The sequence below is a fragment of the Podarcis vaucheri genome (genome assembly GCF_965113315.1).
Source record: "Podarcis vaucheri genome assembly, chromosome: 10".
Taxonomy (NCBI): Eukaryota; Metazoa; Chordata; class Lepidosauria; order Squamata; family Lacertidae; genus Podarcis; species Podarcis vaucheri.
In genome coordinates this window covers 21,457,616-21,529,704 of record NC_138748.1, presented here as the reverse complement: position 1 = coordinate 21,529,704, position 72,089 = coordinate 21,457,616, and the positions used below count along the sequence as shown (strand labels likewise).

Sequence of the window (72,089 nt, the reverse complement as noted above, 5' to 3'; positions counted from 1 at the left end):
CAGATTGCATCCAGACTATGCTGATGCCTTTGTTTGCCTGCTAGGAGTTAATCAACAGGTTCTGTAGGCATTAAACCAAGTCCCTCCACATATTGCTCATGAACTTGATAATGTATCTTTTATATTAAACTTGTTTATTGTTTAATGCGCCTCTCTAGCTGCCTTTTAGCTAGTTTTGGGCTTTTGTGTGTAGCGAAACCACCTATCACAAAACAAATGATTGATTGCATGCACTCAGATGCAGAAGTTGGTAGCATAGGGCTCCTTTCACAAGTGACACTGTGAGTACTTTTTTTTTTTTTTTTACTGTTCCAGTGTGTTTTCTGAAACTGAATAAGATTAATGTGATACTTTATGTATGAAAGGACCATTAATTGAAACATCATTTCCTATGGGGGCATTAAAACATCCTTAATTAAAGTAGTCCATTAAACGGCCTCTGCTACAAGGACACTTCCCTTGACACCCACATTGCTATTAACAGTTTCCCACCCTTTCCCAAAGGGGTTCAAGAAATCACCAAAAGTTGGCATTTCCCCTACTTGTGAGAATATTGACACCAGATGTTACACTTCATCCCTCATTTTGGTTTACCTTTTTCTTCTCCTTTGCCTTGTTGACTCTTTAAGTTTCCCCTGTCCCTCACAAACAATGGACCCCACTGTCAAAGTTGGCAGTTGAACCCATCTCATGGGCAGCTCTGTGCACACAGCCACCTGTCGACCAGCCTACATGTGTATCTTTTGTCTGCCTTGTATTTGCACTGCCTGTGGCCTGTTAACACAAGGCAACAGACTGGATGGCCAGACCAAAGGCCCATCTAGTCGAGCATCCTGCTTCTCACGATGCCTCTGAGAAGTCCACAAGCAGGACATGAGACCAGCATCCTTCTCCTGCTGTTGTTCCTGCTTTTGTGTAAAGGTAAAGGGACCCCTGACCATTAGGTCCAGTCGCAGACAACTCTCGGGTTGCAGCGCTCATCTCGCTTTATTGGCCGAGGGAGCCGGCGTACATGCTGGTCATGTGGCCAGCATGACTAAGCCGCTTCTGGCAAACCAACGCACAGAAACGCCATTTACCTTCCCGCCGGAGTGGTACCTATTTATCTACTTGAACTTTGTGCTTTCGAACTGCTAGGTTGGCAGGAGCAGGCACCGAGCAACGGGAGCTCACCCCGTCATGGGGATTCGAACCGCCGACCTTCTGATTGGCAAGCCCTAGGCTCTGTGGTTTAGACCACAGCACCACCCATGTGTACGTTGGATCAATTTATTATTATTATTATTTATAAATGCTAAATGGGAAAGAGGTAAATGGTAGCTCAAGGATTAGGTGGAGGCATTCGCTGTCTCATTATACATGAAAGCATTTGATGAAATTAAGGCATTTGGAACAGCAATAATAAAGCAATTAATTTCTGCAACTCTTTGAGGTTGGATATTACTGAAGCAAATAGTTCTTGGCATGATTCAGACCAGGACTGCTGACTTAAGGAATAATGGAGGGTTAGGGAGGATACCAATTACGGGGACTATCAATATTCATGCTTGAGGGTGAAAGCTGGTAATGGGTAAAGGGCAGGAAGAAAGGGCTTTCCATGGGTCTAATATTGCAGAACTGTCTAGCCATTGAGTGGAACTGCTTCTTCTTCTGAAGCATTTAATTTAGCCCATTGTCAAAATACCCACTAGCTAGATAATTGGCTGTTTTCAGTGTGACAGTAACTATATTCCTATAGCAAAACTTCATTGCAAAGTGAGACCTGCAATTGAGATATGATTAGCTTGTTTGTACAGATTTTTGGAAATCCATTTTTTATAGGTGACTTAGCTCTCTACCTCCTCTCCAATGTCATCTCCAGTCTGAACCATATTAAGAATGGATTTGACTCCCATCGTTAACAACCTATGGAAACTACATTTCAGACCTTTTTTTTCTTTCTTAACATGGTTTCTCAGTCTCTGGATTTATTCTAGATGAGTGCATAGTTTGCATTACTTAATCTTTTAAATTTTCAAATACATACACAAACGCAAACAAACACATATTGAAGAGCAGCTGGGGCACAATCTCGCCAGACCCATCACTTATGATGAGGCAATTAAGCAAGCACCTTATATTAGTGGGGCATGTTTCTGACAAAGAGGCTACAAGGAAAAGGAAAATGCAATGTGTATTTTATTCCTTAGCTTCTTCCACAGCCCCTTGCCTTTCTTCTGCCTTGTCTTTTGTTTCAATTTTCTTTTCCTGTCTTTCCCATAAGCTATAAGAAAGGTGAAATCATTGGAGTCAAATTTTAGAAAATCAATCTCAAGGGATAAACTTTCAAATTAAGAGGGAGGGAGAGAGAGAGAATGAATATGATGGTGCTATTGCAATACAATGGGTTGTTAAGAAAAGATTTTTGAGAAATATATTTTAAGGGAAAGACTTGTGAGTAGGAATTGGCCAAAATTTAATGTATGGTTAAGGAATCTTTCCATAAAACTTCATGTTGGCAACTGGTTCCAACAAGTCTTCTGCATGGATCACTCAAGAAGCACACGTCTCTGAAACCACCATTTTGAGCAAAAACAATCATACGGTCCATTGTGTGACCCTGTCCAAGCAGCAAGAAGTTTCTGAGTTATTCAGGTTTTGGTTCCTGTCAGGCGAGAGTACACTGTTGATTCATGATGTCATTGAAATAGTTTATTTAAAAATAAACAAGTATCACATGTGTTGGCAGCTGATCTACTACCCTTCCCACAGAAAAACCCATGCACAGTCAAGATACTTCCAGTATTCAGCTATCTCTCAGCTCTCTGTCCAATTCTGTTCCAACTGGCAATGGGATTTCTTTCACACACACCTTTCTTAGCAGTCTATAACCTTTTTCAAAGCCACTGATTTCTGAACACGCCAAACACCTCCTGTCCCGGCTGTAGCAAAGTTACCAAAACAGTTAATTAAAACAACAACAACCTAAACCCTACAGTTTCCTTGATAAATCATGCTTTGTGGTTTTGTCACATACCCTAGGATCAAATGGCTTTACAGTCAAAACAAGAGAAATCATTGGGTATGAGGACATACCGGTAATTGCCCATGAAGGAGCCATGAACTTTGAGGGATTATTCTGGGCCATTAACAAGCAATCTCCCTAACAATTGATAGGTGATCCAGTCATAAATAATATGAAGGTAGCATAAAATCTTTCCCTCTCCCAATGTCAATAGCTACAGGTGGGTCCTTTGCAAGTTATTCTGGACAATAGCACTCTAGGAACATAAGGCAGTGCCTTATATCAAGTTTGATAACCCAGCTTGTCCACTTCTGCTCACCATAGTTCTCCAGAATCTCAGATGGAGTTATTTTAACAGGCTGTCCTTTTAACTGGCAACACCATCCATTGGCTTTACCCTTGGGAGAGGGTGTTCTTCTGAAAAAGCCTTTTTTTTAAAAAAAGCAAAGCTATAGAATGGACTTATTTTCATAAAAAAGGAGGAAACGTAGTGGATTTGTTCACTAGTCGGTGCCCTTGCCTCAGAGTTCACCTCAAGTTGTTGTCAGATGTTCTCGGATGTCACACATTACTTATTTATGCCTTCGCCCCTCCTCCCCAAAAGGAGACCCCTCTGAGAATAATTGGTTCTTAATTGATACTGGCTTTATACAACCCTTTACGACAGCTAGCAACAAGACACCGCTAAATGGGAGGATCATTAATACGGGTATATGTTGTGGATCTTCAGGGACAGGGCTGGATATAAGCAAAGTCATTAGTAGTTTATTTGCAACAGTGTATTTATGAAAAGCTCTGCGGAAAGTGTGTCAACAGCCAGTGTGTAGCAGAGCAATTAACACTGTACTTTTGTACAGTTGGGCTGTTAGCATGGGAGTAAACAGAAGCAGATGTGAAGTGCTTGTGATGTTAGTATTCGCAGCCTCGTCTGACATATGCAAATAAAGCAGAGTGCTTACAGAGCTTGCCACCCCTATTGTACCATGACCTTCCTTGCCAAGCCCAGGACAGGAGTGTTACATTTGCACCAGCCACTTGTTAATTATTAACTATCAGATATAGCATTGATGTTCTTAAACCATTGCAGAGTGCAGGGGAAAGATCTCAGGGATTGGTGGGTTGGTACATTTAACAGGCTTTGTTTGGGGTGCTGCTGCTTCATGTATATGTAGCATAAACTGAAAGACGCACTGTTTACACGGAAAGTTATACAGCCCATTGGATCCTGGCTTTGTTGAATTTTGTCAATTGCTGCTGCTTTGATGTACATCGTGTATGAGATTCACAACCAAAGCCCAGAATATGTGTCAGTGATGAATGTCACAAAAGGAACGTGAAACAATCTGAATACAGTCGTACCTTGGAAGCTGAACAGCTTAGTTCCCAAATGTTTTGGCTCCAGAATGTCAAAAAGCCAGAAGTAACTGTTCTGGTCTGCAAACTATTTTTGGAAGCTGAGCATCCGATGGGGCTTCCGCAGCTTCTGATTGGCTGCAGGAGCCTTCCTGCAGCCAATCAGAAGCTGTGCTTTGGTTTTCAAACGTTTTGGAAGTCAAACAGACTTCCGGAACGGATTCCGTTTGACTTCCAAGGTATGACTGTATTCCTTTACTAGCCTCACTGAAGAAAACAGAACTGGCATTCCAGCTGGATATTAGAACCTATAAGACTTTGCATTGTGTTCAGGGTCTCTGGGAGAGGAACTGCACAAATAAACCCAACCCAAGTTCTGTTGTTTGAAACCAAAATGGACATGTCACATAGCTGAGACCTATTATTTGAGCCAATAAGTTGGATGTCTAAATGTGCCCACATCTCTTACATAACAAGACTCTGTTGTTGTGGGGGCTGGGGTTGAAAAGGAGTTCCTGGTCATGCAAGGAGGCATGGCTCAGCTACTTGGCAGAACCAAAATCCAGTGAATAGAAGCGTGATAGGGGGATTTAGGTGCATTTATCCTTCTGGGAATGGGAATGTTTGTGGCTGAAGAGTGCTAAGTAGGGATAGCAAAGATAGGGTCAGTTGAAGCATTCAACTCCGGCCTGGATTCAGCTGTTATTATTATTATTATTATTATTTACTTATACCCCACCCATCTGGCTGGGCCTCCCCAGCCATTATGTGCGGCTTTCAACAGGATATTAAAAACACTATCAAACATCAAACATTAACTAAGTTGTTTCACTAGTGGAAAGCAGAGCAACAAGTCCCACTAATGCACTGGGACTTCCCCCCCTTCCCATGCAGTCCTACACTCTCCCCAGATCTGCTCAGCAGGGTTGGGGAATACCCTAGAACAGCATGCTTGCATAATAATAATAATAATAATTTATTATTTATACCCCGCCCATCTGGCTGGGCCTCCCCAGCCACTCTGGGCGGCTTCCATAAAAACCAAAAATACAATAAAATATCACACGTTAAAAACTTCCCTGAACAGGGCTGCCTTAAGATGTCTCCTGAATGTCAGGTAGTTGTTTATCGCCTTGACATCTGCTGGAAGGGTGTTCCACAGGGCGGGCGCCACTACCGAGAAGGCCCTCTGCCTGGTTCCCTGTAGCTTTGCTTCTCGCAATGAGGGAACCGCCAGAAGGCCCTCGGCGCTGGACCTCAGCGTCCGGGCAGAATGATGGGGGTGGAGACGCTCCTTCAGGTATACTGGACCAAGGCCGTTTAGGGCTTTAAAAATGCTTGCACTTGTGGAATGCCCTCCTTAGTGCAACATTGAGTTCCAGCTTCTATGTGGAAGCGTTAATACTTCTAATTAACTTTGAAAGTGAACACAAATGGGAGCATTTAAGTTGGACTGCAGCCTACAGTGGATATGGTGCACTTAATAACCTTAAGCCAGGCCTACATTGAGCTTGAACTAAGATACCAGCTACTGTCTCATTTCTGGTTGTAGCTTAAACACTAGTTTTGAAAACCGTATTGGTCACAGAACTGGTAAACAGGGATCACAGCTCCCAATCCCCTCTTTTATACAATATACCAACCTTCCTCAACCTGATGTCCTCCAGATGCTTTGGACTGAAACTCCCATCGTCCCCGACCATTGTTCACACTGACTGGGGATGATGGAACTTGTAGTTCAAAACTTCTAGAAGGCACCAGGCTGAGGAAGTCTGCCATAAACAGTCATACAGCACCCTTTATTCCAGCACCCTGTAGTCCAGCCTGACAAAAAAAATCTTTACAAGCAAATGTGCCCAGTGAAGCTGGTGACGATTGTGACCTCTGGTCCAATAAGACTTCTCCGTTATCAAGGGAAGAGTTCTTTTTGTATGGTGGCACACACTGCAACCCCCTATGGGCAAAATTATTTCCAGACTCTTTTGAAGCTTTCGCTAACAATGTTCATTTACATACAGTTTAAAGACTGATGTTTTCCCTGGGAAGGGAAATTGCATTTTAGGAACCTTTTCACCATAATTATTGACTCAGATATTTCTGACAGGGAAACAGAGATGGAGTTCAAAGGAGACTCAGAAAAATAGGTGAGAATTGTTTCAGTATGCATTCAGGAACAAAGGATAGCCTAGTTTGCAAGGCACAACCATTGACTCTGTGCAGAGTTTCAGTCACGAAGGATTACAATGTTTAATACACAGCACATGCATGTTTGCTTTTACATATGAATGTTGTGTTTGTGTGTGTGTGTGTTTATTAATGCAAAGTATAAAATATGATCTCAGAAGATACTGTTATGGGTCTGTGTAAGTTTTTAGGTTGATAGACAGATATGTAAAATAGATGAATTCAAAATTAAGCGTAATCTTAAAATGCTCCATTAATGAAATCATACCATGGAGAGATTTGGTCTCTAGACTCCTTTTACTCTGCAACAATAATTTTAATGAGGGGAATATCTAGAAATAGCATGGCTATATGTGTAGCCCTACTCTGAAATCAATTTGGTGTAAAAAGATAGTGAGTATCCTGGTGAAAAAAATCACATCATAAACATTTGGTTCAGAGATTCCAAGAAAAACAAATATTCAATAACAAACTGAGCCTGTGAGCTAGATTATCTCTTAGAAGGGGAGGCAAACACCTGCTCAGAAAGATAAAAACAGAATGTCAACTAACAAACGTGGAGATATCAAATCAGCTCCAAATGCAGCTATGAAGAGCTTTTCCTGGTAACTGAAAAACACACAGAGACCACATAATTGTCAACAGACACATATTTTTGTTAATTGCTAGATCAAAACAGCCCTCCTGAATTTCAGATCCACTTACTATTTATTTATTTTTGTCTCCCTTAGAACATATCACATTCAAACATTCAATTTTCTAATTAATTTCTGCTGAATGTAATCCTCGGGTGAGCCACCCCAAATACTAAGCCTCATTCCCATCAGATGATATAGATATAGATATAGATGATATAGATATAGATATAGATTCCTGCCAACCTAGCAGTTTGAAAGCACATCAAAGTGCAAGTAGATAAATACCGGTAGGTACCACTGCAGCGGGAAGGTAAACGGCGTTTCCGTGCGCTGCTCTGGTTCACCAGAAGTGGCTTAGTCATGCTGGCCACATGACCCGGAAGCTGTCTGCGGACAAACGCCAGCTCCCTCGGCCAATAAAGCGAGGTGAGCACCGCAACCCATAGAGTCGGTCACGACTGGGCCTAAAGGTCAGGGGTCCCTTTACCTATAGATTAGATAGATATAGATATAGATGATATAGATATAGATATAGATATAGATATAGATATAGATGATATAGGTATAGATATAGATATCCTAGGGCACCAATCAATAGGGGGGTACGCAGGTGAGTAATGGGTACCCCCACTTTTAAAAATAGAACTGCAACATTCAGTCAACAGGTCTGGTACAGTGGTACCTCAGATTAAGAACTTAATTCGTTCTGGAGGTCTGTTCTCAACCTGAAGCACCACTTTAGCTAATGGGGCCTCCTGCTGCCGCCACGCAGCCGGAGCACAATTTCTGTTCTCATCCTGAAGCAAAGTTATTAACCCGAGGTAATATTTCTGGGTTAGCAGAGTCTGTAACCTGAAGCGTCTGTAACCTGAAGCGTCTGTAACCCGAGGTACCACTGTACTTTAATTATTTAAATACATTCTAAAATGTGTAGGGGTTTTGTTTTTGTTTTTTTAAAATGTCCTCAATGCATCAGGCAGCTTAAAGAACCCCATAAATGAATACAAGAACATGCAAAAACTGCAAGCGGCAGGCAGTCAGGCACAGTCCTCTCCTCTCACACAAAGAAAAGAAAACCTGAGAGTTTGGAGCCAGGAAAGATCCCGCTCTCTGTGCAAACAGGGGACATTGCTATTTCCTATTTTGGAAGGGAAGGTTGTTAAAGCAGCACAACTTCCTCATATTTGAGGAGATCCTTGCGGAAGACCTCTCTGCAAATCTAACACTGCTCAAGGGTGTTGGGGGATATTTAAGAGTCTATCTTTGGACTCCTCGTCCAACTTTCCTATGTGAAGTATTAACCTGGAAGCCCCAGTTGCAGCAAAAGTGTTGAGGTTCCTACTGTCTTTATCAGTGAACCTCGAAGGCACAAAGGGCATCTGTCAAACAGCTGTAGAGGCTGCTTTTACACTTTCATGAACTCCAGAAACGCTGCTATACAACTACATGGAGGGGGAAAATCTGGGTGTAATTCAACATAGCACTAAGAAGATTCTTCCATCAGTGCAAGCATTTCTGCTTGTCTGGCAAAAAGATCTTGCCTATCCCCCCTCTCCCCCCCACCCGTGTTGTTCTGGAGGTTCTCACAACATGCCAGAATAGATTTGGGGAACACAGAGTGGTCATGCAAGGGGAAGAGAGAGGGTCCCTTCCTATTGCGCTAGTAGGATCCCTTGTGCTGATTCCCTGGCAGAACAGGTTAATTGAATTGGGGCCTTTGTCACATACAGTGGCACCTTGGTTCTCAAATGCCTTGGTACTCAAATGCCTTGGTTCCCAAACGCTGAAAACCTGGAAGTAAATGTTGCGGTTTTCAAACATTTTTCGGAAGCTGAACATCCGATGCAGCTGTCGGCTATTGTTTCTGGGGCGCCTGCACCTTGGTTTTCGAACATTTCGGAAGTCAAATGGGCTTCCAGAACCCAGTTCAGCTGCTGATTGATTGATTGATTTTGTGACTGCAGAAATAGATAAAAGCTCCCCATCCAAATAATGACTATCATCAGTGCAGATAAGGGGGGAAAATTAATTTTAATTTTTATGATCTACAATATTGTCTTATTTATTTTATAGTACAATACATTGATTATTACTTTCATTTTATGGATCAATGGTCTCATTAGGGAGTAAAATTCATATTAAATTGCTGTTTTAGGGGTTGTTTTAAAAAGTCTGGAACGGATTAATCCGTTTTGCACTGCTTTCTATGGGAAAGCCCGCCTTGGTTTTCGAATGCTTTGGTTTTGGAACAGACTTCCGGAATGGATTAAGTTTGAGAACCAAGGTAACACTGTATTCCAAACAAGCTTATGTGTAACCCAGAGATGGGGAGCCTGTAGTCCTATAGACGTTGTTGGAATTCGATTCTGATTATCTTATTAGCCATAATGGCTAGGGTTCAGCCAAATGTGGAGTGGTGCATGTTACCCATTCCTGATGCAATATAAGCTCCTTTATGTGTACTGAGTAATAAGTCTCTATCCCCTTCCAAAGGGAGAGGTAGCTGTTACCAAAAACAAACCTGTAGTGCTTTGAAAGTCTAACAAATTTATGATGGCATACACTTTCGCAAGCTATAGTTCATCTACTTCGGATAAGCAGATTACTGAAGCACGAATACAACTTGGCCTGGGAGACATTAGAACTAATTGGCTGCAATTAGATCCACTGCGCCATTTGCTTACTAACAGCTTTGTTAGAAAGCAGGCTCATCTTGTTACATCGTTGGAACAATTGGTTTTGGACTCAAGGGTAAAATACGTGATACGCTGTTAAATGTATCAACAGGAACACTGACAGGCTAAAAAAAAAATAACTTGGGGGAAAGAAATAATTACACGCTGCTGAAATGCTATTTGGACTTCAGAAACTGCTAAGATCACTTCTCAGGTTTTATTAGGGGAAACACAATAAAATTATGGCTTTTTATCAAACAGCAGCCTAGATTTCACACTTAGTGGAAACAGTCACACCTGACACCTAGAGAGAATATGGTAGGTAGTAGATGGACTGCTGATTTTTGGTGGCTATATTTAAAGAAATGTCAAGAAGGCTAAAATAAATTACTGGTTTTAAATTTCAGTTATTATTGTTGTTTGTTTGTTTGTTTGTTATTGTTGATGTTAATTAAATTTGTATACTGCCTTTCACTCGTGGATCTCAGGGTGCTTTACAACATAGGAACAACATACGGAGAACAATGTAAAAAAAAATGGTTTATCTTCATGTTGACAGCAGCCAGCAATCATCTGTCACTACATGTCATATAAGAGAAGGGAATGTGGTCCATCAAGTGGGTGCCATCAAAGCAGATGCCCTCTTCCAAGTGGTAGACAAATTAATCTTGAGGGCTTATGGCACCACCAGGAGGTCATTGTGAGATGGGCTCAGTGACCAAACAAAGCAGTATGGGAGAAGGTGACTTCTCAAATAACCAGGTGCTAAATAGTTTAGGACTTTGTGCACTATCAAGAAAACTTTGAACTTGACGCAGCAACAATTGGCAGTCGGTGCAGATCCTTCAACAGGGTGCTGCGTCCTAATAGTAGGCTGCCTCATTCTACACTTGCTTCCTGCACCAGTTGCAGCTTCCAGACCAACTTCAAGGACAGCCCCCTAAGAGCCCATGGCAGTAATCCAACGTTTGAGCACTGCGCTGCTGTTGCAAATGGACTGGAGACAGATTCACATACAGTATTATGAAGCAGACATTTTAAAATAGATATCTAATTGTATTTATTCAGACATCAGCCAAGTCTTCTGGGTGATTTACAAAACCTTTTAAAAATTGTAAAAAAAAAAATGCGTTGAAAAATAAAACTCGTGGGGGGGGAATGGCATGTTATGTTTAATCCTTCTGTTCCTACTTTCTGGCTTTGTTCAAATCTCTCTGATTTGGAGGAAGAGAGCCAAAGAATGTGTAGAGTAGACAGCATCCTTACCTTCTCTTAGCATTCATCATTCCACATCACAAATCCATGGAACTCATACTATACTGCTCATATCCTCTACCTCTTTCTGCCCCCACCCCCTTATTCATCACCTATATCAGGCAGGCACATCCAACTTCCAAGAGACTGCGATCTACTCCCACTATAAAAAAACTGGCAGTGATCTACCCATTGGAGTTGTTGAGCTTTTGGGGGGGAAGGTTGAGCCAAAATTGTTGAGCTTTTTGGAGGGACAATCAGTCAGGAACCCAAAATCGGCCAGTAGATTGTGATCGACCTGTTGGACAGGCCTGACCTATATTATCCCTACCATGGGAAATAGTTACTGCAGGACCTTCCATTTCTTTGCAGAAGGATCTACTGGGATGAGTCCCTCATCAGATCAACTGTTCAACAGCCCTGGATGCCTGGTTCCCAGCCCGTGTCCTTACCAGCTTGGCTTCCTAGTCCAGAGAGACCTACCATGCCATATAACATTGCTCCTCTTAGGAGCTCCTCTTCCACTGCCTTTTACCCTGCTTTCTTCAAACTGTGTCCACCAGACACATGTCAGTCCAACTATACAAAAAAACCCTGTGTGTTTGTGTGTGTGTGTGTGTGTGTGTAGTATGAGCTGCTGAGCATTTTCTAGCTTTATGAGCTCAATCTGTGACCATATTTCTGTATTCCTTCAGCTATCTGCTTCAAATATAAATGAAAAGGTCATTGCTAGCCCAAACCAGGATAAGTCAAGGGCATTTGCTATAGATCGTCTGCTTCAAATGCAATGTTCCAGAAGCAATCTGGCACTAGGCATAAATAGCAACAACAGGGAGTCTCGGATTTCAGATTCACGATAGAGTTTATAGGGGAGAGCGGTTGGGTCGAGGCAACATTTAAATCTCAGCCAGCAGCAGAGGGGCATTGGAGACAGGAAGATGCCCTATTTCCTTTTGGAGGAAGAAAATAGTTTGGTTGCATTAGGGGAGAGTGGAGCGGTGATATATTGTTTCTTAGACGGAAAATGAAATTTTATTTCTCTTTAAATATAATAATATTTTATTCTTTTTTCCATGTAGAAAATAATACTTGTTACTCAACAATTACGGTATATTCCAATTTGACAAAATTGATGACTCCCTACTCTCCCAACATCAATGTTTATAGCCTAATTTACAATGTACAATTGCATTTTAAGGTTCTGTCTTATCTAATTTCATTCTCTCCAACATTCTTCTTAATGTATTCTGTTGTTTTCGTACACTTCAAACCCTGCTGTGGTCTTTGCATATGGGAAATAATTTAGAGAGAGAGGGAGAGAGAGACCTGAAATGGTTTCCAGTCTTCTTTAAAAGCTTTTAAATTTGTATCTTTTATCAGTGCCGTCAATGCTTGCATCTCTGCATATTCAAAGATATATTCATCCACCATTCTTCTTAGGGGTTTGTCTGCACCAGAAACTTTTGACTATTGGCCACACTGGCAGGAAATTATGTGAGTTGTAGTCTAACAATATCAGTAGGGTGCTACATTGGCTACCTCTGCTTTAAGCTGTTAGGGTCTCAAGGAACCAATGTGAGGAAAAAGAAGGCATGATAATAATAATAATAATAATAATAATAATAATAATAATAATAATTATTATTTATTTATTTATTTATACCCCGCCCTCCCCGGCCAGAACCGGGCTTAGGGCGGCTAACACCAATAAAATTACAATAAAACATAATAGGGGGGTGGCGAAACGTTTAACTAAAATACGGGTTAAAATACAATTTAAAATGCAGCCTCATTTTAATAGTAGCCCATAAATCAAAACCATAAGAGGAGGGAAACATAAGTGTAGACATGTTATTTCTATGTGCCTAGTATAGTAAAACATTGGTTCTTTTCCTCCTGCATTCTGGGAATTATTTCTATCTTCTCTTTGCTTCTAAAACAGACTATAAGGCCTGTTTATAATCAATCACGCTTCTCTCCCTCTCTTTCACGCACAAGGCTAAAGGTCTGTGCCTGGCACAGATCTTTCTGTATAGCATTCCTTACATACCACACTTGTCTTCTTTAGTTCACCTTTAGTTCACAATGATGTGTAAATCACAATGATGTGTTAATCCTCAATGTATAATTAATTGTGTGAGTTTATATAACAATCTAAACATTAGTAAACACCTTAGTCATAACATTATCAATCTTAAGTCATAGGTGGATTAAGAGCTTATATGCCTGTCTAAATACAGCTCTAACATTCTGTCTTTCATGTGCCAAAGATCTATGGAGCTATGTAAGCCCGCCTTACATACAAATGAGCCAATAGGATTTCAGTTTCTTTGTCTTGTATTGAGCCAATCAGCCACTGGCACATTCGTGGCCATGCTTTTTGTAACTTTGAATAAAAGGAGATGCTGTGAGGCTAGAGAAAAAAGAATCTCTCTCTCTCTCACTTTCATCTGGCACACACGCAAGCTCTCTGAAAGAAAACATCTCGTTGTCTGTCTTTATTCATCTCTACAAACCCCCAAAATCCACATCTGGTGACCCCTTGACGTGATTCTGAAGAAAGGTAAGTAATCAGATCCCCATAGAGATCCCTTTAAAAGCCAAAAGCATTCCTCATACTAATCCGACTGGGAAAAAGTCTAAAGCGCTTAATTCGTTAGTATGGGAGGGGATTTAAGTAAGGTGCAAAAGGCTCACGCGAAAGAGCTTCTTTCGTTAGCAAGACAGACAATAGACAAAGTTCAAATTTCTCTAAAAGAGATTGAACAGCTGCTGCAGGAAATAAATCATCAATGTCCTTTTTATCAAGCAGAAGGCTCATTGCAAATTAGCACATGGGAGAAAATCGGCAAAATTTTATTTTCTGAGCCACGTGCTCCAATCAGCTGTCTACTCACATGGCAAAAATGCGCAACGGCCATTGCGAAATTAGAACAGGCTTCTCTTTCAATTTCTCCATTGCTGGCAACTGCAGAAACCTCCCCCCCGCCATACCCTCTGATTTTGCCCCCTTTGTCTCCTTCATCACCTAGCCGAAATCCCCCTCCCTTTTCTCCTTCCCTTGCTCCTGAACCGTCTCAGTTTACAAATTCCCCCCCAATCCCCCCTCACCCCCCTTCTCTGCCTGAACAAGCAAATCAGCATGCCTTTGTCCCTTCCTCTTTGTCTCTAGACCATGCTGCTTTGCCAAAACAATATGGAGCCGTCCGTGCTGGGCTTTTACAGGCTAAGCAAGATGGGCTTTTTTCATTGGAAGAAACAGCTGCATGGGCTGGTGAAATGCCATTAATTTTTCCTCTCACATATCAAAATGCTCCTGGAGGTCAGCAATTACAAGTTTATCATGAAAAATTGCCTTATGCTGTCATGAAAGATCTCAGGAAAGCCATTAGTGATTCAGGTCTTAAATCTTCTTATGTAATGGGTATTATAGAGGGCATTTCTACCTCTTATACAATGATTCCGAGTGACTGGAAAGATTTGATGAGGATGATGTTATCTCCAGCGCAATTTTTAGTTTTTGAAAATGAATTTAAACATGCCGCCATAGCTCTGGCTGATCCAACGCATACAGCAAGTCAGCTTTTCGGCGCTCCTCCATTTGAGACCCTGGCTGCCCAAGCCGTGTTGTCACCTTCACACTTTCAGCGCACTGCAACTTGCGTGCAGCGTGCATTTCGTAAAATTCCTGTCTCAGGACAGCCACTGAGTTCCTTTGTAAATGTTAAACAGCAGAATACAGAGCCATACCATCAATTTGTGGATAGACTGAAGGAATCTATCTGTAGACAGATAGATAATGAAACGGCTCAGAATGAGTTGCTAAAAAAATTGGCTTATGAGAACTCTAACACGGACTGTAAAAAAATGCTGCAATCAATCATAAGCCGTTCAACATATTCCCTAGCAGATTTGATAAAAGCGTGTTCGGAAGTAGGGAGTCAATCTCATACAATATCTTTGTTTGCCAATGCACTTCAGGCTTCCGTGAGACAAACAGGCAACTGTTATAATTGTCACCGTCCTGGTCATTTTGCAAAGCAGTGCAAGGCCCAAGGTGGGACTGCACAGAAGAATAATAATGCAAATACCACGACCAGACCTTCCAAAAAATGTCCAAAGTGTGGGAAAGGCTATCATTGGGCAAATCAATGTAGGTCTCAGGGAAACTTCACTGGGCCCAGTCTCTCGGGCCCCAAAGAATAGAGAGATGTCAGCCTTTGGTTTCTGCTGCTGCAAAAGTTACTAAAATTATGCCTTCTGAATTTGCCATTGATTTGATTAATCAAGAGACCAAAAACACTGCATTGCCTGGTGAAATCATAATCATGGCCAGCCAAATGGCAGGTCCACTTCCTCCTAATATCACAGGTTTAATTTTACCTAAATTTTCTGCTGCAAAACAAGGCATTCATGTCATCCCAGGTGCCTTGCCTCCTGACTATGTGGGCACAATCATGGTTCAATTTTGGAGCCATATGCCCATGCAGTTAACAAAGGGTGAATCTTTTGCTCATTTGGTGATGCTGCCTTCACCACCTGATGTTGTTTGTGCTGTTGACACTAATTTGCACAGGCTCTCTTTATCTTTTTCCCCACAGCTTCTAGCTGTGACCCAACGTATTGGAAGAGAGAAACTCCTTCGTAAGTATAAAATCAATGGAAAAATATTAGAGGGTCTGATAGACACTGGTGCGGATGTTTCGGTCATTTCCAGTAATTTTTGGGAACAAACTTGGCCGCTTGAAACTTCTCCTGAAGTGTGGGGCGTGGGAGGTAATCAGGCTTCTTGCAAAAGCGCACAGTGGCTGCCTGTCTCTTTGCCTGATAGCTCTGAAGTTATTGCATATATTCAGCCCTGTGTGCTCAAAATTCATCTTAATTTGTGGGGAAGAGATTTGTTGCAACAATTACAAGCAACCATTCAAATAAATGAGTAAGTTTGTGCTTCCACTTACTTGGAAGTCCACTGATCCTATATGGATTCCGCAATGGCCTCTTACTACAGAGAAATTGATTGCTTTGAGACAATTGGTCGATCAGCAATTATTAGCTGACCATATAGAACCTTCTGTCAGCCCTTTCAATAGCCCAGTTTTCGTAATTAAGAAGAAAAATGGAAAATATAGATTTTTGCACGATCTGAGGTCCATAAATAGCATCATTGAACCCATGGGGCCTTTGCAATGTGGTATGCCTAATCCAAATATGATTCCACATTCATATCAATTGGCTATAATAGATCTGCAGGATTGCTTCTTCTCTATTCCCCTGCATGAAAAGGATCGCAAATTTTTTGCTTTTACAATTCCAGAATTAAATAATTGTAGACCATCTGAGAGATATCACTGGAAGGTTCTGCCACAAGGCATGATAAATTCCCCCACTATGTGCCAATATTTTGTGGATAAGGCACTTCAATCCTTTCGTCTTAAGTACCCACATCTTAAGATTCAGCATTATACGGACGATATACTTTTCTATGCACCAGTCCTTCCCACTAATGGGAAACATGATTTAATAACCAGTTTGTCTTTGTATGGTTTAAAAATAGCTCCAGAGAAGGTTCAGGAATCTCCCCCCTTTCAGTATCTAGGACATATAATGATAGCTAGCTATTCTATTCCAATAATCCCTGAACTTCATATTTCAAAAACAATGAAATATGTACAACTGCAACAATTGCTGGGAAACATTAATTGGATAAGGCCTTATTTTAAAATCCCTCTTGAAGTGCTAAGGCCACTGTTTTCAGCCTTAAAAGGCCATCAATCTCCAGGTGAGCAAATCACCTTGAACTCTGATCAACTCAAAACTGTTGCACAGTTGAAAGCACTCATGCGTATTCATTGGGTGGATAGAGCAATCCCTAATGTTATGCCTGATGTAGTCATAATGACAGATTCTGTACAACCTTTTGCTGCAATTATTCAGAAAGGTCCATCAAAAGTTCATATACTAGAATGGCTTTATTTACATCATGCACCAAGAAACACAGTAAACCCTTTAGTGGATCTCCTTGCTCAGCTCATTAGCAAGGGACGACGACGTTGTAAGCATCTTTTTGGTGTTGATTGTAATCAAATTATTGTCCCTATGCCTTTAGAACAATGGGAAACAGCTCTCTCCACGAGCATGGATTTACAGTGTGCGTTCGCTGATTTTGTGGGTCAGGTGGATTGTCATATTCCACCCGATACGCGCCTGCAAATGAGCAAGCAATTCCCTATGTCTTTCTCTTCTATCATTTCCCCTGTTCCTTTGAATGCCCTGACTGTTTTCACTGACGGGGCTCCTTCTAGAGGAGTTGTTGCTTGGCAACAGAATGAGGAGTGGCATAGCCTGTACACTCTCCCACAAAAGTCTGCTCAGCGTTCTGAACTTGCAGCTGCTGTAAAAGCTCTGCATCATTTTTCTTTACAACCAATTAACTTGATTGTTGACAGCTTATATGTTTCAAACGTCATAAGCAGAATGCAAGGCAGTTATGTAAGTCCTTTATTAGATGATAACTTGTTGAGTCTCTTCCTGTCTTTGCAACTGCTTCTTTCTAATCGTTCTCACCCACTCTTTGTAGTGCACATTCGCTCTCACCAACCTTTTCCAGGTTTCATTTCAGATGGAAATGCAAAAGCAGATTCTTTGCTAAAGATTTTGCCTGTCTCTCCTATAGAAAGTCATGCTTTTCATCATCAAAATGCAAAAGCCCTTAGCCGCCAATTTCAAATTTCATTGGAAGCGGCAAGAGCTATAATTCAGCAGTGTCCCCAGTGCAGCAATCAGATTGGCCATCCCAGCCCTGGGGTTAATCCCCGTGGACTGGAAGCAAATCAATTGTGGCAAATGGATGTAACCCATTTTGCCCCTTTCTCACCCTGGAAGTTTTTGCATGTCTGTATTGACACATTCTCAGGCTTCCTTTGGGTTACGCCTCAAAGAGGAGAGCAAGTAAAACATGTTTGCAATCATCTTGTTCGTGCAATGTCAGTTATGGGCAAGCCTCATTCTATAAAAACTGACAATGCCCCAGCGTATTGTGCAAAAGGCTTTGCTAAATTTTGTGAAACTTGGGATATTCATCATCTGTTTGGCATCCCTTATAATTCTCAAGGTCAAGCTATAGTTGAACGCTCTCATCGTACCCTGAAAACTGCACTGATCAGGCAGGAAAAGAAAGCAGGCATTCCAAACTCACTTTCAGAAAAGGAAAGTTGGTTGTCAAGTGTGCTTTTCACTCTTAATCATTTGAATATCTCCATACAGGATCACCAATCTTACACACGTCTTCAAAAGCATTTCCAGCAAAAGGAAATTCTTCCAGCTCCACTGGTGCGCTATAAAATTCTACCCTCTAATGAGTGGAGTGAACCAGTGAAATTGATTACATGGGGTAAGGGTTACGCTGCAGTTTCTACTCCACAGGGTGCTCGGTGGGTTCCTGCACGTTGTATCCGGCTGCACCATGGCGTGGCGACAGGTTCTTCCGGATCCATTGCCTCAATTCAACCACCAACTCCAGATCACCAGCGATGTGACGTCCAGCCCCCCCAGGATTCGTAAGCGGGGACATCGCAATCCCCCAGTGACGTGGGGCCAAATAAAATCGCTCTCTCTGCAAGCTGAACAGTATAGGAGAGAACAGCAGCTGGAAGCAAGCCCTACTAACCAGCTTCTATCCCTCATTGCTTGTCTTAATATGAATTCCATGATAATTCTCATTTTCAGTATTTTAATTTTGCCTCTCTCTACTTCAGCTCTTCCTACTGGTGATTCCACATCGTTAAATGTATGGGAATCGTTTGCAAGGACGCTCAATGTCTCAGCATTTTGCCTTACTCAGCAAGTAGCCATTGGTGATATCCTTGGCTCTTGTCTCATTCCAGTTTGCCATGATCCTCATGACATACAAAATGATACTTGGTTTTACACATCCCTACCTCAAAATGATTCACTTCGCACTCTTGGATATACTGCGTACCATAATTGGGGCACTCAAGTGCGCCAACGCCCACCGTTAGCAATTGACTTGACAACACCATATGTGGCTTTTTACAACGTCAGCTGCGCCCGTATGGTAAATTGTAAAAAGACAAATTGCATAAAAATGGGCAAAAATAACTTCAATTGCTCTGATTATGTAAACATTTCTTATATATATAAGTACACAGAACTGCCAGCAGGCTGGTTTTGGTCCTGCCCAGGTTACACATTCAATTACATTCCGGCAAACATTAGTCACGGCACACCTTGTTGTTTAAGCCGTCTGTCTATCATATTGCCTGAGAAACATCATTTCTCTTACTCTAGATATCAGCGCAGTGTTGAACTGTCTGAGGACTGTGATGATCTTGTCTCTCTCCCTAGCAGGTCTGAATACATCTCTTTAGCTGTCTCTCTCTTAGGTGTTCCAGGTTTGGCTGTACGTAATAGCGCAAATATTAATTCTTTAGCTTGCTCTGCAGCAAAATCCCTGAATATTACGTCTAAGGCGCTTCATCTTCTCAACACAGAGCAAGCTGAACTTCGCAATGGTTTATTAAGGTCGAAATCTACTTTGGACTACCTACTCATGGTACATCATTATGGTTGCGAACAATTCAAGGAAATGTGCTGTTTTAACATCACTGATAATTCTAAGGCCGTTCAAAGGCAAATTTCTCATTTGCAAAATCTCACTCACCACATTAAAAAGGATATCGGATTTTCCGGACTCTGGGATTCCTTTTCCTTGTGGTCTACGGCGTGGCTCCCTAATCTCGATTGGCTACGCAATGCCTTTTTTTATGTAATTATTATTGTATGTATATTAATTTTGTTTTGTTGCTTTCTCCAATGCATTCCTAGCCTTACAAATCTTTTTTCTCACCTTCTCTCTCCTCCACCACCACCTAGCGCGCTCCTTGCAGCCTATTATGCGAAATGGCAACGCCACCAGTAAGAAAAAACAAAAATAAAAGGGGAGATGTGGGTAGGATTATTTTGAGATTCGTTGGCACACCACTAATCTTGAAGTACTTTTGCCCCATCAAGCCTAGCAGTATTATTTCCGGCATTTGATGGCAAACCACTGATCCGGAAGTATTGTTGCTTTATTCACCTAGTTGCCTTACCTCGCAAAGAAGAAAAAAAAGGAGGAGATGTAGACATGTTATTTCTATGTGCCTAGTATAGTAAAACATTGGTTCTTTTCCTCCTGCATTCTGGGAATTATTTCTATCTTCTCTTTGCTTCTAAAACAGACTATAAGGCCTGTTTATAATCAATCACGCTTCTCTCCCTCTCTTTCACGCACAAGGCTAAAGGTCTGTGCCTGGCACAGATCTTTCTGTATAGCATTCCTTACATACCACACTTGTCTTCTTTAGTTCACCTTTAGTTCACAATGATGTGTAAATCACAATGATGTGTTAATCCTCAATGTATAATTAATTGTGTGAGTTTATATAACAATCTAAACATTAGTAAACACCTTAGTCATAACATTATCAATCTTAAGTCATAGGTGGATTAAGAGCTTATATGCCTGTCTAAATACAGCTCTAACATTCTGTCTTTCATGTGCCAAAGATCTATGGAGCTATGTAAGCCCGCCTTACATACAAATGAGCCAATAGGATTTCAGTTTCTTTGTCTTGTATTGAGCCAATCAGCCACTGGCACATTCGTGGCCATGCTTTTTGTAACTTTGAATAAAAGGAGATGCTGTGAGGCTAGAGAAAAAAGAATCTCTCTCTCTCTCACTTTCATCTGGCACACACGCAAGCTCTCAGAAAGAAAACATCTCGTTGTCTGTCTTTATTCATCTCTACAAACCCCCAAAATCCACACATAAGGGTCGGACTGAGTCCAAATCAAAGGCCAGGCGGAACAGCTCTGTCTTGCAGGCCCTGCGGAAAGATGTCAAGTCCCGCAGGGCCCTAGTCTCTTGTGACAGAGCGTTCCACCAAGTCGGGGCCAAAACTGAAAAGGCCCTGGCCCTAGTTGAGACCAAACTAACCACCTTGTGGCTTGGGACCTCCAAAGTGTTGTTATTTGTGGATCTTAAGGTCCTCCGCGGGGCATACCAGGAGAGGCGGTCCTGTAGGTATGATGGTCCTAAGCCACATAGGTCTTTAAAGGTCAAAACCAGCACCTTAAAGCTGACCCTGTACTCCACTGGGAGCCAGTGCAGCTGGTGTAGCACTGGGTGAATGTGATCGCACGGCAAGGACCCCGTGAGGAGCCTCGCCGCAGCATTCTGCACCTGGTGGAGTTTCTGGGTCAGCTTCAAGGGCAGCCCCGTGTAGAGCGAGTTACAATAATCAAGCCTGGAGGTGACCATCACATGGATCACTGTGGCCAGATCTGGGCGAGAAAGATGGAAATGTAAGGTACTAAAAAAATTTTGGGAAATGATATCTAATGAGTTGGGGGTGTGGAATGTTTAAAAGAACTTTTTCTATAAATAAAAACCCGAAGCCTTTCTTTTCGGAATTCTAGGTGCCGAAATCCCAAGGCTATTTATGTATGCGACCATGGCTGCATGGATGTTATTGGCCCAGAGATGGAAAGAAGATAAAGTCCCCACCAGAGAAGAACAGAACACGCCAGGGGGGCACCCATAGCCCCTGGACTGAGACAAACCTCTCTGGGCGTAATAATAATAATAGGAACAATTCAGCAATGAAAAGTATGCAAGCTCTATCCTCACTAAACCTTTTTTTTTTTTTTTGCAGAGAGGTTCTTTTATATTTCTTACAAGCTTACCTACATCGGCTAATGCGATAGTCCGCTGAGGATGTAGAAACCACCACGTAACTTTTACGTGGAGCCATTTTGCTTCCTAGTGGATAGGCTGTTGGTAGCCAACATTGTGCCCTCAAAATACATTTGTACCACAACCCCCATCATGGTGTGTGTGTGTGTGTGTGCACGCGCGTGTGTGTTTATGTATATATGTACACAACTACACACATATAGGGCTGAAAAGTATGTATTTATGGGAAAGCAATCCAGCAATCCCATTCTCTCTCTGCCCCAACAACATGGTTCCTGTTTAATATTTATAGATTCCATCTGACTGACAACAAGACTCTGAGCCATCTTTGCATTTTATATCGGGAATGACGGTACACAAAGTGAGGATTGCAAGGATAAAGATTCAACATCCCACATCAAAGTTCTGTTAGCCATAAATCTTCTTGAGGCTGATGCTATAGAAAAGAACACAGTAAATATAAGCCATTTTTTGCTTGCTTGGTTATGCAACTGCAGCAAATAATCTGACAACACAAACACCAAGCCTTTTAAAGGTTTCAAGTGCCCTGATTACAACCGCATTAAATCTGTGTCCTTTTGCATAGAAACTCTGGGCTTGACAGAGAGTAAAATGACTCTAAACCTCATCTGCTTTTCTCCCTCAGTTGGTATTTTATAGTCCCTGCTGTGTGGCATCCGCTACTAAGCTGACATGCCCGAACAGTGGCTGAACAAAGCAGAACCCATTGAAACTGCATTTATTTTCTAAATCTGCATAAAATGACTATTGCGGGGAGGCACTGCTCAAAACTGCCGACTTCAAAGTTGTTGTTGTTTTCATTTTTCTTTTCTTTTAACCCAATAATCAGCTTGAAACGCAGCATACAATATAATCTCTAAATGCAGGAAATTTAGTTTACATTTTGTAATGTAAAAATGGCTAAGGGCTCAATATAAGGAAGCTGGAGCAGGGAGGGGGCGATTTTACAAAAAAAAAAATCCCTATTGAGACAAGATAACAAATACAAGTAGTTTTTCCAAGGGAAATTAGGGTTCCTTAGGGAAAAAATCACCCCCATCTGCTGTTTTTGAAAACAGTGTTTTGTGGCACCCTCTCCTACTTAGTCATGCTAAAACAGTGCAAGAACAAAGACCAGCCCCGGTACATGCATACATTTCCCTCAAAAATTTACATAAAATTAGAATTTCCAGAACACATAATGCACCAGCCACCATACGGCATTCTTCCTTGAACTTACAGGGGCTCTCAGTTTGCACAGTAAATACAAACTCTTCCCCTACAGTAAATGCTGCAATTCTAAAAGCATCTTTCATGTTTGTTTGTTTACAGTGTGTTTGTTCTCTCCGGCATTCAATTACATTCAGGATGCATTGCTTCGAAACCAAGAATTAATTTCTTCGCGAAGGTTTTTCTCCCCTGAAAAAAGCCAAGCCTTAGCTTAAAAGAAGACGTCCGCTTTTCTGACACGTGTAACTGAGCTGTCCGTCTGTCTGACCAAGAAGCCTCTCCTCCATCCCTCCTCACATCTAGATCGATGGCAGGGGCTTAATCGCATTGCCTTGCTCCCTCTTCACTTCCTCTGGTTTAGGGGCATTTCAGACATAAATAGCATAATGCTATTGTGAATGTTATTTTAGTGTCAGAATTGGAGAGTGTTTCAGAATGGAACTTACAATGTGTGTGTTTTAGTGGTGGTGAGAATCTGGCCTAATGAGTGCTCTTGGCAAGCCATATCTTCATTGTTCTGCTTTTTCTTTTTTTTAAAGAGAGACAGGCAGGAAATCAGGATCAGCCGTCGAAAACAGTTCTGTGCACATTTCATAATCTAAAAATAAATTATGCTCCAAACTCAGTGGCATAAACAAACTGGCTAGCCTGCGTCATTGTTTAAAGTGATATGGATGAGCAGGCCAGGGCAGGGAAAGCTCAGCTGATGTAACAGACGCTTGAGGCGCTATTTGGTAGGGCCATATTCTTTGAGCGTCTTCAGACATGACTTCCAAGGCCTCTGAATTCAAGTACTGCTTTGATGGGCTGCTGCTGCAGCTCCCAAGGTGAGCACAGAATTCTCACATAGCACCCGGCTCCAGAGGTTTGCAGATGCCACCAGTGGACATTGCCAGTCAACTTGCAAGATTTTCTTTAATGGCATCCTTGCCTGAGGCAAATGAACGAACGAACAAACAAACAAACAAACAAACAAAAAGATCTAGCTGCCGACATAAACCCAAAATGAACAAAAAGGCTAACAGGAAAAAGTATGCAAAAAGAACACATAATTTAATGAATACACATGGGGGAATTAAATAAATAACATTGATCTCATATAGATATAGATGTGCATATACCATGCTTAGATTTTTAGGCTGACCTTGTATTATTTAGTTTATTAAATTGCATGATATTTTTTGCATATTTTCCCCAGTGAGAGCCTGTCTTGGGAGGACCTTGGCAGCACCTCTAATCCCGTGGAAGCTACAGATGCCCAGAGCCTTGGCAGCTCCTTCCTTTCAGAACAATATTGCTTGGCAGATAGCCCCGAATGAGATCCCATTTTGAAAGTAGCGCTTTCGATGGGAACAGAAACATTGCCCCTACAAACCACTTAGCTGAGAGAATATTCACTCTTGTTTATTCCTTTAAGACGAAATGGGCGATCCCTTCACATCAAAAGTCCTTCATTCTTCAACAGCATTTTCAGGGTCTGACAAAGTATTTGATTCTTAGACTGTGTACACATTTGCCATTTACTCAGGCTCCTGTGCATTCCCACCTCTGTTTTTTTAATCTTTTGACACATGACATTACCCGTGACCTCATGCATCTCAAAGTTTCCTCTGAAATACTGCATTTTGATCCCATTTCCCCCAAGCCAGTTTCATTCTGACTTGAGAACTAATAGTGAAACATATGTTGTAGATATTTATTATGCTATTTTTGTGATATACAAATGACATCAGAAAACTTGGTATGCTTGTTTGTATAACATTACTCTTGTTTATAAAACCCAATTAAAAAAGGAGAACTGTAGGCTTACTCAATGCACAAGTGAATTCTAGGTGTGTACAACTGAAACAAAGCAGATTTCTGGGTACAGAGATGGAGTGGGGAAACCAGCCAGGTAATGCAGGGTAATGCACACCCCACATCCCATTTCCGCTCACTGGTGTGGACATATAGCAGGAGACTTTGATACACATTGAAGTGTGCTGTTGTGTACAGCAGAATACCAATTCAATTTGAAATACCCAGAGAAAAAACAAGCTTGCTGTTTTTTTAAGCCAGTAATATCCGTACAGTTTAAGCTATGGTTTTCCCAGTAGAGATGTATGGAAGTGAGAGCTGGACCATAAAGAAGGCTGATCGCCGAAGAATTGATGTTTTTGAATTATGGTGCTGAAGGAGACTCTTGAGAGTCCCATGGACTGCAAGAAGATCAAACCTATCCATTCTGAAGGAAATCAGCCCTGAGTGCTCACTGGAAGGACAGATCCTGAAGCTGAGGCTCCAATACTTTGGCCACCTCATGAGAAGAGAAGACTCCCTGGAAAAGACCCTGATGTAGGGAGAGATGGAGGGCACAAGGAGAAGGGGACGACAGAGGACAAGATGGTTGGATAGTGTTCTCGAAGCTACCAGCATGAGTTTGACCAAATTGCGGGAGGCAGTGGAAGACAGGAGTGCCTGGCGTGCTCTGGTCCATGGGATCACGAAGAGTCGGACATGACTAAATGACTAAACAACAACAAATATGTACCTAACCTCAGATTGATCCACAACTGATTAGGATAATCCATGAGACCAGTTTGGGAAATACTGTATTGTTCTAAGTTGAAACAGGCCTCCTTTGTCATTGGTGACATCAACATATAACCTGTTCTGGTTCTCTATGTAGCATCATGACACCATCATGTCCAGTAGAGGATACCAGACTGGAAGACATTTTACGAAACAGAAAGCAAAAATAACGGTGAAGCCTTAGTCAGGAGAGAAACAATGACTGTAAATAGGTTCCAGAAAACATGGGATTAATGGTTTTCCTAAACTGCTATTTTTGGTGCAAAAAGTAAACAAAGGGACATTCAGCTGAGTTCTGTTCACTGCTAGTATATCCTCCATCTGCTTCAGTTTGGGTGCTGTTTGTTCAAATTACTGCTTCTACTTTGTTTTTGTCTACATCAGTGATGGCCAGACTTGGCCCTCCAACTGTTTTGGGACTACAATTCCCATCATCCCTGACCACTGGTCCTGTTAGCTAGGGATGATAGGAGTTGTAGTCCCAAAACAGCTGGAGGGCCAAGTTTGGCCATCACTGGTCTACATGGATTAGCCAAACAGGTGACCCAAGCCAATCAAGAATTAGGTAGTGCCTGGAATGACTTCTTGAGGCTACATAACCAATGCTATTTGGCCCTGTGATGACATCACTGAGTCAAATGAAGTTAATTTAAAGTGAGGGCGATGCTTCCTGAATCATACATGAGTTATTCGGGTCAAGCAAGGATCTTATATTAAATAGGACAGTACTGTGATGCTATGCAGCCAATCAGTTTTGGCCGTGTGATGAGGTCCCTGAGTCAAATGAAGTCAATTCAGAGCAAAGGCACTATTTTCTGAATAGACAAACTTGTGTCAAAATCATTCAAAAATCACTATACAGGAATAGCAGTTTTTGAAAAGGTGCATTAGGGATAAACGGACTGTGCAACAAGAGGAACTGTAAATTATTATTGCGTTCATATGGAAACTTTTACAACTCATTAAGTCAGAGCTTTCCTTATGACTTGGTTAATGATATTTGATGAAAAGTGCTTTGCCTACTGTTTCAATGTATATTGCTATTTAACCTGTACATCTGTATTTACTTTTTGCATTTTAATTATGCAAAATTAAACTTAGCAGAGTTGGGGCAGAGCATGACTTATTTTGCACACAATGGCTGAGGATGCTATGGTATGGGACTCACTCACATGCCCCTCCACCCAGGTCACCTACAAACCTGTGCAAACCTGTGCAAACTGTCGGTCCTCCACAATGGAGGTGAGACTGTGAAGATGCAGAGACTATACTGATGCTCTGTTCAGCAACAGTAAAACCTGGGGTTCTGTGATCAGCCCTAAGCAATGTAAGTTTAGAAAATATGTTGACACGTTAGGAAGGATTTTGAAGAAAGCAACAAGGATATTCAGTCATATGGGGGAAACAGTTTTGCTTGACATACAGAAAAATTAGAAGGGACACATTAAAATATTTCCCTATAGGATGTCAGAAAGAAGAAAAAGAACTGCCTTCAGCTAACAGAATGAAATCCATTGGTTTTAAATTAGAGGGAAATATATCGTTAAAGATTAGGAGATACTTCTTAAAAGCAACGCAACACTGGATAAATTGATAAATAGTCTTCGATATTTTTGTCTGCCTGGGATGCTATAGATATAGTATTTCCTGTCTGAGGACATGGGATTAGATAAGAACGTGGATGGAAAATCCAGATGGCATTAGCCTCCAACTCCCATCATACCTGACCACTGGCCACTCTGGCTGGGGCTGATGGGAGTTGGAGTCCAAAAATGTCTGAAGGGCCACGGTTTTTCCACCCCTTCCATCACCATCACCAGCAACAGCAACTCATTACACTTGACATTGTATTGGCACCAGAAAACCCAGGGGTAAGAGAGGTCCTGGATCAATCCACTCTGTGTAAAAATACACCGCAAGTACAGTATTTGAGCTTCAGGGATTATATCGAAGAGTGAAACTTTTGAAAAAGAAGCAAATCAAGAACAATAAGATGAAGGTTAGAGTTGGTCCTTCTGAATGACTATATATTGATTTTGATGATGAAATAAATAAGTGAATGATGGATAGTTCTGTTATCTCTTCATATCTGGCTCACCCCTTTGCTTTGGCTGACTAAAATGGATTGGAGCGAATAAATGTGACTGAGTGTGTGAAAGAAATAAAGCAAAAGTTAATAACTTTGCATTGAGCATCTGGGAATACCACATCTCTTTGCTAGATCATTTTTAAATGATCTAATGCTGTAGGCAAACTTGTGTATTGCAGATTGTTATTGATGATACATTAATTTATGAAAACTGAAATAGCTGGAGACATTAAAATAAAAATTGCATTCTGTCTACAAGCCTGGAACAAATTATTGCAGGATTTATTCAACTGTTAGTTTTAACATTTGGCATGAGGAATTTTCTCTTCTAATTAAGATCTCAGAATTAATTCTCTTCTTGTCTCTTGCAGTTCAAAGTTGCCAACAATAATGATGCGAAAAGAAATGAGAGTGGATGTATTGATGTGCAATGTATAAAACAAAGATCAAAACATGCTAGACTGCTGGCTTTGGCTCTGTTGACATTCCAGAGCTGCCTGGAATCAAAGTCGGCACAGGTGTTGGGTGAGCAAGCAAGAAGGCAGCCCGGCCCCCGAATTCCAACTTTCCTACTGCCATCACCATGCCCAATCCCCAATGCTCAGGAGAGGCTTTTCAAATGGGACAATGAATTGCGGTAGGAGAAGGGTTGGCAGATCTCCATTATGGGAGATGGCTTACATTTGCATAACATTGAATGTGGCCCGCAGAGTGTTACATTATCAGAGGGAGCTGTGAAACAAACTTGCAGTGATTCAGGTAGGATGTGGCACACTAGCATCTTAATCAAGGCGGTTATACAAAGGTGTCAAGGATCAGGGAACACTATCCCTCCACCAGTGACAGCCCTCCCCAAAAAATCAGATAACACGAAGAGTCCTTACTACGTAATTTATTCAGTAGTCAGCGAGAAAGACAAAGGGATGTAGTCTCTATGCAATGATGGTGTTGCTCCAAGTAAAGTCCCACCCCCCATTCATCTCCCTTAATCTACATCAGTCCTGTGTCAGCTAATCTGAGCCTTCTGCTGCTGAGCTCTCTGTTCTACTACCCTCAATGCCCATCTGGTCCTGGGGAGAAGGGGGGGTCAGGAATGCTTTCCAAGGACACTGAGTCTGTCAGCTGTCTCTCCCCTGGTGCTGCTGCTTCTTCCTGCTGACCCTTTTCCAATATTTCCCAGCTTCTGCCCTCTGCAGCCTCTGAACTATGGCCTTCTGCAAACCGCTGGTCTAAATCTATACTGTTCTCCTGTTCTCAGGAAGGTTCAGGAGAAGACGGGGGGTGGTCCCCACCATTCGTCCTCAGTCCAGCCCCTGACAAGAAGACAGACATTGCATGAATTCTCTGTGATGTCTCCTTTAACTGCATGCACATGTTCTTGTTCTCCATATTGTAAGCAATATTATAAGCACCAGTAGATGTTAGAGCATCTACTTTGCATGAAGAAGGTCCCCATTTCAATCCCCAGCATCTCCAGGTAGGACTAAGAGAGACCCATTCCTGAAACCCTGGAGAGCCACTGCCAATATAGCCAATACTGAGCTCGATGGACCAATGGTCTGTCTCAGTGTAAGGCAGCTGTGTTCCTATGGGAGGCAACAAGAGGTGACACAGGAAAGAGTGAAACATTTGTTCTAGACAGAGAGCACATCTTGCCATTAGAATATGTCATTTTAACGTGGTTCCCTGCCTCTAAACACCATTGCATCCTGTCCCGAAGAAGAGAACCTCAAAGCTTAGCTCCTGTTGTGCTATTGTTTCTTGCTTCTTTGGGTACCAATCCAAATGGTGCCAAATTGTCATGTATAAGAATATTGTTACGACTGCCAAGTTTGAAGATGGCCTTGTATCGAGTCTTTTCTGTGGTGAATAGCTGAAGGCAGTTGATGAACATGAACCCGAAGTTTCAAAAAAGTATATATCAGGGAAGCGTGGATAAAAGTGTATATATCTGTGAAGATTGCATTAAAAATGCATTATAAAGGTAAAGGGACCCCTGACCATTAGGTCCAGTCGTGACCGACTCTGGGGTTTCGGCGCTCATCTCGCTCTATAGGCCGAGGAGCCGGCATTTGTCCGCAGACAGCTTCCAGGTCATGTGGCCAGCATGACTAAGCCGCTTCTGGCGAACCAGAGCAGCGCGTGGAAACGCCGTTTACCTTCCCGCCAGAGTGGTACCTATTTATCTACTTGCACTTTGATGTGCTTTCGAACTGCTAGGTGGGCAGGAGCAGGGACCAAGCAACAGGAGCTCACCCCGTCACGGGGATTCGAACCGCCAACCTTCTGATCGGCAAGTCCTAGGCTCTGTGGTTTAACCCACAGTGCCACTCGTGTCCGTCTAATAAAAATGCATTATATTAGGGGGAAATACTTGCAAAAAAATTGGCATATTAGGCAAAGCTGCATAGAAAAGAATGGTATATTGGGAGAAATGTGCACTCAAATGCCACTGAATTTTCATACAGACTTTTTAAAAATTGCAAATTGATGAGGAAATATAGTGAACTCAATTTAAGATGGGAAAAGTGAGAGAAACCAAAACTGACAGAATCCTCCATTCCTGGCTATATATTTCACCATAGAAAATCATGGGCATCTATTTGCTTTGCAAGCCATATGCCTGCACTAAGACTTGACGTACAGCTGCAGGTGGTTGTCCGACCACATCATCTAATCTAAAATGTCATGGTAGGATTTGCTAGTGTTGAATTTCTTGCACTCTGCACCTTATGATGTTTGACAATTCTAAATTAACGAACCATTTTGTCTAAACACTGCTTTTCCATGACACCTTGCACATTATCAAATTAGTGGAACAGTGCCATGCTATTCTGGGGGGGTTACGGTGCATTTCGACATGTGATTTAAAGCAAAAGGTCAGAGCTGCAGCCCAGAAATGGCATCGTAGTTATGAGCTATCTATCACATGAAAAGGAGAAAGCGGTGGCCTTCCCTAAATTTGGCTTGCAGCACATATTCACATGCTGGTTGTTCCATGCAACTCCTTCCTGTTCTCTGTAGAAAACAGGATGTGTTCCCCTCTCCATCAGCATCTCTTCAGATGTGACTCTTGGGGTTTGACGTTATTTATGTGTTTTAAAGTTCCATATCCAGCTCTTCCATACATACCAAATAGTTTGCAAATGTTGAAAACTGCACATGCTTAAAAATATATATAAAGATGATTGGTTGAGGCCTGCAATTCTTGGAATTTCATAGAGATAAATATATGTATTTATATATTTATATATTATTTGTATATTTGTATATATATATATATTAAAAGCTACCCCTTTAGCTTCAAAGGTGGGCAATGATGGTTTGAAATGAAAACCGTATGCCTAAATATTTAACATGTTAATAAAATTGTTCTGCACAATAGCTGATGAGGTAAAAGAAGGCAATGAAAAAATATTTTAGAAGAAATAAATAGAACACAACAACCTGAAAGTTTTGTGATTGTCAGTAAAAAGAGAAGTACAATTCTGCCTCTTGCATAAATATGTAGAATATGCATTTTATTTTATTCTATTACTTTCTGTGGCAGATAGTTTATCTGAAATTTAGATATTTAGTTAATTCATCTTATCGCTCCTCTCCCCACTACCCATTTGTCTGATTATTCAAGAACAGATTATTCAGATATGTATTTGATTCACTTCAGCAGCCATGGAAATATATAGATATATATTTATCTGCAGGTCCCAGTGCATTTTACATATTTTAAAAGTCAAACAATTAGATAAGAAGCTAAGTAACCAAGCTGTCAACCTTTTGACCACCATTTTGGATCCACAACTTTTCATTTTCCATTTTAATATAAAGGATAAACTGAGAAAAGGTAATGCAGTGGTTAATCACATAAACTCCCAGTCAACAAGTCTCTTACTCAAACCTCAGATTACTCTAAATGCACAAGGTGGCAAGGTACAATCAGCCTTAGCATTCCCTCCCTCATCTGTTAAATGGGGACAATGTGCTCTACCGAGAAAATCTGTGTGAAACAGTTTGATCATATAAGAAAACAAGTATACAAATGTCAAGGCACGGATATGTAAGCATATTGCTCAGGGTGTGGGGAGTGGAGCCATAGGATTCTTGTGCAGTGCACAGCTGCACACATATGAAGATAGGGATATGGGGAAATGCTGGATATTACTTTAAAAGGGTTTCAAAGTTACCAGTTATGGAGTCTGAAGTCTGTCAACTGATGCAAATCATTGTGGCAAGAGAAGGTAAATCTACCTGTCTTCCCACAAAAAGAAAGAAAGAATTTTCTTTCAAGATTGGCCCAATATGACCAAAGCAACTGATGTTCATGGATTCTTTCTTTATTAGCTTTTCCATAATTTTCACAAAGCCAAGGCTTGTCAACTGATCCAAACTTTTAGAGCATCAACCTTGCAGCAAGAAGGCTTAGGTCTCATTATTATCTTGCGGGGTTCCAAAGTCATCCACACACAAGCCAACCATTCAAAATTTGTTTATTATTACTATTATTCAACACTTGTTGGGATTGCCTTTCTAAAGCAACATGGTTTAAACAACATCATTCAGAAAGTCCAACTGGAATAATGCTAAAATTAAGTGAAATTCTTCCCTTGCGTTACACAGTCTTCATTTACAAAAGGTATGTATATATATATATATATAAACAATATCTAAAGACAACCAGGCTTTAATTTGTATCCTTCAGTCTACATCAGTCCATATCAGCTCTGTGGTGTGAACAAGAGCCTGTTTTCTGCATAGCACTTTTTTTTTTACACATACAAAGTTACATCACAATTGCACTGGAGTCTAGAGTTGTAACTGTGCAGACATTTATTAATTAATATCATCACATTGGGGGGAAAACAACAGCAGCCACCTATGCCTCCTTCAGGCATTATCAATAAATATTAAGTTAACATCGGAGCTGGGGGTATCTCTGCCCCCCACTTGTCACTATTTCTGTCACCCTCCGGTGTGTACAGAACAATCTTCTGAAGTGGGGGATCTCTTGTACTCATGGAATCTTTCTCTGTTCTTTAGAACGCTAGAAAATCAGGGTTCTAAAGCACACGTGAACCTTCATGAGGGCAGAAGGCTCTGCTTCAGAAGACTGACCTCCTCAATTTGGAGGGAGATGGGAATGGTGACAAAGGGCAGAGCTGGCATACTTGACCGCATGACCCTCCTCATATGTTTCCTTAATTCTGATTGGCAATGTCTGATGATGGCTCTACCTAACCCATAAAGTTGAGTTTTTCTCCCAAAATATGCTTGCTAATTCTAGTTGTACATCATTAAATGCGTATGGGGCACATTCCTTGCACTCTTGCACAACTCCTATCAATTTCAGCAGTGCATGCAGAGTGACATCCCAGTGGATCGTGCCTATGGTCAGTATTAATATATTAAGGGCATGTCCACATTGCATAGTTTGAAAGAGGAGGAAGAGAAGGGCTCCAACTCGGTGCATCAGATCCCTGCAAATAATACTGCAGCTTTGGTTTTCCCATCTGTTCACCCAGCAAAACAGGAAAATCGTGGGATGAATGGACATGATATAGTCCACACTGAGGAATGGTGTGCAAAATTCCCTGGCCACACAATACCTTATTTTGTGGGGCCTACTTCTCATCCTTCAATTTTAGTGCATAAGTATAAAATACAGGAAACTCCTAAGTGGACATGCCCTATTACTGTGTTAGTAATAATGCCATTCCCTCTTTACTTACTTGCTATATAAAACCATTTTTTTAAAAGCCTTTCAGAAAGAAAATAAAGCTTTACTACAAAACAAATGAGCGCGATAAAATTGTAAGAGACTCTGAAGAGACTCAAGCTTCACATCTTCCTAACCAGAAAAGGAGCAACAGCTGTATTTAATTTCAACTTGATGTGCTTCAGAACTCATATTCATATAGGTATTTAATGATCCAAACTTAATGGTCCTATGCAGAATAATTACTTATATGAGGGAGCAAACTCCATGTACATTCCTTTAAGCATTGTTTCAAGGGAAGTGGGGGGGGGATCTTGAGTTGGTTCTGTGTGGACATGGCTGTGCTTTGGGATATACTGATATTAAATGTTAAGTGCTTCATGTAGACATTTGGCAGCTTGATACTACTCTTTTTTTACGGATTCCTCGTCCCCCCTGCCCTCACAGTATAGCCAATACAATGAAAAGAAGTAGAGTGCAAAGCAAACAATTAAATCGTAGTGGTACAAAGTGACGCAAAACACAACGAACAAGAGGAAATAAAGTATTTTGTAACCAATGTGCTTTAAAACGAGACACTCAGATGGTAAGCTATAAACTTCACTTTGCTGGCCAGAAATTGCTGTGTGACCAAAAACAGACTGGTGGCCAAGCCCATCAGTGTTCACTGTTTCTTCAGTTATCAAACCTTCAGACTCTGAGATTCTCTCTTCTCTTTCTTCTAGGGGTTCACTAATTAAAATGGTTGGCCCTAATAACTTCTCCTGTTTGAGCTCTGGCTGATGGGGAAACAGACCTGTGCTACTTTCTCCTTTCTCACTAGAAGGCAGCACTGCTGAACTCTCAGGAAGTTCTTGGAGTTCAGTCTCCAAAGAAATATTTGGAATCATGGGAGCTGTTTCACCAGTTGAGGTGAAGCTGCATTCTGAGTCAGCTGCAATATCGACTGAAGCTTCTGTGTCTGGATGCAACACTTGCCCCCCCTCAGCAGGAAGAGCTCCCCTGGACTCTTCCGAAGATGTCACAGATGAACTTTCGCAATAGCTGCCAGCAACAATTACCTCAGAAGGGGAAATTTTGCTTTCTGCTTTAGCACTGTCGTGAGGAAGCATTCTCCAGACACTTGCCTCTTCAGCCTCTTTGTTGCATAGGCCTTGCGGTAGGCCCTGCAAAGCTTTCGGAGATATTTCAGGATATAAATCCTGCTCTGAAATGGCTTTTCCTTCTGCAGCAGAAGTCCATAATATTTCATGTGGGGGTGAATCATTCCCAGTGCTATGTTCTGCTCCACCAAGCTTTCCGCTTGCACTGCGTACTGACATCATTTCTCCGTGCACCGTTTCATGTATGTGTGCATTATAAATATCTGAAACTGATTCCTCTTCAAATTTGGTGTCATATAATACACCCACTGTATTGCATTGACAAAGAGGATAATGTGAACCATCACTTCTCCCTTCATGTATATCAAACACTGTTTCCTTTTCCTCTGTGGACCTGTCACTTAGTGCAGTCTCTTGAGGTAGCTTAACAATTACTGCTTTTTCACCAGCAGACATTTTTTCTGGAGTGCTTTCTGATGTCATTTTAATTATATAAGAGGCTGTAACTGCCTCTGCTTCCCTTATACTATCATGCTCCACTACATAAGACTCTTCATATCTCACCGGGTCTTGGCAGGTAAACAATTCATCTGTGGGAGTTACATCCAAACATCTTGTATCGTCTTTAATTCCCCACATAGCTTCGCCACCTGTTAGCTCTTCCACCTGCACTCCTTCATTGGCTTCGCTTTCCTTTTCTGCCAATTGACTTCCTAAGCCTCTCCAACTTTGATCCCCCCATGTGACCCTGCTGCTCTGATCATCATCAGTAAACCTGCCAGGATCACTTTGGCACAGCTCTGCCTGCAACATCATTCTGTTTGCTAGGTCATAGCCCTGACTGTGCTTCCCTTCTTCTAAATTTCCTCCAGCATCAAAGACATCTTCTACATTTGTTGATGCAGAATATGTGGATATACTTGCATCAGTTGCCTGTACCAAATTTGGGTAGCTCAAGCAAATCCCACTTGTAGTCTGAATGTCTTCTGGGTAACTACTCTCTGCTCCCTTTAAATTTTGACTTAATTCACCTACAACAGAAGTTGTGCTTTCAGGCTTATTTCTTTTGCCTGAGATTTCTCCAGCATTTAGCCATGATATATCTATGGATTCATGTAATTCCTCATCTTTTGCTACATCTAACACACCAGGACTCATCATTTCTCTTTGAGAAAACTTCTCTATTGTACTGCCTTCATTGTTACTGGGTGTGAACAACAATGGTTGTTGATTTTGTATTTCAGCGGAATCTTTTCCATGCCTGTTGGTAAGGCATGCTTGTGCCTCTTCTGAAGATTGCTCTAAAATGCTCAACTTTATTTCTTTCACCTTATCAAGATTATACTCAGACTTATATTTTTCTTCTACAATGTCATCTTTGGTATGTGAACTTGTGAAAGACCTTGCTGTGACATTAGCTTCAGCTAAGGTATTGGTATTAAATTCTCCTCTTAAATACACCTTTTTGTTCCCATATCTCTCAATTTTGAATTCCTTTTTGTCAATGTTTTCTAAAACTGATTCAAGAGTTTGAGAAGAGGTTTCTTGCATATGTTGCCCAAGAAATGGCTTGACCTTGTCATCCACTCTTTCCAATACTTCCTCTTTTAACTCGATGGCTTCATCATACTCTAAGGGTACTATTTTGGGCCTTGTTTCCCACCCCTTTCTGTGGTGATCATCATTATCCTCTCTGATTAACAAACTCTCCGTTGTTTTGCTTCCTGAGGCATCTTCAGATTCATGCTTTTGAACATCTGCCTGACACCCCCCATGTTTACTTGAGATAACATCTGTAAAACGGTCGGTCTCTTTTTCTTTCGTTCCAGACCAGTGCTCCAGTGATGAAAGGGTTTCAATGGTACTAAAGCTTTCTGAAGACTGGGCCCTATTGTTTACCGAGTCCAGTGCAGTCAATTTTTCTGGGGGTATCATACAAAAATCATTTCCTGTGGAAGATGTTTGGTTATTGTGCAGACCTTTGTCTTGTAAAGCATGTTCAGGTGAACTTATCGCCAGAGGTTGCCTAAGCAAGCCAGAGTCCATCTTGCCCCCCAGTTCTTTTGGTTCACTTGGAAATCTAACTGGATCGGTTGTGTATAAATTCCTTTCATCCTTGGCTCTAGTGAAGTGCTGACTTAGCTGAAAGAATAGAATAAGAAAAAAATGATCAGAATGCATGTGTGCATACACATAAACTTAGATATATAAAAGGAAGGATTTAATCAGAAAAGTTTTGTATTCAGTAAGACGGATTTGGAGAAAACAAATCAGTTACAGATTTTATGTTGCGTGTCCTCTTTAAAATAAAGGGTGTTAGAAGGTTGTGTAAAAGCAAGAAATGATATAGCCCTGAGTCCCCTCTCTCGCTTCCACCCCCGCCCCCATCTCCCCACCCTCTTTATTCATGAGCTCAGTAAGCTGCAAGTCCATTTCATACAAATGAATCCAAAAGAGAATATTCTCTACAAGAGAAGCTAATTCATTCACAGAGCACATTCCCTCCCAGGCATGTTTTATTTTAAACTGACTGCATTGACACCGCATATCAAAGCTAGAGAATGAATGGTATTGTCCGGTAAAATAAAGATACATTTGCACACTGACAAATACTCTAAAGGTTCCCTTTTCTTCATTCCTCTCAGCACCCATTTTACAGGCTGCATACCGGAATGTTTTGAGAGTTCCAGAAAGTGTAAAAGGAGTTAGTAAAGGAAAGGCCAGGAACGAGTAAGTTTCTTCTCTCTCTCTCTCTTTCCTCCAAATATTGCATTATACAATTCAACAGCATTTCCTTGTCATGGCATTCTCTCCTTGCTTTCGAATACTCAGGCTGATGGTTTCATACCAATCAATTAGAGGATAGCTTCTTGGGGGCCACCTTATTACATTTACACTTGCTGCAGATACCCCCATTACAGTGACTCTTATTAATATGTTTTCTGCAAAGCCTCTGCAAACTATTAATAGTAAAACGTCACTCAAAGAAAAGTGAAGGAACTAATGTTTCTGCAAATTCTGTTTTAATGACCCTCTGCCAACTGGCGCTCAAATGTATCTGAGCTCTTCAGTGATGCCAACTGTCAGGATTTAATAGTGAGATGCCTGGGTTTTCCCCCTCCTCTCTCTCCCTCCTCATAACTGACATTTGCATGATCTCAATAATTATATGCAAATCTTACGATTTTCCCTTCTTCTCACATAAGGCTCATGTTACTTGTCAACTGCCGAGCTGTCTTGTGAGCAATTGCCTATGGGTTTCAAAGATTTGGTTGCATTTCCATTTATTATAGGCCTCCATTGTTTAATTCATTACGCAGCACATAAGGTAAATTAAAATCTGAATGACATACATATACACTCTTCATTTATTGTACAGATGATCACTTTGATTTTCCCTTCTTGTTAAAAACTGTTAAATTTTAGTGTATTCATTGTCTCAGGGAATGCTAAGAGTATCATGTGATTTCCCCCACCCCAGCTTCTTATTTCTGTCTTTTTGTTTAAAAAAAAAATTTGGAAATTTTTTTTTACAAAGATGCTGATTTTCAGACAGTGAATGCTCCTGCATTGGGTGACAACTCTTAACTACCCTAAAGTTAGAGAAAGGGAGTCTTCATGCTTATATGTGAAAAATTCATTTTCTTGCTCACTGTCCAAAAGGGCTGCAAGTCCTGTTGTGGGTTTCAGCTTTCCTGTGTTCTCAAACAAACAGTATTATATTCCATACTTATTTAGCTGTGTGCACACAAGCGATATGAGCTCCAGACTTGCTGTCATTTCTTCCCACACAATGCAAGGCAGCCTATTTTGGACAACCCACACAGGTTAAATGCTTGTCGTTTAGAAGGGAATTGATATGAATCAGAGGATCTGGGAATGTATATTTTATAGCTGGCAGGTGAGATTCATGACCAAGATGTGCACAAATATTGGTCTTAAAGAGGTTGATTAGCAGGAAGAAAGGAGGAAGTTGTCATACCAGGGATGTGGGGTACAGCATGATTCACCTTACCCATTGGCCGGATGCCAAGATAACTGACTCCCCAATCATTGCTGTTGCTCTGTGGTGAGCTTACAAGCAGCCACTGCAGGGCAAACAACCATCTACATCCAGTCATAGTCTGTGTGAGGCAGCCTACATGTAGAACAAAGGGAGTCTACTGAACAAAAATTGTATACATGTGTACACTGATCACAGAGACCAGAGAGACAGGACTTTGAAATAGTCTTCTAGGGCTCTCAAATTGTCCCTTATCGCCTGTGATAAAAAGAAGAAAAGAGATAAGTTATTGAATTAAGGGCAGCAGAACATAATGGAATAGACTGAATCAAAGCATTTTTTTACCACCAATCATGTTAAAGCTCTGATGTTGGCATAGCAATGGCAGATCTCTGTGTACCTATCAGCACTGTTGAAGCTGGAGAAGAACTAACTTTCTTTGAGGAATAAATGGGTTCAAATTATCAAACCGTTAAGTGAATTATGCACAACACTTACCAACAACTCTAATTCTTTTTCATTATCTTCATTATCATCTTCGTTACGTTCCACATCTTTGCTGCTTACATTTTCCTTACGTTGTTGAATTTCATTATCATCCACATGCGAATAAAGAATTTTGGGGATGTCTGATTCTGAAGAGTTAACACAGAGAGACACACACACACATATATATCAGGGTGTTTTGTTACTTTTAAAAATTAAGATGTGCGGTAAGGAAGAACTAATTGAATGGAGTTTTATACCTGAACTCCTGGAATTATTCCATATGTCTTCATCAGCCGTTGGCAATATTTCTTCTTTACTGTTGAAAGAGAAAAGAAAGTCAGTGATGCTCCCCAGAATTTAAGTTTGAAATCTTTTTATCTGCAAAGCTAATGGCACCAAAGTTAATGAGGCAGAATAAGCCATTAGCATTTCCCCATAAACATAACTTTAAATATCAGGATTCCCATGTGGCTTGAAGTATCATCGTCTGAGGCCACCATAGGAAGACCCCAGTTGCCAGAGGTAGCCTAACATCTTTGTGTCCTTTCCAAATGAGTTGGGCTGAAAGCAGAGGGCCAAAACATTTTTTCCCCCCAAGACTGATTATCCCATTCCTTGTGTTGTTTATTGGGCCATATCCACGAGGCAATTGTCCATTAATCACATTGTTTGCAATTCACTGGGGTCCATTCTGTGTATGCCATATAGATCAATGGCTGTGCATGCAGAAAGAAGCTTCTAGGTTCAATCTCCAGACTGGGCTGGGAATGACTTCCTGCCTGAAACCGCACAGCTGCTGCCAGCCAGTGTAGGCAATACTGAACAAGATGGATCATTGGTCTGACTCCATATAAGTCGCAACAAATGATATACTGACCTCCAGAGCTGAACTCAGAAACTGTGTTCGTTGAAGACAAAAAAAGATACTAAGTATTCCTAAGTAGGATAGGGAGGGTATACAACTTTAATCCCACATATAATATTAAAATGTAATAAGGGTATAAATAACATTGCTAAAATGCAATAGTAATTGGACTCATCTATCCAGGTCAATGCCTGATCAACAAACTAATATGGCAAACAGGGCCGTCTTATTCATAGGTGCTATGGGTGCGGGGCACCTGGGTGCCAGTCTCTCAGGGTGCCAGGCCAAGAGTCCGGAGCCTGAGAGTTGAGTCCGGGGAAGAGTCCGCCTGTCGGTCGGAGCACTGCAGCAGGCTCTTCTGCTGTGAGCAGCTCTGCGCCATGAGTTCAGGAGCAACTGAGCCAGCGAGACACTAAGGTGGCCAACCAGCTCCGCCCTCCTGAGTGCCTGGGACTGGGCAACCTGGAGGGGGCACCAGGCGGATCTTTGCACCCCAACGCCGCATATGCTTAAGACAGCCCTGGTGACAAATAAAGGTAAAGGTAAAGGGACCCCTGACCATTAGGTCCAGTCGTGACCGACTCTGGGGTTGCGGCGCTCATCTCGCTTTATTGGCCGAGGGAGCCGGTGTACAGCTTGCGGGTCATGTGGCCAGCATGACTAAGCCGCTTCTGGCGAACCAGAGCAGTGCATGGAAACACCGTTTACCTTCCCGCCAGAGTGGTACCTATCTATCTACTTGCACTGGTGTGCTTTCGAACTGCTAGGTTGGCAGGAGCAGGGACCGAGCAACGGGAGCTCAGCCCGTCGCGGGGATTTGAACTGCTGACCTTCTGATCAGCAATTCCTAGGCTCTGTGGTTTAACCCACAGCACCACCCTTGTCCCTCTGGTGACAAATAGTGGTGTCTTAATCCTGAAGAGAGTCATATGGGGTCACTCATGCCATTCTGTGCCCCTAAAGAAGATATACATGCAAATGACTGCTAGATCTATTAAGACCCACATTTGTGAGCACAAACTATATCAAAAACCACTTGCTCAGCACTTTCTGCAACAGGGGCATGATTCTGTTTGAATTCTGACTGATTATAAGACATCTTCCAACAACACACTATGTTCCTTTGCTGTCAATAATTGTGTTGTCTCATGCATTCTCCATTCTCAGATTAATTTGCACGTTCCGTGGCTGAGGACAAGGAGAGGTAGGCCATCTGTTTTGTTCTCTTTTATTGTTATTTATACCCAGGCTCTTCAATAGCTTGTGCCTGGGAAAGACTGCTTTGGCGCAGCTTGAGGAGAATTCTGATTTGAAATGTCAGTGTCTTTCCCTACATGAATGAAAGCGTTTTTTAGAAATTGATAATACAAAGAATGTTTGTTGTGATGGTCAGAGAAGGAAGGAAGGAAGGAAGGAAGGAAGGAAGGAAGGAAGGAAGGAAGGAAGGAAGGAAGGAAAGAAACCCAAGTAGTTACAGTGACACCTATCCTTACATCATTGCTGGTGTACAAAAGCAAATGTTTTGTACAACTGACTCACAAGCTAGCTGTGTAGCTCACTAACAAAGGCTTCAGTTCAAACGATCAAAGGTTTCATATTTTTTATCCAAACCCTACTGATCTTCTCTTTCCCCCCAATGTAGTGCTATGTTGACTGGAAAGCACAAAGACAGTTTTATTGTGGAGTAAGCCAATAAGTGGTGATGAGTAGGTAGACACAATGCCAGGGTGGGAAAATTCATGTTGGTGCTCTGACTACCTTTGCCTATGGCCCCATGCACAAGTGGCATGCAGCCCTCAGGCCAAAGAAGGTTACCCACCCCTGGCCAAATGTGTCCCTAAAATCACTTGTTTATTTATCGCATCGCTGGGAATTTTTTCACAAGTCAACTGGCACACAACTGATCACAGTGCACCCCATTGCTAAAGCTAAGCAGGTGTCAGTCTGGTCAGTGCCTAAGTGGGAGACCTCCTGAGAACTCCAAGTCTGCCGCTTTGAATGGCAGGATGGCAAAGAGGTGGAGTATAGATGGAAGTTGGAAGAAATGAAGAATCTATTTTATTTTACTTTGAGAATATTTATAGGCTGCCTTTCTGGGTAGAACGCTCTCAAGGCAGCTTTCATGATGAACATTCAAAAATATAAAATATAAGATGATTTGTACGAAACACCCCAGCACTAAATGAATCAGCCATAGGAAAACACTGCTCAATCCCAAATAGGAAAACGTTGTTTTCCCTTATTATTCCAGTTCAAAGAGCACTACAGCAATGAAAGATATAATTCATGTCTAGGTCACCTGAAACAAAGAGGTCCTCAGAATCACTCTACAGGGCTGAAGTGTGGTGAGTTGACAATGAATTCTAGAGACATAGAGCTACCACGGAAAAGGTCCTCTCGCTGCATCCTTTTAATAGCACTATAAGCAGTGCTATTTTTCTAGAAGAGGTGCCAGAACTCACCCTGAACTTCTCCCTTGTTATTTTTTAATGGCAATGGCGCCCACCTGAGAGGTGCCGGAACTGAGTTCCAGTTGAAAAAAGCTCTGACTATAAGGACTTACAGGTATTTACACACACACATACACATATTCTATGCATGCACATGGCACCAGGAAATAATAAAATAATTTAATTCCTATCCGGAAATGGCAGAACAGAGCTGGAGAGTCCTTGTGACAAGACCCTTCCTAGAGCCTGAAGAGGACATCAGTGAGGGTGAAGGAAGCCCCGAAGAGACAGAGGCACAGCAGGGCTTTGCTTACGCTGCTCAGCCTCCCCGTCTAACAGCTGGTGTGTGGGATAGAGCAGCAGCAGCAGTTTTCCTGGGCATCCTCCAGCCTCCTGCCAGCCCAAGAGCTTTAATTCCAGTTGTGGATAATTTGGGATGCAGTATTTTGGTATGGATTGAAGAGAGAGTGTCAGAGAGGGCTTTTAAAGGGTGTTTTCAGGGTGCTCCCCACTTTATAAGTTTCACATAGGTGTGTGAAGACACAGAACATAACCCCTGCAAAAGTGATGGACAAAGGGTTTATAATGATCCCTGTTAAAAACAGACTCTTCCAAGACCTATTCCTACACTCCATCAGGAGCAAATAAATAAGATCAAGTACACTGCAAGTCACTTTGAACAGGGATTTGTCGTTTTGGCTAACAATTTTGTTAATTTGCAAAAGCAGTGCATAGAATTGTGTAACAACAACGGCAAAAGCAGCAGTTACAGCATCGGCCACAGTATTATAACAGAAATACCCTTTGGGACATTCGTTTTAAGATCAAGTATAAGTAAGGGGGGCAGATATGTCAGTTCCTGGTCTCTTCGTTTCTCATTTTCTTCCTTTCTGCAGAAATTTGCAATTAAAAACAAAAAAACCCTCATGAAAATTCATGAGCATTTTGGTGCAAATTTACCATATTAAACACTTTTTTGGGCAGAGTTTTGCCTGAAATATACACTTTTGCATGTTATTTTCCTTAACAGAATGCTATGTTCACTAGTATAATGTGTTTTTATGCATGACTCTCTGGCATGTGCGTTCTTAGAGAGATGCATCATGAAATTCAGAGAAGAGTGAGTTTCAGTTCATGTATTGGTTCAAAAAGTGTGAACTAGGTACATTCTCATTAAAATGTAAACAAAACCAAATTTCTCCTCCACCCCTAAGTATACCTTTGAGGAGTCTGCTACAAAGCTAAATCAGTAAACAGCTTGCAGGTTCCTCTGTAGCAAGTGCTAATTAAACTTGAAATAGTTAGATGTACATTATAACTAAATATGGAGGCCTCTTGTATTTTTTTCCTATTGCAACATTTACTACTGATGCTGCCACATGGCAATGGAGAGAAACAACATGCATGACTCCCAAGGGATGATGGGAACTATAGTTCGGCAGCGTCTGGAAGGCTACAGATTCTGCATCCTTGCTTTAGGGGTGTTTGCAACAACAACATCCTAACCTGGACTAGACAGCCTTCAGCTCCATTTCCAGCCTTACAGTTTGCCAGTTTTATTCCCCTCCCTCCTCCCAACTATAGGAACTTCTCCTGTAGGAGAGCTGTCTTGTAGATTCTGCCCTATATAATTCCATTTGGGTAGGGGAGGCATTTATGTGTTGCCATTAGGGAAAATCCTGGGGTTATAATGAATTATACATCTTTTTCCATTCCATTTTATTCAAACATCTTGCAGGCAAGCTGAAATAATTCTCCAAAAATATTCAGCGGCAGGTTGCTAAATTTATACTTGGCTACAACAATCTACACATGACCTGTCACCACCTTTTTAAATTTATAATGTAGCCTTTGCTTCTTTCCTTAGTTCACCAGTATCTTATTCGCAGTGGGAAAAGTTGTTTTGAACAAATAATGTTTTTATTTAAACAGTGTCTCTATCGTCAAGCAACATCTCTGCCCTGGATAAGTGCCCTGGATATGTGAAAACCACAAAAGGAAATATATATTTCCAATTTCCTGACACCAAATGGTCGTTTCCCACAGAAAATCCACTGAGTTGTATCCAATGGTTCTGGGAGTGGAAGACAACTTGCAAAATCAATCTTATCTTTCCCCTCATCTGTCCTTCCCCTCCACCATCTGCAATCTTCAGAGGATCAGGGGGACATTGCGGGCTAAATCAGTAGCGTAGCATGGGTTGCCAGTGCCCAGGGCTGCGTTGAGGGGGGCGGGAAGGAGGGAGGGAAAAGGACAGAGTACACATGCACATTCAGCTGCCTAACAGTGTCCACATCACACAGGAGATCGCAGCCACTGAGATTAGAAAATAAAAGTCATACCATTGTCTGGAGAGATCACTTCCTGGTTTGCATAGAGAAGCTGTTTTCAACGGACCCCATCAATGAAAGTGCAGTACGGAGAGTGAAATGATACAAAATTGGGCTAAGGGACTTTTCCCCAATAGAGCTCTGCTTGTGCAAGGTTCCTTTGTCTGGTTTAGGAGATTCCCACATCCTCATTCCCCCATCTTACATTGTGGCACAACCCACCATGATCAGTAGGTCCCCTTGAATAAGCTTTTTGGGGTTATTGGGGGCTGCAGGAAAGAGATGGGGAAGGTGAAGATTGGTTGGGCAAGCTGCCTTCCATTGACACAGCCACTGGACAAAAACCATTGCCTTGTGGACATTTGTAGATGCTTCCAGTTACATTTTCATTCTATCAGTATTGTATCAATCCTTTGCTTTGATTCTACCTTCTAGTTTCATGTGCATTCATTTATGTTTGTGAGCCAACGTATTATAGAGGGAGTCTGCCTTTTACACATATCTTGCTCTACAACACATCACATCATGGGCTTTGCATAAGCTGTCCATTCTGAAACTGTGGATGATTCTAGATCTCAGTGATTCTGGTGAAAGGGAAGCCACTTTTAGGGAGGGTCATCAGCCTGACTTCTAGTCTGAAAAAGAGCATTCATTAGACCACCCAAAACAAGAAAATCCAACACTTTCCTCTGGTGATGGGGATTTAGACGGCTAAACCAAGGCACCAGAATTCACCGTTCCCTCATATCTCCAGCTGCCCAGGACCCCTCTTTCCCTGGGGTGCTGTGAGAGGCATTGCAGCTTTGGAGCACCACAGACCACAGCACTGCCCTCTTTGAATTCTTGCTACCCTTATGCTTTTAAGGGTAAGCAGGGCTCTGTGTCAATTTTTAGGTGCCCAGGAGAGCTCAGGCCTCTGCTAAGCAACTTACATTGCTTCTAGGCTTAGTCCCAGGTTCCTTTCTCAAGTGTAGCCTTCTCAGAGTCACCTTTACCCAGTCTGACTTACCTGGATCCTGGCTACCCACTGTTTTCTGCTCATCTCAAACTGCCATCTCCAACTGGCCTTGTTTTGCGCTATGCAGGATTATTGCAGCTTTTTTGGAGCAGGGCAAAACATCAAGGCAGCTGCAGCTTTCACATTTTCAGTAGGTCTCATGTAAATATTATGGGACTGATAAGCAGAGATGGCTCACCACAAATTGAGCTTCAAAGCTAACAAGGCTACGTATATTGTGAGAAATTGTAGGAATGACTAATGGTGGTAGCTAAGAATGGCACAACAAGAAAAAATTGCCAGTTCAGAGCTAAACATGTGAAAGGGATTTTGGTATAATCAACAACCACAACCACAGGAACCTTAATATTTAATCCAAATTCTGTGTTTTATGAATTTCAGTGAAGTTTTGAATTTCATAAAAGGTGTAGCTGATAAGAAGGTAAAGAACTTATTGGTTCATGTGCAGGTTCTTACAGAGGCGATGGAATGACTTTTAAAATACCTGTCATATTTAATTACAAGGTATTATTCTAGTGCTGTGCTGAATATGTCTCCCACATTTTTCTGTTAAGGGGTGGAGGGAGGTGTTGAAAAATATTTCAGGGGAAGAAAATATTTCTGTGAAATACTCGTGGGCGAGATGCAGGGTTTGGGTTTTGCTTCCCTTACATTTGAGGAGGGCATGGGCTGCTAGTGATGAATGTCCTTCTTTCATTCTATGAATATTCTCTTTGGTGGTTTTTACTCTGCAGCATTCCCAGATGTCTGCTGCTTCAACGAAAGCCCAGAGAAAGACAAAATGAGGTTTTTCCACACATGGACTTTTTTTTAAAGATCAGGAAGCACAGACAACTGGTGTGGGGCCTGCAGAGTGCTGGATTTAGGACAAGAGAAGTATAGCTTTGGACAGACCCCACAGAAAAAGAATAAGCAGTCAAAATTTTGTAATCGCATCTGTTCTGCTAATGACCCCGTAAACATACATAGCAGTAAACACAGCAGCTCTGAGTGCTGAGCGATGCCTCATATCTGCAGTGCAGGATGAAAGTATCGTGTCACCAGTTCCCTGTTCCATTAAAAGCCAAGGATCCTGTTTCCAGTTTTCACGAGCAAATGCTATATTTCTTCCTCACACCATGTATGTCAGACTTGTCTCACTTCCTCCATACTAAGTAGATGCAAACCCAAACCTATACTATTTGCCACAGATGCAAAAGATGGCTTAAATCCTGTTCCTGTGAAATTAGATGTTATATTAGTTATGTAGCTGTACCCTTATGTGTAGAATTTGTTTGTTTGTTTGTTTGTTTGTTTGTTTGTTTGTTTGTTTACACAAATTGCCAGTGTAGGGGTTCCATTCTGGATCAAAACCTTAGTGCCACTCTCTGGCACACTAGGTTTGGCTTTTCTTGAGAAATGTCAGCTTTCCACTGGACCACATTAAGTTTGGACAAGGGATTCGGTGTGGTTACAGTAGCAACTGGAGGCAAATTAAATCCTATGCTTGTCAGATAATTGCACAGATTGTTTTCGAGCTTCAGTCGGTATTCAGAGTTGACTGACTCATGCGATGAGGTGTAGAAACACTTCTCTTCTCATTCTCCAAAGAACAGAGCCACTAGTGCTTGTAGGAATCATGGATTCATATAAGTTAGCAAAGGTCAACACCTTCTCAGAGGAGGACGTACAAGTGGTAAGGCATTTTGCTGCGTTTCTCCTGGTTATTCCTAAAGTATCCCCAAGAGCAATATTTCTAAAGTATCCCCAAGAGTGTTGCCTTCTAAAAAGGGGCAACCCTGCATTATTTGGCAGCGATCCTCCCATTGTAACAAACAGGCCCTCCACTTTCAGACTCTTCAACACTTCTTGAGATGCTTTTATGCTGACCGCTCTTTTAACTTCTTAGAATCAAGTGGATCTTAAGCCCTGCTCTTGTGAGCCACTAAACCACTCAATAAGTATTAAGATGCAGCAAAATAACCATTGGGCCTCAGCATGCTCTCTCGGCAAGGTGAGCGACTGCTACGTTAGGGAAGAGCAACCACCCCCAAATGGGCAGAAATGGAAACATATTAGAATCCACCCAGCAATGCACTATTCCAGAACCAGACATGGCGGCAGGAGAGTTCTGACCTCACATCACATAGGATACCACTGGGGTAGTGCTCCAGTCTGTGCCTTATCATATACCCAGGGTCAGAGTGCCAGAGGCATAAGGTAGGAATTGGAGGCTTCTTCGTGCTGAGGAACATGACCTCATTCCTGGGTAGTCATTATGTTGTATCAAGTGACGGCTAGTTCTCATAACCTTTTTGGCATGTAGGTGCCGATGTCTTAGCCATGATTTTCCTGTTCATGACAAGGTCATCTAAAAGTTTCATCACAAGCTCCGATCGTCAGCAAGCTTGCGTTCACCTTCGTTACTCAGCTCAACACCCGTTTGCCTGAGTTCACAAGAGGAGTTTTTTTTTAAGGCGACTGTGCAAGATGTGTTTCTTTCCCTGTCAATATAGCCAGCATCGCATGGCCAAGAACCCAGCATTATTCCATCTGGTAAGCAGGATTTGGCAGCAGCCCGGCTGTGCAGCCAGCACTGATCCTCTTAATCGGCCCGGACTAGCAGGGATTGGCACAATTCCAGTGTGGCTTTGCAGAAACTGGGCAAGAGACGGTTTCAGTTCACCCGACACTTGCAAATACTTCTGCCTGCGACAGCCCTGAGACTAAGCTGCCAGTTTGCAAATATTAAAACTTATCTCTGACAAAGAGGGGGCTCAACCATTCCACTTTTCCTCCTGATAACAGGACAAAAAGCACTGAGTTTAAACTGCAGAAGGATTGTCGTTAAGGGTCAACAACAAGGGGGAGATATTCTAATTGTTGAGATACTAACACGTTAAGCTCTTGGGGCCGAGTGGACCAAGGACGTTCTCCTGCATGAGCCCAATGAAATGAATGGAGCCTTGCAATGGGAGACTTGCAAAGCTCCCATTCATTTCAACAGAGTTTGGCAGGGGAAGTTCTCAGTGGATTGTGCCCTCGGGCTGTTCTCTACAGTCCCATCAGATTGTCCCCATGGTAGGAGGTACCGAGTTCTTTGGAGCATTATTTCAGATGAGTCCATAATCGGTCACCCTGGGAATGCTTCAGTAGAGCAGTGGTAATGCAGACAGGGTGTTCTTGTTCAAAGCCACCCAGAAGGTCCATACCCTGAGCTTAAAAGACAAGCATTGGACCTGGGAGACAAGGTGCCCCAAGTCCAACTCCAAGACCCATTTGGCTGAAATAAAGAGGCATTACACTCATTAACCCACATTGTTCACTAGGATTCTTGCTTTGTAAATCCTTAGCTTCAGTCTGCTGCATGAATGGCAGCAAACATGAAGACAAATGCTTTCACAAGGTTCTGCCACTGATTATCTCATTTTCAACTCATATGAGCAGCTGGCTCGTGTGATCAGCGCCCTGTTTGAAAAAGAGCAGGCAGCACAGAATGTAGCACCTTCTTCTATGATACAGAGAGCTCCATAACATTCCTTATAGACCACACATTACACACTCTTTGCATCTATAAAGTACATGCCTGAAAGAGACAGGAAGTGTAGGACAGGGTGTCTAAACCAGTAGTGTATTACATGGAAACCAGCTCTTGAGTGTCTCCAGAGATAGGTGTGGGTCAGAATATTGGTCTATCTAGTCATATATTAAACATTAAAGGCTTACATGCCTAAGGTCACTGCAGATTACCACCTTTGGAGATGATTAGCAGATGAGTATATTTGAGCATGATATTTGAGCTGTTTAGCATGCTGATCATGTTCAATATTTAGAGGGTAACTGACCAATGGGGAGGGGATTTAAAATGGGAGTCTGGAAAGTTTTAGAAATTCATAAGAAAGCTCTTCATGGTGCTGTGACAATTGGCCTGTCTTGTACCATGGGCTTTTTACGGTGACCAGATTGGTACACCACCAGGTTGGTCTATTTTTCATCTGTGTCACTTTGCATGCATTCACTCATAAACATGTTCTGTTTCTGCACCAAACTAGGGGTTTGCATTTAAGTGTGTATTTAAATGTAATTGCCTGCAAAAGGGCATTTGTAGGTACTGTATATGTGCTCTCATGGTGTACATTTTTTTTTTTAAAGTGCATTTATCTCAAAACAGTTGAGAGAGCTGGGTATGTTTAGGCTGGGAAAGAGGAGATATGATAGCCACCTTCAAATATCTCAAGGGCTGCCACATGGAAGATGGAGCAAGCTTGTTTTCTCCTGCTCTGGAGGGTAGAACTTGAACCAATGGCTTCAAGTTACAAGCAAGGAGATTCTGACTCAACGTCAGTTAGAACTTTAGGACAATAAAAGCTTTTCAATAGTGGAATGGTCTCCCTCAGGAGGCTGTGGACTCTACTTTCTTGGAAGTTTTTAAGCAGAGGTTTGTTGGCCATCTGTCATGGATGCTGTAGTTGAGATGCTTGCATTGCAGGGGGGTCAGACTAGATGACCCTCGGGGTCACTTCCAGCTCTTCAATTCTATGATACACGTTGGTCAAAATGCAGAGTCCCTTGAATTTCTGGCTCTTTCAACATGTCAGTGTCTGAGACCTGCTGCTTACATCCATTGGTTACAGGCAGCATCATTAGGCACACCAATTTGATGTCCAGCAAGGATTCATTGCCTGCAAAAAAAGAGTATGCACTGCTAAAACTCCATTACGCAGTGCAAACTTTGCTCTTGCTTCCTAGCCTGGGAATAGAATGGAGAAATGGTGTGTTGGACTGGCCAATCCAGTCTGCTCACCATGGAGATGTGTATGATCAAACCAGATTCATTCTACTCCAGTTCCTGCTCTGTTTGTTCCCCACCCTTCAGTCTGACTAATAATTTCTCCAGATCTATTTATCCTATTGAAAGTTTCTAGAGATAAGGAACATTTATTAACACTCTAATGCAGGGGTCAGCAAACATTTTCAGAAGGGGGCAGTCCACTGTCCCTCAGACCTTGGAGGGGGGCCAGACTATATTTTTTTGGGGGAAATGAATGAATTCCTATGCCCCACAAATAACCCAGAGATGCATTTTAAATAAAAGCATACATTCTACTCATGTAAAAACACTGATCCCCAGACCATCCGTGGGCTGGATTTAGAAGGCGATTGGGCTGGATCTGGCCCCCGGGCCTTAGTTTGCCTACCCATGCTCTAATGGCTTCTAAACTCATTACAGTTTCAGCACTACCTGCAGTGCACAAGAAGTGTGTATCTTCTCACAACACCTTTCAAATTGCAGCTTCTTTCCCATACCCATTACAAAGCAATAGAGCGTATTTGCTCCAATGGCATGTGCTGAAAAAGAGAAGGAATTACACACACACACACACACACACCCTAGTGACATTAGCCAACATTTTGCTTTGCACCATGAGTACTAGAAATTTACTTTTGGCGGGGAGGCCAATTTTCTAAGCATGCTCACTAAGAAATCATATCATTGACGGCTTTGGGGAGCATGAGTTTCCATGGCAGAAAGACATAAAATGGCCAGCTGCAATACTGGCAGCTTGGTAAACGAAAAACGGAGCACATCACTGTTTATTGTGTGCTATGGTGCTTGTCTGACAAAGGCGCCAGGGCTCTCCCTCCCAGCTGTAGCCAATTACACACCGTTGGACGGTCAACAGAGCCAGCCTCTCTGATGGCTGCAACATGCCCACTCTTGAGCATTTGCCCTCTGCACACATTTAAATTTGCTTTTGTGCTTCTCTCTTGCTGTTTATTTCAGTGCCTGATCATTGTTCTCATGTGCAAGAGAAAGTGGAGGAGAGGCTCTTTGTAATGGAAATGAGCATCCCGGCCAAAGGCACATTTTACATTCACATTAGGAAGCTGATTGAAGCTCAGAGCCTGATGTTGGGGTGGGGGAAGCTGTGTGTCTTGCTGCCGTGGTCCACAGTTCCTGTCACTATTCTCTATTAACTATGGTCAAGCTTGGATGAGCAGAAGAGAAACACTTCCCTTTCGGGGGGCTGATGGTATATGAGTCAGCATTTTTAAAGACATAGCAGGGTTTTTTTGCAACTGTTATATAAATATGTTGTTTTAAATGCCAGCAGATCTACATAGTTTAACAATTTTCTTGAGTAGCCATTCGTTTTAATGATTGCTTTTAAAAGTTTTTGCATTGCTTTATAAATATTTTAATAAGTTAATAAATAAGTGCATTTACCAAAAATCTTACCCTGTTACATCACAGTGACTGCATAAATACCATGCCTGTACCTACCTTCACACACACACACACACATATATTCTGTATGTTTGGTATTGGGTTTATGTCCTTTTCCCCTTACAGTTGTTTCATTTACTGACACTCTTTAGATTTAGGATGTAGTAAAGTAAATTCTACTCAGAGTAGACCTGCTGAAGTTAATGGGCTCCTTTGGGAGAAGGGGTGGGATATAAATTAAAATGAACCTAGGTTAACCATCTCCATTAATTTCAATGGGTCTACTCTGAGTACGGCCAACACTTAATACAACCCACAGTATTGTAAATAAGAGGAACTGCTTATTGATGGTCAGTTAACCTCTCCATCCTTTCCCACACTCCCATGGTTGGCTGAGATGGTGAGAAAATGTTTCTGAACCTCTGAACAGCAGAATCTGATGGCAATTGGAAAAAATGATTAACTTACACACAGAGACAGACACACAAATGGATGCAAATAAACAGGTAAGAGGCTTTTTGTGGTAGGCTAGGTGTGAGCTAGGAAGTCAAGGGTGAAGGGGCTCTCTTGATACTGAGCTCAGTCTTTGTTTCAACACACAAACCAACCTGGACACCACATTCAACCGCTCTGTCCTTTCTCCATTTGCCTTTTCAGTGGTAGCTTCCTATTTGTGGAATACTCTTCTGAGGGAAGCGCAGCAGGTGCCTTTGTTGTCTGTTTCTAGGCACCAGGCAAAGGCATTTTTATTTACAGCCAGGCATTTGGTCCTCAATTGTAACTAGCTATATCTGTGGCCTCATCTTATGTGCATCATTTTAAGTGGGGTGAGTAGGATTGTATATATTTCTATTTTGATTGTGCATGCAGTTTTGATGCACTTCAGTGTGAAAGGCAAATAACAACAACAACAACAATGTTGTCAATTGCGTATTATTTATGTGTTGGGCCCAAAGAAGTTGCAAAAAGCAATATATTTCTTTTTGCAATTTCGCTGCCAGAAGTGCCCAAACATTCAAGACTTCCCTAGCTGCCCAAAAATTACCGTGAATTTCTTAGCAGTAGCTGCTGGTCCAGTGTAAAGAATATTAAAGAGGATCTGAGAACAGCGAGAGTGTTGTTTTCTCAGTTGTCACCCTGTAAATGCAAAGCCCACCCTCACAGTAGCAGGGAACAGCTGCTCTGCTGGAAAAGACCATGTACTGGAAAAGACCGTGTACATCATCACTTCCTAATAATAGCAAAGGGCTTTAACCAAAGCCACAGGCTGATTGCAGGGTGCTCTTTCAATTTTGGGCTTGGAGCAAAAATCCCGAGCTATGCAAAGACGTGTACTCTTCTTAACACACGTCTTTCTTTTGTCGGGAAAAAGGTTATTAATTGCTGGAGAGCAATCATTTAAAGGAAAACAAAAGGCAAACAAGTTTTCTTAAACAGAGAGAAGATCAGCAGCTGTCAGCATTATCAAGTGAAGGCTTTGACAAGACGTACCCAAAGGTCTGTTAAAAACAAAAACAAAACCCCAGCCTGCTTCTACAAGATGAGCACCCCACGTTTCTGAATTATCCTAGCAAGGAAATTATATGCATTCGCCTGTTTTCCAGCATCTTAACGTGCATCTTTTGTTTAAAATCAGATATTTGAGATTTTGTAGCTGATGGTTTTTTTTCATTTGGCAAGGAGCAGACTGACGGCAGGAGAAAAGTCAAAAGTCAAAAGTGAATTAATAGCAACAGGGGTGCATTCACATGACTGGGTGCATTATTATTATTTTTCATTTGGTACAGCCCTGACAGGATTTTGCCACCTCTGAACACATGCAATCCTAGACACACTTACTTGGGAGCAATCAACATCTGACTCAATGGGTCTTACTCTTAGGAGATATGTATAGGTTGACTTGGTTGTTAACTCCCTGCATGTGAAACAAGTTGTTCCACAGGGAAAAGTCTGGCTAACATTATTTGTTCTGAAGGAGTGTCTCCACCCCCATTGTTCAGCCTGGACCCTGAGATCCAGCTTCAAGGGCTTTCTGGTGGTTCCCTCATTGTGAGAAGTGAGGTTACAGGGAACTAGACAGAGGGCCTTCTCGGTAGTGGCGCCCGCCCTGTGGAACGCCCTCCCTTCAGATGTCAAGGAAATAAGCAGCTATCTTATCTTTAAAAGACATCTGAAGGCAGCCCTGTTTAGGGAAGTTTTTCATATTTAATGCTGGATTGTTTATAACCCTCGATTGGAAACCGCCCAGAGTGGCTGGGGAAACCCAGCCAGATGGGCGGGGTATAAATAATACATTGTTGTTGTTGTTGTTGTTAATTTATTTAAACATTGGTGTCCTGCCCTCCTGGTACAAAAGCAGCACTCTGGGCACCTTGTGACATTTAAAATTACAATTTCATGAAAGCAACAATATAAAACAAGCAAACAAGGACAGAGGAACCAGTATAAACCAATCACAATGAGAATATCAGCTGCCAATTACACAAAAAAGCCTATTTTAATAAAACAGTCTTTAATAGCTAAACAACAAAAAATAAAACCCCCACACCAAACATTTCAGGCCAAGGTATTCCATGACAGGGTTCAGCCACTGAGAAGTCCCTCTCTTGCCACCCTAGGTGGAACAAAGCGAGAGGAGCCTCTACTTCTGATGTTAGGAAACAGGCAGGTTGATAGGGAAGCAGAAGAATACGGAATATTGTAAGCCTTAAACCTATACTTTAGGTCCAAAGGTATCCTGGATCTAAGTCACTTAAAGGCTTTAATCACAAATACTTTGAATTACAACCAGAAACATATTTGCAACCAGTTCTTCTCCCTAAGTTGGCAGGAATGCCAACTTGAATAAAACATTGGGGGGCAGGTAAGCCCCATAATCAATCACATGACATGCCACACGCACACCATTTGAATGACAATGCCCATCAACCTGGGGGGGCAGTCCCCTCAAATATTTTATGGGGGAGGCTGAAGGGACCTTGGCCCCTAGGAGTTGGCTCCTAGGAATGACAGGTTTGCACATGCAAGCAGAATTCAATATGAGGTTTTATAGATGTAAGCTATTGGCAAGGTTGTATTATTTTCCTTTATTGTACAATTCCCAGTATTAGGTATCATTATCATCATCAGGTGATACACTCAGATTTGTGATCTCTCTCACACACACACACACACATATATATATATATATATATATGCTTTCGTAGATTTTCATGGGTACAGGAATGCAGGTTTTGGTGTCTTCGGGTGTCTTCCCGTGTAAGAGTCGGGGTGTCTGGGCGACGTTTCGACGAGGTCTCACTCGTCATCTTCAGGCTGGTGCTTTCGGCTTCTTGTTATATATAGTCATGCTGTAATCTTGGGATAATCTGTACCCCATACTTTTGCTAAATGTATGAATTAGTACTAAGGCTTTTACAGACACTGGGTTGTATCCATAGTTACAGTACATACTCAGAGTAGACACATTGAAATGAATGAGCATAGCGAACAGGGCCAGTAATTTCAATGGGTTTACTCCGAGTAGAATTTAGTTGGGTTAGAACCCATCACTTTAATATTTCTAAACATTTCCACAGCTCTTTGCACTAGAAATGAGTTAGGTTTTTTTTTCTTAAAAGAAAGCAGACAGTTTCAGCAAATCAAAATCCTACATAATTGTCCAGATTTATATAAGAAATTCTACCTACATTGGCAACAACCACTGTTACATGCATATTTTAGTTGTGGTTCCTTGTGATGGAACACTCCAATATTAAAATATTTGGTCTCTCGTTTATCTTAGACCTATGACAGAATAGATGTAGTAATCCATCACGTATTATCTCTTTTTTAAAAAAATCCTTCACTAACATTTCAGATGCATCAACTTGGGCTCTAAAGAATTATATAACTAATATCTGACTATCTTAACACAGTGATGACAAAAATTATTGACTGGGCCTTTCTTTGAAAAAGAACAGATTACAAAATCAGATCATATCGTAAACTGAAAATGTGTGACTGTGATCCAGAAATGCTCCCTGCTTCCCTGGAGCCCTGAATGATGCAACAAACTCAGGAAAGATACTACTATGCATTTTCATTAGGTACACAGTAGAAGTGACTATTTCAGGTAAGCAAAATAGGTAACTACCCTCATCCTAAAGCAGTTAGAAGCAGCACCCCATAAGGATATGTTTTGGGCTAGCAGCTGATCCCTCTAGTCTTCTTCAGATATTTCTGCCATCCCCTTCACTCCTTCATGAGAGGGAATTCTGGCCTTTGCCCCACCTCTCTGAACCATCCCACTGGCCTCAGCACCCCTGATAAGATTTCTCATGACTTTTGGCCATTTCTGCCCACTCCTAACATGGCCATGTCTCGGTCATTCTTGAAGACAATATAGAGTGACACCCTTGTCAACCAATCCCTAGCCCCATACCAAAGCCAAACTGCTCACTTCTCATTTTCTGCCAGCATCCATGGCTGATAACATTTCTGAGTATCACCAGACATGACTAAGACAAACTGATGATTCAATTGTGTGGGGCCAAAGTATAGAAAGGGGGCACTCCAAGCTCCAAGCTCCCAGGCACAGTGAGCTGCTTTATTATATATTTATATTATTAATATTTTCTAATCGTATAGTTAAAGCTATGATTTTCCCAGTAGCAATGTATGGAAGTGAGAGCTGGACCATAAAGAAGGCTGATCGCCGAAGAATGTGTGCTTTTGAATTCTGGTGCTGGAGGATACTCTAGAGAGTCCCACGGACTGCAAGAAGATCAAACCTATCAATTCTTAAGGAAATCAGCCCTGAGTGCTCACTGGAAGGACAGATCATGAAGCTGAGGCTCCACTACTTTGGCCACCTCATGAGAAGAGAAGACTCCCTGGAAAAGACCCTGATGTTGGGAAACACACAAGGAGAAGGGGATGACAGAGGACGAGATGGTTGGACAATGTTCTCGAAGCTACCAGCATGAGTTTGACCAAACTGCGGGAGGCAATGGAAGACAGGAGTGCCTGGTGTGCTCTGGTCCATGGGGTCACGAAGAGTCGGACACCACTAAACGACTAAACAACAACAATCGTATTACTGGGGGGTGGCAGCAGCCTCAGGAAAACAATGTGTACAGAACACATTGCAATATTGTCTCATTTATGGACAATATTGGAGTGAGAAACATTAGTCTGAGAGAGACAGAATGACTTTCACAGCACCATCTAGATCAGGGATAGGGTTATTTAACTGGCCTACGAGCCACCCCCGAACCGAGCCGCCCATTCAGCAAGTCTCCGCGCACTGCACTAAATCAGATTACCAAAATGTTCATGCTCCACAAGCAGGAAGTTTGGGAGAGGGATATCTGGGTGCCATTGGCTTAATTGCTGTGACATCACCAATGGATAAAGCAAATTGGAATCCAGGAGGTGACTTGTAAGTGTAATTGGGGAGATTTCAAAATTCTAATGTCAAGGTCTATTAATTACTTTTGTTACAGCAGGTATTTCTGTTCACTGCATATTTTTGAATGATACCTCGTTGTTACAAGTGAAGCATTTTATTAAAAACAAAGAGACACATGATGCCTAGTCTATAAAAATATGAAGATTCCTCTTGCCCAAAATGTTGGGCCCTAATCTCTGTCTGAAAAAAAATTGTAAATTCTTCCAGCCAACGTTAGCAAACAATTTAAACTACATGGGGCAGGGAAGGAGAAAGAAAGGTAGTTTGAAGATACAGCCCAATAAACACTCTGTATTTTCTCTAAATGTATGAGTACATGTGACTATATATAAAAATCTGCAACAGATTACATTTTACAATTAATACATAAAAGGGGTTAACCAGGTTATCTGGAACTACAAATCATCATCATCATCATCATCCACCCATCTGACTGGGTTGCCCCAGCCACTCTGGGTGGCTTCCAGCAAAATATAAAAAACACAAATAATAATAATAATAACCATGGTGATGGTGTCAGCCACACATCTCCCTTATTCCCATACAACCTGTGAGATGGGGCATTATTTTACGAGTAAAACCTTTGGATCGTAGACACCACACACACCCTGCAACAAAGCACATGCCACAGACTATCCTATTGGCTCTAGTGGAGTGATTCTTTCAAGGTTAACTTCTGCCGGTGGTGCAGCCAAAGAAAAAAAACCCTGTGGGTACCAAGGAAGCTCTCTACAGATGCACGTATCCATGCCACACGGGCAACCTTCGAAAGTAATATATAAGAGCGCAAAGGGGCATCTGGTGAGTTGGAGAGGTACTGAGTGGTCGCCCTCCCCAAAAGCAGCATTTTTGCCACTTACCAGGATGGGCCACCAGGTGACTGAGAGGTCAGGGCTGGATGGGCACACCAATTGCATGGATTCTGAGGTGTGGCTGGGCATTCCCAACCTCAGCACCAGTGTGCTCCTCCATTGCATCAGTAAGCACACCACCTGTTCCTGGGAGAGGGGCACTGCACCCCCCTGACACATACACCCCCTGATCTCTCTTCACCCAGTTGCTCCAAACATTTTTCTCCCACCTTGGCTTTGATACTAGAAGTGAGCGAGGAATAGTGTCTAAGCCACAGGCTGAGGGGAAAGGAGGCAGGAAAGAGGATTTAGCACATCTTTCCTATGCGCTTCTTTTAGTGCTCAGTCAGATCCAACCACTTCCAACTGTTAGATAGAGAGTTAGAGAGATTATAGTCTTTCACCATAAATGTGTGACATGTCCTCCCTAGTGCGGTGTGCTTTTTTCCTTGTTGTTAACTTTTAGGAAGAATTTGAAAATGCTCCTTCGTGGCTGTTCCTGGCTACCTCGAGATCATTGGATAGAAATAGGTTTTTCATTGCAGTCCCTTTTAGAAGTTTCTAACTGTAATTGTTTTTGGAATGTTTTAATCCATTTTAGAATATTTTTGTTCTGGGTTTGCAAATTATGTATTTGTTGAATTGTATATCCTTGGGGAGGATGGGGAAGATATAAATTCTAATAATAATAATAATAATAATAATAATAATAATAATAATACAGTGGTACCTGAGGTTACATATGCTTCAGGTTACATACTCCGCTAACCCAGAAATAGAGCTTCAGTTTAAGAACTTTGCTTCAGGTTGAGAAGAGAAATCGTGCTCCGGCAGCGCAGCAACAGCAGGAGGCCCCATTAGCTAAAGTGGTGCTTCAGGTTAAGAACAGCTTCAGGTTAAGTACGGACCTCAGGAACGAATTAAGTACTTAACCCGAGGTACCACTGTAGTCACATATTAACCACGGTGACAACATACATGTTATATCAGTTCCACAGAAGAAGCCATCCTAATTCAGCAAAATCAGATTAAGATTAATACACTTGCCCCCCATCTGTGAACAAGGCAGGCATGTGGGGGAGGAAACCCTGCCACTGTCCTGCATAGTTCAACCCTTAAAACTAATTCAGTTGTGTCACAAATTGTCAGCCTTATATTTGAGTCCTTAGAATCATGACCAACTAAATACAAATAGGTCATTGTATCAAAATATCCCCTTAGGGTCAAAACTATTAAGGGAGCAGGTGCCTGAGCTTAGTTTAGAGCTTACAGAAAACTCGTGATCAAATGCAGGTCTAACAGATGAAAGGCAGCATAGGTGTTACGCTTTTGGAGGTCAGGGCCAGGCTCCAACAGAACTGCACAACTAGTTCCCCACACCCTAAAGGGCTTTGGACTCGTGTTTCATGCACATCCTCCTCACACCAGACAAGTTGTGAGTCTAAGGGGATGTCCGAAAGCACTGCTTTGAAGCAGGACTCTCAGTGGCACCTCTCTGTTGATATCCCACTCGTGGGCTTCCTGTAGGCATGTGGCTGGTGGTTGGGAGAAGGGGATGCTAGACAAGATAGGTCAGGTCTGATCTAGCAAGGCTCTTCTTAATTGGATCTAATCTTATAAATCCAATCTGCACAATCCCACCACCAGCCCTTGGCACCTCGGATAACTGCTGAGCATCCCCACTTGTGGGTGCCTTCTGCCAATCGGGCCCGCCTACCCACCTGTGCACCCTTGGGCCCATTTTACCTCGTGAAACGGAACAGCAGCCAAAACGATCACAGGGCACTGAACGACATTTGAAATGGTAGTTCCTTGTTACAGATCATGGCGCAACTGCAGCCCACTGCCACTAACATGCCCAAAGAGCAGCCAGCAATGCTGCAGCAGCCCATTAGGCAAATGGTTTGCGGCTCAGATATAGAGCCAGCTCTGATTGTGACCACAACAGGGCTAATGGATCATTGTGCAAAAGAAAGCATCTCCGTGCATTATTTTATGCCATGGCAACGAAGCAAATCATCTATGTAACCAGAGCAGGCACCATTACAGGCTGCTTGCTTTAAACCTGCAAAAAGATAGCTGAAATCTCTGAGGTAATGGAGATTGTTAGATTTCATCTGCAATATACATTTCTACACTTGTAGACTTCTGGTCAAAACATACACCGGTAACAGATAGGAAACTGCAGAATCTAGATCAGGGGTACAGAACCTGTGGCCTTCCAGATGCTGTTGGACTACAACTCCCAGCATGCTTAGCTATTGAGCCTACTTGTTGGGGCCGATAGGAGTCAGAGTCCAACAACTTCCAGAGGGCCACAGGTTTCCCATCCCTGGCCTAGATGTTGGTTAATAACAAAACAAAACAAAATTGATTATTGCTTTTCCCAGAGCAACCAAAACACAGATCTTTACATTGTGTGTTTTCTTTATGACTGAAATATAACAAAATCCTAAATACATTCTGCTATATTCCTCTCATGCATGAGTCAACAGCTGCAGACCTCTGAAGCAAACCTGGACCCCTAAGGATGCTGCTACCTGCCCCTTCACAAGTTACCAATCTAAAGGTGAAAGATAAGCTGGTCTCTGTGGCAACAGAACTTGGTGGCATAGCGTACTAGATGGTCTTCCCACCTCTTCTCCCACCTCAAAGTGTCCCCTGGACAGACGAATTCTTTACCAGAGCTCTGTTATGACTAATATAATTGTTTTAAAGGATTATGGGCCTTTAAAAACACTTCAAACATTTCCCAACTATCGTCAAAACCCATTTAAACTCTCAGGAGTATACAACCACTATGCAGGTTTATTGCTAAACTTCTACAGTGAAATTAAATAGGAAGTGATCAAAGTCCAACTATGCTCCACATTTTAGGCATCAGGAATGAGCTGTTTCACCTGTAAGGAACTGCTTCACCTATACTTAGTAGTTATGACTTTCATACTATTTTGGTAATACACTTAGTATGTAAGACTACGGTAATTACATTTCCCTCAAGCTAACTTCTCTGGAAACATATATATACATATATATATATATACACACATTTTATTTAAAGTAGTATGGAAGCATAAAATTAACCACAGGGACAGATTTTGAAAAAGTTATTAACAGCATCTCCTTCTCTGAAGAGATAGGGACATCTTTTGTGGAAACTATCATTGAAAGAGATTTTACAATACTTTTTTAAAAGGAAGGAAGTGTAAGGTGCAACCTCACCTGCTTGGTATTGTCTTTAAGCAGCCTTTGATATACTTGTCTGTAACACCTTCCTGGACTTTATCTGTAACTTCTCCCTGGGCTTTATTCTCTTCCGCTGGTGGCGCAGTTTCCTTTTTGTGGCAGATCAAAATATAGTTACGATTGTCATTGTTTGCCCAAAATATTCCCACCGATGTCTCATAGCGGATGCAAAATTCAACCTTAGCGTCCTCTCTCTGATAAGGAGGAACCAATGAAATCTTGAACAAGAACTGGTCAGTCTCGCCATCACAAGAATTAGGCACATAATCTCCTAAGATGTCATAATAAGTCTGCCAGTTGTCCAAAGACATTCGGACATAGACCAGCTTTTCGAAGGATACATTCAGAACACGGATGGTGCCCTTCATACATGTTATCCCTGGCAGGAACTCGACAGACTCTAGCCATACTTTCTGTGCACGCACTTTTTGCAAAAGCTCTTCTTGTGTGGCAGGCAGTATAAACAGTGGAGATAAATAAAATTCCTCCACAGGCACAACTTCATCTTCTAAGTCGTCATTTGGTAATGTAATTGGAACATCCCAGGTATCAAACTCCTTAACGGATACAAGGTCAAAACCAAATGCATCAGCAAATGAAACTTTTCTTGCAATGGTGGATGGGGTTTCTGCTTCCATTTCTTCAGAAGAATCTGAATTCCGCCTCCGGGGGCTGGGGGAGAAGCGGTGCTGCAGTGTAGCTTTAACATCTTCATCTTCTGAGAGAGAATCGCTTAAAGTGGGAACTTCTAATAAGTTCTCCCTACTAATCTGACCAGGTTCTTCAAAAGACTCCATTGGGTTCTCTGATATAAACCGAAAGAGACCCGTCTGAGTAGTGGCAGCTGATATTTGAGACCTGTGATTTGAAACAAGGATTAATATTACAGTTGACATTGCAGAAGGGACTCTGCTCTATTAATAGAAGCAATGGCTTTTTAACTATGCTTGCCTGTTCTCCAAAGGCCTTCAGTCTGATAGCATTACTGTGAAAACATCCATTTTGAAACAGATGTCAACCAGCCAACAACTTTAAACCTGAACCCACTTTCATCATGAAAGCAAACATGAAAACATACGTATTCATAATATACTAAGTTGACATTCCAAGTGATAGAAAGCAACCATAGATTCCTGATCTGGGATGTTTATTTTGTTATCTTGAGGATTCCTATATTGTATGAGATTTCTATGCTATGCACAAAATAGGCAGTTTGACTTGCCTTGCATACGTTTTTTTTTAAGGGCAGGGAGCCAGTATCTGCCCTCTGTGAACCATGTTAATCAACACTTTGCAGACAGATCATAGAATCATAGAATCATAGAATTGGAATAGACCACAAGGGCCATCGAGTCCAACCCCCTGCCAAGCAGGAAACGCCATCAGAGCACTCCTGACATATGGTTGTCAAGCCTCTGCTTAAAGACCTCCAAAGTAGGAGACTCCACCACACTCCTTGGCAGCAAATTCCAGTGTCGAACAGCTCTTACTGTCAGGAAGTTCTTCCTAATGTTTAGGTGGGATCTTCTTTCTTGTAGTTTGGATCCATTGCTCCGTGTCCGCTTCTCTGGAGCAGCAGAAAACAACCTTTCTCCCTCCTCTATATGACATCCTTTTATATATTTGAACATGGCTATCATATCACCCCTTAACCTCCTCTTCTCCAGGCTAAACATGCCCAGCTCCCTTAGCCGTTCCTCATAAGGCATCGTTTCCAGGCCTTTGACCATTTTGGTTGCCCTCCTCTGGACACGTTCCAGTTTGTCAGTGTCCTTCTTGAACTGTGGTGCCCAGAACTGGACACAGTACTCCAGGTGAGGTCTGACCAGAGCAGAATACAGTGGCACTATTACTTCCCTTGATCTAGATGCTATACTCCCATTGATGCAGCCCAGAATTGCATTGGCTTTTTTAGCTGCCGCGTCACACTGTTGGCTCACGTCAAGTTTGTGGTCAACCAAGACTCCTAGATCCTTTTCACATGTACTGCTCTCAAGCCAGGTGTCCCCCATCTTGTATTTGTGCCTCTCATTTTTTTTGCCCAAGTGCAATACTTTACATTTCTCCCTGTTAAAGTTCATCTTGTTTGTTTTGGCCCAGTTCTCTAATCTGTCAAGGTCGTTTTGAAGTGTGATCCTGTCCTCTGGGGTGTTAGCCACCCCCACCCCCCAGTTTGGTGTCATCTGCAAATTTGATCAGGATGCCCTTGAGTCCATCATCCAAGTCATTGATAAAGATGTTGAATAAGACCGGGCCCAAGACAGAACCCTGTGGCACCCCACTAGTCACTCTTCTCCAGGATGAAGAGGAACCATTGATGAGCACCCTTTGGGTTCAGTCAGTCAGCCAGTTACAAATCCACTGAGTGGTAGCATGGTCAAGACCGCATTTTACCAGCTTCTTTACAAGCTGGGGCACCTTGTCGAATGCCTTGCTGAAATCAAGGTAGGCTACATCCACTGCGTTCCCTTCATCTACCAGACTTGTAATTCTGTCAAAAAACGAGATCAGGTTAGTCTGACATGACTTATTTTTCAGAAATCCATGCTGACTATTGGTGATCACAGCATTCCTTTCTAGGTGCTCACAGACTGTTTGCTTAATGATCTGCTCCAGAATCTTCCCTGGTATTGATCCTAGGGTTGTAATCAGTTAATCTGGTTTAATTTGGCATTGATGCCACTCCTTGTCTCTGTCATTCCTATAGCTGCCTTAAGTTTCATTTAATATCCTTTCTATATAGTTTTTGCCCTGTGGTTTAATGCATAGTGTCCTGAAAATCCACAATACTTTCAGCTTAAATGCTTTTCAAAAGGTAAGATTCTAACAAATGCATTTTTTTCAGCAGGAACTCAATGGAACTCAGTTCCAGCACCTCTCAGGTGGGTTCCATTGCCGTTCTAAGAGAACAACAGTGGTGTTCATGGTGTTCATTTTCTTTTTTCTAGAAAAACAGCACTGATTCTAACCCTTACACTTGAAGCAAAGGGTGAAACTGCCTCGTGTCAAAACAAATGAAGTATTGTGGGGAAGATGGAAGGAGGGAGAGAGGGCCAGCGGGGAATGTTGTAGGATTTTAATAAAAGGTTATGATCAGTGCCAGCTAGCAATTGCAAAACAGATGTGTCCTATGTGGCGCAAGTGTGGCAAATCTGCCCTGCTATGGGGCCTGTCAGATATAATCCCATTATAACTGAATACTACATTGTATCAGGTAGCTCTCAGCATTGCATGAGTCATCTTTTGACCAGCCCCTACAATAGTCTTTCTCCGCCCATTTATATATATATGGAATGACTTTGTGTCAGCATTAGAAAGCACCTGCACATTGTGCAAAAGAGATAAAGCCTACTCTGAATAGATTACAGATAGGGAATAAATTTGGTTCGGTTAGGATTTTATTGTGAACCTACTTAAATTGCACTTAACTGAAACTATATATGAGCCAAAACTCATCTGTCCTTTGCAATTTCTCCACTCAGATGTGTGCAAAAATGTGTGTATTAGGAGAAATGCTGATTTTTTTTATGTTGTGAACTGCCCTGAAATATAACAATAACAATAATAACAACAATAATAATAACAACAATAATTTACATGAGGACTTTTAAAAAAAACAGTCCATTAACTGATACAGAAATGTAGCAGTTCAGGGAATGTGAATACACTGATGTCAGTTACATCTGAATAACAAGGAACTGCATATGGTGCAATTCCTTGTTTATTGAACAATCAGGCTCCATATTGGTATTCAGAATCAATTCTGAATTAAACTGAAGTCCCGTCTAGTCTGGCATCCTGTTACCCACCATAGCCAAGTAGATATTTCTGGGGAGCGCAAAAACAAGGCATGAATACAACAAGCCCCGGCTGATATGCCTCTGCAGCAAATGGCATACAGAGGCATGCAGATTTCATATAGCCACCATTATTAGCAGCCACTGCTACCCTTACCCCATATGACTTTGTCTAATCCTTTTTGAAGTCATCTAACCCAGAGGCTATCCCTATGTCTTTTGCCACAAAAATCCCATAAATTACAAATTATTTTGTCTGTTCAGAATCTCCAACAAATCAGCTTTATTGGATGACCCCAGATTCTTCTATTATGGGACAAGGAGTAAGAATACCTTTTCTCTATGTGCTTTCTTCACGCCATGCCTAATTTTATTAAAATGCTTAGCATTTATCCACCCCCAGCCACATTTTTTAAAATTAAAAAAGCCCCAAATGCTTTAGCTTTCTTTTCCAAATAGACACTACTTCAAACCTCTTAGAATTTTGATTGCAGCTTTTTGCACCTCTTCCAGCTCAACGTATCCTTGTGCAGATGGGGTGAGCAGAACTGTATACCGTATTGCATTTGTGATCCACACTGCAGACTTGTATTAAGAGAATGATCATACAGATGGTTTTATTTTTAATCCATTTCCAAATTCCCTTGCATGGAATTTCCTTTTCCTTTCTTTTTCTTTGCAGCCGCCACACACTGCATAAAAAAATTCTTACCCCTCTCTGAATTTCTTCACCATCTCAGCAAGAACAATTCAAGCAAGAAAAATTCAAAACAGGGGTGTTTTCTGTTGGAAGAACTCTCTGACTTGGTCTCACATGTGGCTCCATCAACATCCATGAATTTTCTGTCCAGTTTACTGTCACAATATATTGGTAGTCACAACATATTGACATTTAATGTCTCTGTTTTGCATAGTACCGGTATATTTTCAGGCTTCATTTCATGTACTTAGATACATTACATTGGCAAGTGGAACGTAAAATGGTTTTGTAAGGGACTTGGCCCTTTGTAAACTGGATTTTTTTTGTCTGTGTGGCTTTTTTATTTTGTAATGTTTAGTTGTTGTTGTTGTTGTTTTAATTGTTTAAAGTTGTTGTGGTTAGGATTGTTTTACATTCTTTAAATAAATAGTTGGGAAGTCCCTGGACCATAAGGGAAGGTAGAATCAGTCTTAATTAACTAATTGATTGATGCAATCTTTTGGATAAGCTTTTCCAGCTCGATGAAAAGGCCTCTGTCCTAGGTGTTCATTTTGTAATCTTCAGCTGTTTTTTATATGTATATTAAAGGTGGTTCATTATGCATGAGACATGTGTAAAAGGCGAATGTGTGTGTAGTCTTTCTGTACACCAAAATAGGTAATGAAAACTGCTAAAATATTAATCCAGTCTGATCTATCCCATGGGTGTGTTTAGATCAGATGTGCTGTGTATCAAACTGTATCTCACTGAGCCAAGGCAACCTCATTTGCAGCAAACAAATTCCTTGCCCTTTCCCACAAGAGAAATAGAAGCAGCCTGATAAGAATAAAAACCAAGAAGCTATAAAAAATCATCCTGGTATGGAGGAAGGGAGGATTTCCAGATGTTGTTGAACTACATTGCCCATCATCTTGACCATTGGCCATGATGGCTGGGACTGATGGGAGTTGGCATCCAACAAGTTCAGGAGGGGTCCCCTCCAGATATTCAAGCCATCCCTGCTTCAACAGTTCACGTGTGCGTTATTAGCTAACCACCTCTTTTCTTCAGTATCTCCAGGTCCAAAAGCCAGCTGTGGGTTTTCTGAAGATTTCACAATTGGTGCACAGCACATGGAAGATAGAAGGATTTCGTACCAGCAACTAGGACCAGTGCTGGCCCACCAATGAGGCAAGGTGAGGTGGCCGCCTTAGATGGCAGGTCTGGCTTCCAAGAAATGCATTGCTCATTGTTGCTGCCACTGCACTCCACTGTTGTGCCTCATGTAGATCTTCACTACCCTTGTGCCTGGTAGAGATATTTTTAGTCCCCTCTTGTTCCCTGGTGGATGGGCGAGCGCCATTTTGTGGTTTCCCTCAGGTGCCAAAATGTACTGGGCTGGTCCTGGCTAGCACCACATGTTCCAGGACCACACTGCACAATCACTTGATACGTTGGTAGTGGTCAGCTTATTACCTGCTAAGCTTGCATTCCATGGACTGGTGTGTTTGCATGATAAATAAAAATAGCACTATACACTTTATCAGTGGCAGCTTTTTCATACATTTCTGTTATCTTGAGGTTAAGGTATTGAGGTGCTATTGAAGCTGTGTTTTTAATAAAGGTTTCCTTCAACAAACAACTTATGAAGTTTTTAACAGTATTATTGTACATTCAGATCCATTCTCTCTATAGAATATTAATCCCAATGCCCTTTTTCCATTTTTGCATGTAATTAGATTCTGGTATCTGAATCTGATGAAAAATATCATTTCCCAGCTAAACCTTTTGAGTTAACTGATGCAATTAATGTTTCAGATGCTGTCTTTTCCCAAACTGAGGTAATTTTTCATTCCTCTTAATGATACTCTTTATCTGGAAATATTGAAGAAGTCTATTTGCACCCATTTTATTAAGAACTTTATCATTACCACCCATTTTATTAAGTTCTTGAAGAGATAGCAGATGCCTACCACATGTTAGTTCGGTTGTTTAAATGCATGCTATAATCATACCCAAAAAGACACCTCCTAAGACATTGAGTAAAGTGAAGTTTTCTTTGCAGAAATACATGTAAAAGGAGAAGGATCTGGCTCACCCAGAGAAGTGAAGTCTTCTCTCTGGTCTGTGCCAAGGCCTGTCTCCAAAAAATATTTTGTTCCCAATGAACCAATTGTGAGCACTGTTCATAATTATTCAGAGGCCAGCTGGCAGGCTCCTTTCCACTCACTTGTGCATTCTACTGAGGGCAGCATGCATGCCTTTCAGTTGCATGGGGGAAACATGATTATTTTGCTTCAGAAGGAACCTTCCAAATTCCCTCTGCAATTCACTCTAGTTTAAATTTGTTGGCAACTCTGTTTTTGCAGATTTTTTTTACAGATCATTGCTCTGGGATCAAGTTGTGACCAGCATCATGAGTAAGGGCTACCAAGAAGAAAGGTTTGAACTCAAAGACTGTGCTTTTCCTTGACCACCTGGTGTGTTTGTGTGTGTGTGTGTGTGTGTGAGAGAGAGAGAGAGAGAGAGAGAGAGAGAGAGAGCACACTGACTCCCCCAGGAGTGCCTACAAGGACGTGTTGGACCAGCAGATCAAAACATAGTGCTGGCTATTCCATCCATTCTTGGCTCTCTGCTGGATCCCACTCTGAACACATGCCTACATGAGTACCCCTCATCTTTTAAACAGGACTACGGGTGGCGCTCTGGGTTAAACCACAGAAGGTCGGCAGTTCGAATCCCTGTGATGGGGTGAGCTCCCGTTGCTCAGTCCCTGCTCCTGTCAACCTAGCAGTTCAAAAGCACATCAGAGTGCAAGTAGATAAATAGGTACCGCTCAGGCGGGAAGGTAAACAGAGTTTCCATGCGCTGCTCTGGTTCGCCAGAAGCGGCTTAGTCATGCTGGCCACATGACCCGGAAGCTGTATGCCGGCTCCCTCGGCCAATAAAGCGAAATGAGCGCCACAACCCCAGAATCGGCCGCAACTGGACCTAATGGCCAGGAGTCCCTTTACCTTTATAGGTAGGTGGACCTTGTGCAGCTAACAGGGTGCTTCATTGTTCATTCTTCTAAACTTTCTCATCATAGGCTTTGCTCCAGGAGGGCCTAGAATGATCAGGGGTGCTGGTATCTCGAACTGGATCAGGCAGGCAGATGGTGTGGGGCCTTCTTGTGCTACTGATGGGGTGTCATTGAGATGGCAGGCTCCAACTGCTCTTCAGAGACCCTGGAAGTGCTGTGGGTCCTGCTCTTCCTCAGGAGTCTTCTTGGACCAAACCTGGTCAGGCACTAACAAAAGTTTAGGCCAGGCATCCCCAACCTGCGGCCCTCTAGATATTTTGGCCTACAACTCCCATGATCCCTAGCTAACAGGACCAGTGGTCAAGGATGATGGGAATTGTAGTCCAAAACATCTGGAGGGCCAAAGGTTGGGGATGCCTGGTTTAGGCTGGGCTTCAGAGATGAAAGCTTCTGTTTTGATTTTGTGCAATAGACTGGAAATAATTACAGCCAAGTCCGCAACAAATTTCACTTCAATTTGTATTTTCTATCAGGCAAGCATGTCTTCTGTCAAATGCAAACATGTTTGACTAGGTGTCACGCACAGGAGCCAAGCAGTGATATCAGTTTTTTCTGCATATCAGCGAAGGGTCAGCAAACTTTTTCAGCAGATGGCTGGTCCACTGTCCCTCAGAACTTGTGGGGGGCCGGACTATATTTTTTGGGGGGAGGGGGGAATGAATGAATTCCTATGCCCCACAAATAACCCAGAGATGCATTTTAAATAAAAGCACACATTCCACTCATGTAAAAACACACTGATTGCCGGACCGTCTGTGGGCCGGATTTAGAAGGCGATTGGGCCGGATCCGGCCCCCGGGCCTTAGTTTGCCTACCCATGATCTAACCCTTTCACAATGCTATCAAACTGCGATCTTTTTTTCCTTCAGTCCTTGGCTTTCAGTGGGGAACACTGAAGGGTGTTTTCCCAGATTATGCAGAAGGGAATGGCAGTCTGCTTATCTTCATGCCTTTCTTGCTATAATTGTTTCGTTTTCCCTCCCCTATTCAGTTAGTATTTGCACCTTGATTTCTTGTAAATATGAGTAGCTAACCCAGTATAAAAGAGAGAACAGAATATGAGCTGGAGCTGAACACCCATTTAGCTTGCATGTACCTCATTTACTCTGGCTGCAAGCGGCTGTATCAAATGAATACTTTTACCAAAAATCTTCCCATAAAATACTGTAAAACCTAAGCAGTAACCCAGGAATTCAGGACTACTGCAATGATTGGCAACTTTGAGAGCAGCACAGACATTCCAAACACCTGTGAAACCTACCAAGAAAAGGTAGACGCATCCAATGGAATTTCTCCCAGACTAGCCATTGGTGTGCTATATGCCAAAAGAAGTCTATCAAAACGCATAACCGAAGATGCTACGGAGAAGCCGCCACTATCTTACATCACTTTGATTGCTAATGCGATTCTTTCCTCATCTATAAGGAAGCTCACTTTAGCTGCTATTTACAAATATATTGAAGAAAATATTCCTTTTTACAGGAAGAGAGGCCAAAGCTGGAAAAACAGTGTCAGGCATAATCTTTCACTAAATGATTGCTTTATCAAAGTGGGAAGGTGTGAAGACGGCAAAGGAAATTACTGGAGCATCCGACAAATGTAAATGATTTTGTGCATGGTGACTTTTGGCAACACCGCAAACTGCACCAACAAGGACGCCAAAGGGAATATGACCCACATCACAGCACATCTTACCGTGCACCGTGGGGAAATTGCTCTTGTTTGAAACTCGCTTTGCCTTCTCAAATGAATCCCTACATTTGGGATCCCTTCTGGGAAACGCTGATTGTGAAAATGCTTTCCAAGGGCTGGAGGTTAACTTTGGTTTTTCCCATGGAAAGTTTTAATCTGTGATACAATTCAGTGAAGCAAAATGGAACTCTGTGGATGTGTTTTATGGGTTACGTTCTTCAACTGTACAGCAGAACATTTTCCTGAATGTTCAACAGATGTTTCCTGCTTCCTTATGCATCTGCCCTTTCAATCAACAGAGTAGAGATGCATTCAGCTATATCTTTCAGAACCTGAGAGGATGCTACTTGCACTTGGACTGGACCAATTCAGCTGGACATTTCATTTTTATTTTTTTAAATGATATTTATTGAGAATTTTAAAGCTACAAAGAAATAAGAAGGCTAAACCAAGAGAAAGAAAAAAAAGGAAAGAAAAAAGTAGATAAAAGTAGGCTTCAACAATTCGTTAGGTTGGCATGCGTACTTGTGGTATGACAAGGGGAAAACACATGGAATGTTCAAAAACCATATTGTCAGGAAAGCAATATATATGGTTTGGAAAAAATACAAAGACTTATTGGAAAGTAAAACTCCGAGGTGGATTTCACCAATAGAGGCCAAAGCTCGGAAAACATCCAATATGGAGGCATATTGGCCGAAATATTGGGAAATAATAGAAAATATTGGAGGTAATTGGAGGTTGCAGAGCTTTGAAAAATTAAAGGATAAGGTGCAAAATTGGCTACATTATGCCCAAATTAATGAGGTTTTTAAGCTAGATAAAAAAATAGGATTCCAGGTGGAAAAATCGAAACTTGAGACAGAGTTGTTAGAACCAAAGACCAAGGTATTATCGAGAATGTACAACTTGCTGCTTAAATGGAACACTCAGGATGAGACAGTTAAGTCAGCCATGATAAAATGGGCTCAAGACATTGGTTACAACATTATGTCTGAGGACTGGGAAAGGTTATGGACCACCGGTGTGAAATTTACGGCATGTAATGCCTTGAAAGAAAACATTATGAAAATGGTATACAGGTGGTACATGACCCCAGTCAAGCTTGCTAAGATATACCATTTGTCTGACAATAAATGTTGGAAATGCAAGGAGGCTGAAGGGACATTCTTTCACCTCTGGTGGACTTGTCCAAGATTGAAGGCCTTTTGGGAAATGATCTATAACGAGTTAAAAAAGGTGTTTAAGTACACCTTCCCCAAGAAACCAGAGGCCTTCCTTCTGGGCATTGTCGGCCAGAAGGTGTTAAAAAAGGATAGAATCTTTTTTATGTATGCTACAACAGCAGCAAGAATTC

At 41.9% G+C, this 72,089-nt stretch overlaps 1 protein-coding gene across 1 annotated transcript; it reads right to left on the bottom strand.

Moving 5' to 3' along the window:
* Positions 1-32,225: 32,225 nt before the first annotated feature.
* Positions 32,226-62,324, bottom strand: PPP1R3A (protein phosphatase 1 regulatory subunit 3A). The gene is made up of 4 exons (XM_082239503.1): positions 61,459-62,324; positions 39,320-39,378; positions 39,072-39,208; positions 32,226-36,712 (listed from the first exon to the last, which is right to left on the bottom strand). Exons 1-4 carry the CDS (start codon positions 62,277-62,279, stop codon positions 33,872-33,874), a joined length of 3,858 nt encoding a protein of 1,285 aa, XP_082095629.1. The 5' UTR covers positions 62,280-62,324; the 3' UTR covers positions 32,226-33,871.
* Positions 62,325-72,089: the final 9,765 nt, after the last annotated feature.

Excerpts from the sequence above, each read along its gene's own strand:
- PPP1R3A (XM_082239503.1), bottom strand. The coding sequence starts at position 62,279 with ATGGAGTCTTTTGAAGAACCTGGTCAGATTAGTAGGGAGAACTTATTA. Across the intron at positions 39,209-39,319 it reads GAATAATTCCAGGAGTTCAG|AATCAGACATCCCCAAAATT; the intron begins GTATAAAACTCC and ends TTAACTCTTCAG. Across the intron at positions 36,713-39,071 it reads AAAAAGAATTAGAGTTGTTG|CTAAGTCAGCACTTCACTAG; the intron begins GTAAGTGTTGTG and ends CTATTCTTTCAG.